This window comes from Momordica charantia (genome assembly GCF_013281855.1).
Source record: "Momordica charantia cultivar OHB3-1 chromosome 8 unlocalized genomic scaffold, Mcharantia_2.0 BLBB01000008.1, whole genome shotgun sequence".
Lineage (NCBI taxonomy): Eukaryota > Viridiplantae > Streptophyta > Magnoliopsida > Cucurbitales > Cucurbitaceae > Momordica > Momordica charantia.
The window spans coordinates 19,185,345-19,257,433 of record NW_028275166.1 but is presented as its reverse complement, the minus strand read 5'-3'; the positions used below and the strand labels follow the sequence as shown (position 1 = coordinate 19,257,433).

The 72,089-nt window shown below is 35.4% G+C and overlaps 3 protein-coding genes across 4 annotated transcripts; 2 read left to right on the top strand and 1 right to left on the bottom strand.

The window, feature by feature from the left end:
* The first annotated feature begins 15,865 nt into the window (after positions 1 to 15,865).
* On the top strand, positions 15,866 to 28,530 carry LOC111023230 (Haloacid dehalogenase-like hydrolase (HAD) superfamily protein). Of its 2 annotated transcripts, none has more exons than XM_088127592.1 (9): positions 15,866 to 17,513; positions 17,621 to 17,737; positions 23,892 to 23,974; positions 25,022 to 25,105; positions 27,014 to 27,089; positions 27,193 to 27,265; positions 27,525 to 27,598; positions 27,753 to 27,846; positions 28,222 to 28,530. In XM_088127592.1, the coding sequence occupies exons 1-9, from the start codon at positions 17,402 to 17,404 to the stop codon at positions 28,307 to 28,309; spliced, it is 801 nt and encodes a 266-aa protein (XP_087983718.1). In that variant the 5' UTR covers positions 15,866 to 17,401; the 3' UTR covers positions 28,310 to 28,530. The 2 variants fall into 2 exon arrangements, with proteins under 2 accessions (XP_087983718.1, XP_087983719.1); XM_088127593.1 differs by having other exon boundaries at positions 15,873 to 17,513; positions 28,191 to 28,530.
* A 2,997-nt stretch (positions 28,531 to 31,527) lies between these two features.
* On the bottom strand, positions 31,528 to 60,495 carry LOC111023226 (transmembrane protein (DUF616)). Its single transcript, XM_088126964.1, is given in 10 exon segments — positions 31,528 to 32,027; positions 32,705 to 32,799; positions 41,550 to 41,633; positions 41,758 to 41,936; positions 42,034 to 42,310; positions 42,388 to 42,600; positions 49,276 to 49,631; positions 50,002 to 50,100; positions 59,585 to 59,838; positions 60,125 to 60,495. Coding segments are annotated over 8 exon segments (1,815 nt in total). The 3' UTR covers positions 31,528 to 32,027; positions 32,705 to 32,799; positions 41,550 to 41,567.
* LOC148209721 (uncharacterized) lies at positions 38,972 to 39,394 on the top strand. Its single transcript, XM_088126965.1, has one exon. It carries the CDS (start codon positions 38,972 to 38,974, stop codon positions 39,392 to 39,394), a length of 423 nt encoding a protein of 140 aa, XP_087983091.1.
* Positions 60,496 to 72,089: the final 11,594 nt, after the last annotated feature.

The following is a 72,089-nucleotide window of genomic DNA, read 5'->3' as shown; positions in this document are numbered from 1 at the left end:
ACATCGATCCAATTATGAAAATCTCTATTAGCCCGAAAATAAAGAATGACAGTTGGTTATGGCACTATGATAAGAGAGGTTATTATAGTGTCAAGAGTGGCTACAAGTTATTCATGAATATTCAAAGGCTCTAAGCATCTCCAATTCTCAGATGTGGAAATTTATGGAAGCTAAAAATCTCTAATAAAGTCAAGCATTTCATATGGGAATCGATTCATAATTGCATCCCTACCAGAAATAATCTTTGAAAGAAAGGAATATCTATTTTTTAGATGTGTCCTATATACAACAAAAAAGATGAGACAATAAGTCGTGCTTTAATTGATTGCAAGCATGCATAGAGATCTAGAAGAATTGCTTACCTAAGTTGCAAGTTGTGCCATCGAGATTCCGAAATTTTGTTTGGAGGCTATACGGCCGCTTTCTTCGAATTTTGAAATTTTGAGTGAATCGGTAGTGATAGTCGTGGATATTTTGGGGATGAAAGGCCATTTTCAAGAGATCTCCTTTCACCATGTTCGACAGGTTTCAATGCTCGAGCTGATAATATGACAAAAATTGCCATCAAATCTCAACATAATGTGCTTTGGAAATCTAATTTTCCTTTTTGTGTGTACTAAAAATTGTTGGGTTTTATGCCCTAAACTTGTGGTTTGTAAACATAAAACAAATATTCATTCAATAAAGTTTTATTGATAGAACTGCATTAACCCAAAACTAACATTCTAGGTTGTATGATGTAACTGGAACAGTATATAACAGATATACAGTATATATTTCATATACAATGTATATATTTGATATATAGTGTATATATATACAGTATATATTCGATATACAAGTGGATAATGTTCCAGTAGTAACCTAAAGGGTCTATAGTATATGAATAAGGTTTGGTACCTTATTCTGGTAACACTATGGATACGGTCCACTTTGTAATAGTTACAAATGACTTGATTCAGGTCGTTCGTGTGGAGACATGCGAGTGGGGGTATCCTATACAATGAGTTTGTATAAGACTGGACCACGAAATAATTACTCTTTAGCTATAACACTATTAGCTAATAGATTAACATTTCAATAGGATGACCAGGTAACTCGATCTCAATCTTGAGTGAGTTATGGACTCCTGCCTGTTATGGCTCGTACTTTGATTTGTATGAGTGAGAGTGGCTTGAGTCGCTGACTCAATATGCCTACCATTTTGGGGATGAGACCGAGTGGGGAGCTGGGAACATAACTACACAAGATGGAATTCACTTCTTCCCGACTTCAGGGTAAGTAGATGAGTGTTCTCTTGAGTGCTGACTCCGAGACTTGAATAAGGGGCCCCACCCTCTCACTGGCCCAAGAGGGACTTCCGGTTATTGGTTGGACCATAACCGGGTTGTTCATTAGAGGATCAACGATACTTAAGGTACAAGATGTAACACAGGGGTAAAACAGCAATTTTACCCAACTGTAGTTACGAACACTCGTGAAGGATTAACTTACCGTCAATGGTCAAAATCCATGGACGCAAAATATTCTATAGTGAGAAGAGAGCAACGGTGGGTCTTTAATGGAGTGACCGACAGTTAATGAATATTGATTAATATGGTTAATGAGTTTAATCAATTAATCTCGTATCGTTGGAGCTTCCGATCTGTAGGTCCATTAGGTCCCCTTGCTAGCTCGTAAATGATAGTTAAGAATAGTTAATCTTGAAAATAATTTGAATTGTTCAAATTAGTTAAAGGGAATTAAGGTTAATTGTATGAGATACAATTAATATAATGTATGTTGATATATTATAATATAAAGTTAATTTTAAATTGGATTCAAAATTATGAGAGAGATGGATATTAGAATTTGATTCTAAAATAGTTGATTAACTTAAGTTTAATTTAATTGAATATGATTTAATTAAATTAATGTGATATATTAATTTAGTTAAATTAAATTAGATTTAATTAAATATTATTTTAATTAAAATAAAAGAAAAAAAAAAGAAAATGAGATGTAACCTGGTGGAAAGTGGGGAGGTCTTCTAATGGTGGGAAGTGGGGAAGTGAGTGGGGAAGTGGTGACTTCCCCCTCACTCTTCCTTCCCTATAAAAGGGTGGCTTTCCCAATTCCTTTTAACGCTTCCCCGAACGTCGGTTGATAGAGTTTCCGAAACTCTAACGAGAAAATCTCTCTCTCGATTTCTCTATTTCCCTTTCAATTATAAGACAGTTCCCACAAACCGAGTTCTTAACATCTAGAGGATAGCGAGGAAGACTTTGTAGTGTCGTTGGTGTCTACATTGAAGAGGTATGTATCACTAACTTCCCTTTATTCATGCTTATTTGTCTTTTCTTTGTTGTAATTCAAAGACAAGATCGAAGCACACGCGTTCGCGTGCTTCGTTGCGGAATCCGATCCGTTGAAAAATGTTGTCCCACGGTCATCTTGTTTGGCTCAATTGGCTTATTTATCTTAATTAAAGTACAACTTTATTTTTTTAACAAAAGTTTCATAACCCAATATATATAATCAAATGCATAATATGAAATGCAACACAATACATACAATATAATTTACCTTGTAAAAGTATATATATATATATTACAAAATTGATTTCATAACAATTTTTACAGTAGTTTGATTCCTCTATGATAAGTTCAGAAGCAATTGAACAACAGTTTGGCATCAAATTAAATATTAAAGTTAAAGTTGAAATATGCTAAATTCGATTTGAATCAAATTTTATTGAACAGTAAGATAAATTTTCATGATTGAAGATTAAAATAGCCTAATTTGAAATAAATTTCAACATAATTCTTAAGAAGTAACAATGAGAGGGTTCTGATACCACTTGTTTGGAAAAATTAATACTCAAAATTTAGAGCGATCGATATCTCATGTCGAATCAAAAGAATTAAATCCAAAGAAGCGGAAACATACTTAGATTCATAATTGAAAGTCGATTGATGGGTTTAATCTTCCAAGTTTAGATAAATCACGAGTTGGTCTTCAATTCCTTAAACTTTCTTCTATGTTGTAATTAAGAAGAAGAATGTTTTCTATTTTATCTCTTTAAAGGGATGAGAAGAAAAAACCATGAAGGGATGAGAAGAAAAAACCATGAAGTAGTTATCTGACATTGGGGACCATCATAACCTCTTTGTAACTGTCCAGAAAATAATTGGTCAATTACAAGGTTTGAATATTTCTAATTTGACCTCTCATGAATCTGGAAACTATTTGATGATATCTATACATTTTACTCGTGATCAATCGTTACTCTCCTTAAACCAAACTTATAGATAATTAGATCACTTCTCTTAGTTTAATTAAATAGCAAAAGCACATTAAATAATTACGGTGTGTGACCCCATATATTGAAAATTCCAACAATTACCCCATAAAATTACTTATGCATGACGACCTGGACAGTGATTTGTCTTTGTTGTTCGAGATATGTCGCTTGGAGTTCTTGCACAACAGATAATAGAGTCGTGGTAGCCATGCTTTGAGTCTTTAAGCTAACTTCTAGAGGAGAGGATGTGTTGGATTGTACGAAGGTAAATGTTCGGATGCACCAAGTGGTGTAAGTAGGGAAGAAACTGTAATGCCTCATGATCACCATTAGATCCACTATGACACCTATGTTTAAGCATAGCGTGGTTAATATACTCGGAAAGGACAATTTACCTTTCTTTCTCGCTACAAACTCTAGGATCTAGTCTCTTATAATCTGCCCATAATTTATCTTGTATCCCTTCATCATATAATAGACTAGCATGACTCTATCCCACTTGATTGTAGAATCATGTGATGTTGGCATATACTTCTGTTTTGACTATGAAGAGTCGTACGGCTGCCTCCGCATTAATGTATGTAGGCACCATATAAATACGTATGTTAACCAAGTTATAAAAATTACAAAGTAGTAAAATACTTATTTGCCTCGTACGTCCCTATTCAATTTGAGATCTTAGTTTTTTCTCAATTGATTCGGTAAATTCAATAACTTGGGAAATCTACATGGTTCTTTCTTTCGTAGAACCACCTATGCAACACATCATCTTTAAAACTTCCAACATAAAAAATATAGGTAATTCTCTGGCATATCTAATGACAACATTTAAACTCTTTGATATATTTGTTGTCATGAAATTATACCTACTGCTATGAGGTGAATAAACACGTGACCATTTCGAAAATCCTACTAAATCCAATTCCTCGCATGTCTATTGCACTAAACTCTAATTGGTGCATATGAAATTTAAAATCCACAACATTATATGTTTTGGCACATAAGCCGTATATATTATCAATAAACTTGTCCTTGTATTTCAACTTCAAATTTTCAAAAGACCGTACATGCATATACAGTGAAAAGCTCAAGGATGCATCTTTATGATTGCTTTAGCTATAGTCTTACGTCAATTGAAAACAATGACAACGTCTTTACGATCATCTACACATTGTTTTGATTGTTCAAAAAACCACTCCCACAAAACATCGTTCTTTGAATCAACAACAAAAAAAATGCGAAAGGGAAGATTTGATCATTATCATCTAACGTAGTAGCAAACAATAGAGTGTTAGCATACTTATTCTTCACAAGAAGGCTCCATCGGCTTAAACAATAGATCAAAAATGTTTCTATCTAGCAATGAAAGATGATAGAGCCATGGAAAAGTATTGAAATCTTCCATCATTATCAACCGTAAAATTACTGATTGAACCTATAACAACATATATAAACGTAGGTTATATAATATACACAAGGTATGATATCACAATACATACAATAGATCAATATTTTGATACTTGGATTTTTTTTTCCTTTCAGAAATATGTGAAAAAAAAAAGAGATTAATGAATCTGAGCCTTCCGATGACCCTCTAATTTCATTTAGTGATGCTTCTCTTGCATACCAAACTTTTTGATAATTACTCTAATTTCATTTAGTGATGCTTCTCTTGCATACCAAGCTTTTTGATAATTAATGGTCCGAGTTTCAAACAAACATGGAATATAACATCTCCAGGAGTTATCAATTCAGTACCAATAATGCTAATCTTGCTCTTAAATGCATTCCTTAATAACCAAAAATATTTCTTGCTTGTGATCATTCAGTACTATGTCAAGTGAACATGTATGCTTATGGAGAAATGTATTTATAATCTAAATCTCCCTTTGTTCATCTTGAAACTGGAAAGCACGAAGGAACCATTGGTAGTTGTCAATGACATAGCGTATGATCAGTATTTGACAATTTGATTTAATGGTCTTGTATTGGAAATTATATCTTATTGCGATGGAATACAATGGATCCTATAAATTATTCTTGTCATGAAACTTGTCGTTCACATCAATGTGGAAATTAGAAGTACTTTTCCCAAAATCAATTCTACGATGAAATTGGCCTACTGATTCTAAATCATTATTCCTTAAATTTGAAGCAATATGAGGTACATGATCCAATATGTTAGAAAGACAATTCCTGCAATCTATAACCAGCGACAAAATTGAACAACATGATTAGCAATGATGTTGTATAACAAGATCACATTCTTGTCATCTATAATTTTCATGTCCTTCGTAATAAAATTTCTTATGCATGCGAACATACTAGGGGAATCAGAATTACCTATTGATCTCAACTGTTGCATTATCACTTCAATCAAATTGATGAACGATATTCCATTCAGAAACACTATTTCTAAAACTTGATAGTCAATGTAGTTATCTTTAGGGGTAAGCATCGATCGGTCAGGGTCAATTTTTGGCCAACCCCGACACCGAAAACTGATGGTTTCTCTAATCGTTTTTGCGCCGACTGAACCAGTTGGTCGATTTTGTTGGAGAAACGACATTAAAAAAAAAAAAGATTGACCAGAAGGGGGCAGACTCTGTGGGGCTGCAAAATGAAGAAGAAGATAGTAGTAAGGTTGGGATGTGAAAAGAAAGGGGAGGGGTCGTGGGCCGTGAAAACTGAAAAATGAGAAGACGAAGAAGATCTCTTCGTTTGGAGTGTATTGCGTCGCTGAGAAGCGGGAAAAATGAAAGAAAATAACGGAGGGAAGAAATGAGAAGAATTGGAGGAAAAACGAATGGAGGGAGATGAGAGAGAGAAAACGAGAGAATGGAGTTTAAGAAAGGTAAATAAAAGTAAAAAGTAAAGAAAAAAGGTAATTAAAAGTTTTTTTAAAAGTAACCATCAAAACTTGCAGCCATTTAATGGCCGCTGGTTTCCAATGCTGCTGCAGTAGCAGCAGCAAAGTAGGCTGCATTTAAATGCAATCTGCTTTTTTAGTTTTTTTTTTTAATTTTACTAAAAGTAAAGGTCGGTCGGAAATCATTTTTCCGACCAAACCGACAGACCATGACTTAGCTTTTTCTTTTGAAAAATCTACTCCGACTGCATCTTTTATCAAACCGACCGACTGATATCGATTTTGTCAGTTTTAGTCGATCGGATTGGTTTTTCGATCTTCTATACTCACCCTTAGTTATCTTTGTCGTTTTCAATGTCCACTATCTAGCATGCGTATAGGAATTGAAGTAATACTTATGTGACATTTATAACAAAAGATTTTTAGATATGTATTTGAACAAAGTAAAGTATACCAAATGTATATAGATAATCATTCAATATAAATTATATATGATTAGATTAAATGATCAATAAATAAAAAGTATACCTGGTATATATTCGAGTCGTCTAATTACACTATACTTGCTATATATTATACAACCTATTAGTTACAATATATAGAAATATAAGATATATATTCTATGATATAGGACGAGTATATGTTTATCCTACTGTATTTTACAAGAAATTTCTCTAACATGTATATTAAATATATAAAGCTATGAGTATAATACATTATTTTTTTAAGCTATCAGTATAATACATTATCTTTCAAAAAAAAAAACAAAAAGAGTACAATACATTAATCAAATAGTTCTAAATAATTCAATAATTTTTTAGGAAATCCGATCATTTAGGCAGCCATGATCGATTAGTTAGGAACAATTTTATAGAAAATTACTAGGTATATAAGCATAAAAAAATTACATAGATTAATAATATAAAATGATAAGAATAAGAAAACATACCCATGATGCGTCAGGAAATCTAGAGAATTAAGAAGCAATTAATCAAGCAAGAACACCAAATAGAGCTTCAAATGGAGTCATGCAAATAGTAGTTTGGAAACAATTGTTATTTGCAAACTCCACTAGAGGTAGATGTGTATCCCACTTGAAATCACAACCCAACCTGAACCGAGACTTTATCTAACTCAACCCAACCCTTACGGTTTGGGTTGGGTTCTTCGGGTTCTTCAGGTTGTTGGGTTTTCTCAACGCCCCTAATAGCAAGCTCGATGAAGTAGACTATGTCAATCTTGACAATATCATTGTCATTGACGAAATTAATGTCCTTAAAAATTTTCTCCAACTGCGTACGCTTAACCTATACAATATCACTAAAATATTGTGCTTTTAAGTCTTCAGCTAAGAATATTATCATCTAACTTATTAATTTGATGTCTAAGCCAAGTAAGTAGGTCAAACTCCCTCTTGCTAAAGGACATCATATTCCCTAACAATTAAAGGCAAATGACATTCCTAAACCTCTTTCAGTAGTAGGTTATGGATCAATATAATAAACTATTAAATAAAATGTTCATATCTAAGAAAGATCCAAAATATGTATGTTTAAACATGTGTAATTGGGTTGGGTTAACTGGGCGTTAATGATGGGTACTATTTTGTCTTTCATCCTGGTCATGTATCATCTTGGTCCCGATCCTAACCAAGATCAGGACCAAGATCAAAGGCATAATAGTAGGTCTAGGATCATCTCGATTCAATTGATCCCATGCATCTACAAAAGCATCTTGATTTATCTCTACCTTCAATCTTAGAATTGGGAATGAACCCTAAATTTCAAAACCATATTTTTGGCCATTCAAACTCATAACCAATGTAACAAAAAACAATACAAACACATGGCTGCTTTAGATAACGCCGATAATTCAAAACCTAATAAACAAATTAAAAATTCAAGAGATTTGGAGTTCACACCATGACATGATTTTTCTTTTATGAGGTTGAAGGTGAAGAACTATGTGAGATTGACACAGTCTGAGATCAGGACCTTCGACAGAAAGAGATTGATGACTCTAAGACTAAAGGGGTAGGGGAAAGTTCGAGAACTGGTAGACCAGGTTGGTGAGTCGATGAGTCTGAGATAGAGTCAAAGATAGGGGAAGGGAGGGGAACCATCTGAAATTGAATAAAATTTTGTAGTTTAAAAAACGGGGGTGATATGTTAATTTTACATTTGCAAAAAGTCGAAATGGATAAAAAATAAGGTAGGCAGAGGTCATGAATGGGGAAATTGGGATTTTTGTCCTTTTTCTTATTTCAATTTGGACTTTTGACCACATTTCTAAAATTTCTTATTTATGACCTCTCTCTTGGGAAATTAAGATTTTTTGCCCCTCCTATAATTCAATTAGAATTTTTTACTCCATTCACAAAAACTCTTATGTGTGATCCCTCCCATTGAAATTTTGACCCATTTCAACTTCTTGGTGAATGTGTGTTTACGAAAATACCCTTTGGTTTGACTCACAATCTTCTCTCATATTGAATTAAAGAATAAGTCAAAGAAAATCTCTCTTTATAAATTTGAAGAATCTAAACTAATTTTCTTTTTTTCAATAGGAAGAATCTAAACTAAATGAATGGGTCAAAAAATCTAATTCGGGAAATTGTTTAATGTGAAAATCGAATTTTTTTAACTTTAAAAAATTAATGTGAAAAATCGAAATTAGTTAATTGAGTTGGTTAAAAAATCATTCAATATGGAAATTTGCATAATCCCGTCCCAAGATTTCATAAATACCCAAAGATTTCATAAATACCCAAATTTAATTTAAAAGGAAAGTCAAAATTTCATGAATCTAGGCCAAGATTGCATAGATTTAATTTTAAAAGAGGATCAAAATTACGTTATTAAGGAAAAAACGATTTCATAAATTGTTTAAGAAAAAAAAAAGATTTCATAAATACCCATATTTAATTTAAAACGAAAGTCAAAATTTTATAAATATAGGTCAAGATTGCATATATTTAATTTAAAAAGAGGATCAAAATTACGTAATTAAGGAAAAAACGGAATTGCACGAATCTCGGACCGAGATAGCACAATCCCAGTCCGAGATTATGCTATCCAAGTCTGAGATTGCACAATCCGAGACCAAGATTGCATTTTTATTCTATCTCGATCCCGGATTGCACAATCTCGGTGCTATCCAGTTCCGGGATTACACAATTCGGGACCGAGATTGCATTTTTACGCTATCTTGGTCCGGTATTGTGCCTGTTTCATAGAGAAATTAAGATCATTTCTTCTTCTCCTTCCTTCGATCGTCCCAAAACTACGCAATTGGCCGCAGAAGGTTATAACCTGTGGGTGCAGCCGGCGGTATACTGCCAAAAGGTAACATCAGCGAAAACACCTCTACCGCTTAAGATGTAGACTCTACAGCAGCAACGGTGGGCAAAGGCGAAGGTAGATTTGGCAATGCGCATATGCAACACTATTTTTTACTATTTCTTCCTCGTAGTAGTGGCATGACTAGGGTTATTAGATGATCCAATTTGATGTTCCTCCTCTGTTTTGAATGATAGAAAGAAGGAGAAAAAAAATTTGCAAAGGGGAGGGCAAATGTGGATTGTGAGTAAAATCAATTTGATTTTTAAAGGTATTTTCGTAATTACATATTCACCAAAAAAAATTAAGAGGGTCAAATTTTGAGTGCGAGAGATCACAAATTAGAGTTTTTTGAAATGGAGTGAAAAATCCAAATTGAATTAAAGGATGTGTCAAAAATCCCAATTTCCCCTCTCTTCTAATTTTCGACCTTTTTTCATTTTTCATCTTGTAAAATTACCAAAATCCTCATTATTCAACAAAAGCAAATTTCTTCACAATCTTTATTCCATCCACAAACCTCTTCATAAATTTCTTCAATTTGAATGTAATATGAAAAATCTCAACTTTTTAATTTGAATAATCAATTACATATTGGATCGGTATGACAACCCTAAAAGGGAGGTGAATAGGGTTTAATTAACAAAATGTAGACTTTTTAACAAATTTTCCCAATTTAAACAAAAATAATACATTTTTTGACATATGCAATTTTGACAATGTAAGGTAAAATATAGGGCAAAATATATTTTTGGTCCTTGAGGTTTGAGGTAGATGTTTACTTGGTCCCTGAAGTTTTAAAATGAAAACTTATGGTCCCCGAGGTTTGAGGTAGTTGTCTAATCGGTCTCTCTGAAGTTTCAAAATGAACATTTTTTGTCCTTGAGGTTTAAAGTAGGTGTCAATTTGGTCCCTTAAGTTTTAGAATGAATACTTTTGGTTTCGAAGTTTGAGAAATATTTCTAAATGGTCCCTGATATATATATATTTTTTACTGTTAATTTACTAATATTAAAATGACATGGAAAATTGTAATTAAATTGTTTATTGCAGTTGCTGATGTGGTAAATTATATCAATTAAATGATATATGTACGATATGAATGGCGGATGACGGGGGCAAAGACGTGGTGATCGTCGGAAAATGGTAGGAGAAAGAGAGAGGAAGAGATGAGGAGATAGAAAATACTATCACATATACATATATTATTTAATTAATATAAATTATCACATCACCAACTACAATAAACAATTTAATTGCAATTTGCCATATCATTTTAATATTAGTTAATTAACAGTAAAAAAAACCAGGGACCATTTAGAACTATTTCTCAAATTTCAGGGACCAAAAGTGTTCATTTTAAAACTATAGGGACCAAGTTGACACCTAGTTTAAAACTCAAGGACCAAACATGTGCATTTTGAAAATTTAGGAACCAAGTTGACACCTACCTCAAATATCAGGGACAAAAAATATATTTTGCCCTAAAATAAATTCTAAGGCAAATAAGAGAAATTTAAAGCAAACAATGGAATTCTAAAATTAATTACAAAAATAAATAAGAGAGAGGATTAGAGAAATTTGACACCGAGAATTTTTATAGTGGTTTGGCACAATCGTCTTACTCTACTTCCCAAGCACCTCTTGGGTTGTAAATTGAAATTCTGACTCTTTCTACGGTAGGAATCAAATCAGTACACTATGCTTCTCAAGAGCAAAGACGATCCTTCGATGAGGATTACACCGTTACAATGAATAGGAAATTTTGAAACACACACTTACAAATTCTCAAATAAAGTGAATAATTTGAGCTCACAAACAATTCAATCCTCGCAACGATGAATTTCTGTCACAAATAAGATAAAAAGAAAAATTGAGAACTTGAGATAATACAATTATAAATTTTGAGGTTATGAAGGATTGAAAATAAGAGAATTGTATAATTTTGGAGAAGAAGATTGAGTTTAAATAGATGAGAGAAAATGATAAAAAAAATCAAGTTTAATTTTGAACCATTAAATCTTAATTATTGAAAATGAAGGGTTGATATAATTTTGAAAAAATAAATTAAGAATTATATATATATAATAATAATAATAAAAATATATATATACGATTACATTGAATTTTTTTTTAATTTTCATTTTTTTTACCAGTCATGTCGATGCGACATGGTGTAATAATTTTTTTTTACTTTTAAAAAATTAACTTGATTTATTTTTAATTCGTTTTGTTTATGTTTTTGTTTTTGTTTTTTTAATAAACAATAAGCTTGCCGAAGCCCTCCTGTCAGAAAAAAAGCCCAAGGCCCGCGACCCGTCAACAAAGAGTCAACCACCGGCGCCCGACTGCGTCTGGACCCCTCAGTTGACATGACTCCGTATCGACGCCTTTCCCTCTACTGAAAAGGGGGTCGGGCGTAGCAAGTTCTTTTTTCGGCACTTATTAGCTTACGAATCGTCCACGTCATCTTTTCAAGTATGTTTCCTTCCGATTTGTTCCGATCGGAACTCCTCCGCTTGAGCTCCGATTTGGATGATCCAATAGTCATTGGAATTATTGTAACTAGCTCTATGCTGTGGACACTTTAGTACTAAAAATATCAATAAATAAAATTAGGTTTCTTATCATCAAAACATTAATTAATTAATTTGAGATTAAGGGCAAAAAAGCTAACATTACAAACCTAAAAAATCTAACTTTAAAACATGAAAAATCAATTATAAATCTAATATGGAAGAAGCCTATTAAAAAAAAAAGTTAAAATCACACGATGGAATATTAAATAGTTAATAGTTTAACATGGAAAATCTAAATATTTCATAAATCTGGGGTCAATATTGCATTAAATGCCTAAGATCTAATTGATAAGAATGACCAACAATAAATACAAAAAAAAAAAAAAACTGAAATGGGGTGGATCCCGGCCCGGGATAGAACAGTCACAGATTGAGATTGCATAATCCCGAATTAAAACACTATCCCGATCTGGATTATGCAATCCCGATCTGGGATTGTTCTATCCCAGTCCAGGATACTGTTATCCCGGGTCGAGATACTGTAGTTCCAAAGCATTTACTCTTGGATCATTTTGTAGATTTTGTTTCCACCAGAATTACTATATTAAAAAGGTAGGATGTAGAAAAAAACATTTTTAGACACTTTTGCCCTTTACTAAATTTACAAATTTACAAATTATGCCATTAATATATTATTACAAATATTAAATTAATTATTAATTATTAATTACCAATACTATAAATGCATGGAATATAAAAGGTTAGAATGCAAAAAGTTTTCCAACAACATAAAATTAATTTTTTCTTTAATTAAAATTCATACTAGAATTTCAAGAGTTTTAGAATTTGAAAAGCTTTTGTAACGTTTTATCCTCTACTACTATAAAAATAGGTTTTCTTCTACATGTTTTTCACAAGTTTCAATACTTTTTTATTCTTAGTTCTTTGAAACATCTCTCAAAGATGATTCAATCTTGAAAACATCTTGAGATATTTGTGACATATTCATCAAGTTGCAAGAGAGGCATATGTTGAATCTACATATCTCGAATACTAAGTTTGTAACATTACCATTCCACAATTTTACAAAGTTGAATAATAGTATCTGTCAAGCAATCTTCAAGAATGAGCATATTTACTCTAAAAGATGAGTGTATAGTAAGTACTTGGATTTTTTTTGTTACTATTGTTATTTTTCTAATTAGTGTGTTTTTATTTGGAATGTTTCTTTTTTTAGCAATTTTTATTTAGTTAGGATTTGGACTTTTTTTTGTTACTAATGTTTTTTATTGTTTAGTGTATTTTTTTTATTTGGAATGTTTTTTTTGCAATTTTATTTAGAATATTTGTTTAAAATATAGATAATTACAAGCTCATGTTCTTATTGTTGAAAAAAAAAACAATCATAGAAGCCAGTATATAAAAAAATGTTTAATTAATAAATTAATTATAAACAATAATTTGTATAGAATCGTAAAAGGTGGAATATAAAATTTTTGTCATTTATTTTCTAATATTATAATTTGAAGAATTTTTCTTAATAATTTTAATTATAATATAAATTAAATCAATAAAATAATTTAGTTTTAGTTACAAAATTCAACATATACAACAAAATGTCAGCCCTAAACAAATATTTAATAAACAACAAAATATTAAAAAAATAAAATAAAGGACCCATATTAGGTTGAAATAATTTTAAAAATAAAATATTAAAATACCTATTTACTTTTTTATTATATATAATTTTTTTTCCTTTACTTTAATTTATTTATTTACAAAATATATCATTAACATTAACTATAAATAATATATTTTAAAAATAATTATAAATAGTATATTTTATTATTAGTAATTAGCTGTCAATAATAATAAATATATATAAAAATTAATCTTAATTATTTTTTAAAATAATTATACTTAAAATATTTTACGTAAAATTATATAAAATTTAAGTTACCTTATAATTAAAAAAAATTTATACGTGCATTGCACGTGGTAATACACTAGTTAAATTAAAATTAAAACAAATTTGTGAGGTTTAACGTCGGAGATTGTGGAGGGAATAAAAATGTTGGATAATTTTTCTTAAAGAAAAAAAGGATATTTTGGTAATTTAATAAAGAAAAAAAAGTGGAAAATGGTCCCAAATTATAATGGAAGAAGTCATGAATTAGTTTTTTTAGAAAATGGGTCAAAAATCAAAATAGATTATAAAATGAGGTTAGAAATCCCAATTTCCCTCCGTGAATACAACTGGTTTTTAATGAAGGATCAAGAATCCAAATTGAACTCTTTTTGCGTCACAATACCACAAATCCAAATTGAACCTTTCTTTTCTTTTCTTTTTTTTTTTCTTCCTTGGAAAATTAGGATTCTTGACCCTTCTTTAATATAATTTGTGATCCCTCCCCTTGAAAATTTGACCATTCTCAATTTTTTTTTTGAAAAATGTGTGATTACAGAAAAACACTTAGAAGTTTAAATTGATGTTACTCGCGGCCGTGATTGAATTAAAGAATGGGTAAAAAAAAATCAATATTTTTAAATCTGAAAAATTTAAATTAATTGAATGAGGAAAAAAAATCTAATTTGGAAAATCATAAGAAAAATCGAATTTTTTAACTTTAAAAAATTTACGTGGAACGAAATTAGCTAATTGAATGGGTCAAAATATCTTTCAATATTTGAAAATCGAATTCACATAATCTTGGTCCAATATTTCATAAATACCCAAATTTAATTTGAAAGGAAAGTCAAAATTTCATGAATATCGGATCAAGATTTCATAGATTTAATTTAAAAAGATGATCAAAATTACGTAAATGCCGAGATAATTAAGAAAAAAAATCCAAAATTACATGAAGCCCGACCCAAGATAGCAAAATGTCGGACTGGGAAAGCACAATCTCGGACCGGTATAGCACAATCTCGAACCGAGATTGTATTTTTTTGCTATCTCGGTCGGGGAAAATTGGACTGAATAGCCTTTTTCAAAGCCAACTATGAAATCTGTATCACAACCTCCAAATTTTATGTTTTTTTAACAATTTGCTTACATCACTTTTGCGTGAAATTACAAGTTATCCCTTGTCTCATTTTCTCTACTTTTCCTCTTCCTCTCAACTCTCTCTTTCTCTCTGTTATTCATTCTTCCATACATCTCTTTCTTCCATTTTTTTCTACACCACATCCCATTCGATTTTTTGTTTTCCTTTGATTTTGGATTTTTTTGTTTTGATTTTGAAGGCATGCACTTTTCTCTCTCCTCTCTCTTCCTTATTTTTCATTCATCTCCTCTCAATCTTGCTTGACTCCATGATTGGAGCTTAAAATTCAAAAAACAAAATAACAAATACACAGCACACAAAAGAACGAGTCACACCTAAAAGAGAGGTAAAAACTCAACAAAACACAAAGAGTTCACACAAACCCCCACATAAAAAAAAACAGAACACACAAAAAAAGGCTATCGCTCCTCTCACTTCTAAATCGTAAATGGAGCTTGTTGCTTGTTTTTTTAGAGAAGGTAAAGAAAAGAGTGGGAATGGGAAGAAGCGGCCCAGAGTGATAAAGGAGGAAGATAACAATAAATATTTAGGGTTTTTTTGATGGTGGGTAAATAAGAAAGAGAAAATTGGCTGAATTTTTTAAGAAAGAGAATTTGCAACGACACGAGAGAGGAAAGAGGAGAGAGAAAGAGAGGAGAAAGTAGTAAGTCGGAGAAAAAAGGAAGAGAGTAAATAAAAATTAATGCCGACAAAGGTTTACAAAAACATAAAATGAGTAGATGGACACATTTTATAATGGACGTCTGAAAAAGGCTATTTAAGCCGATTGTCCAAGATTGTGCTATCTCGGTTTGAGATTGCCCCGTTTAGAAATTGAGATTGTTTCTTCTTCTCCTTCCTTTGGTCATCCCAAAATTACGCAATTGGTGACGGAAGGTTATATAACCCGCCGAATGCAGCTGGCGGCATGCTGTCAGAGGGTGACATCAGCGACGGCGCCTCTACCACTAAGGATAGAGACTCTGCGGCGAGAGTGGTGGGCGAAGGTGGAGATGGAGTGGCGATGTTCCTCCTCTTGCTGTTGCGTAATTTTAGGCTCTCTCGATTGATTTTGTGTATTTTGGAAGTTGCGATTTTTCCCAGACTTTTATCGATAAAACGAAGACCCGTTTCTCCAATCTTTTATGACAACCTTTCACCCATTCTTTCTCAGATGGCTTAAGACCCACCTTGAAATTGAAAATGAATACCCATTTCTCTCTATTTCTCTAATTGCTTAATACCCACCTTGAGAAAATGAAACCAATTTATTCCTTTACCAGATCTATAATTTCCACACCCGTTCCTCAGATTTTGATCTTCTGCCTTACGACAAGACTCTGACAAGATCAAAATGCACCAGCGAAAACCATTGATCTCATCGTTCCCAAAATCCCAATTCGATAGCCACCAAAAATTTGGGTATCCTCAATTGCAGTCACTACGCAGAGCTTAATGATGAAGATGAAATTCCATTAAAAAAAAAAGATTGCAACAAATTGCAATACTTGCAAAGAAATAATAAAACAAAATCTTGTGTTTGAATACTGAAATCATGAATTTTTGGGTGACAGGAAAAGGTAGAGAAATAAATAAACTGTGAAATTAAAAAAAAAATCAGAAAAAAAAACCAGGTTTTTAGAGAGAGAGGAAAGAGACGGTGACCTGGGTGTTTGTTTTTAGAGAGAGAGGGTGGTGGATGTCTCTGTTACTATTTATGATTTTTTTTTCTCTTTCTTTCGCCTGTACTGATTTCGATTAGTAGAAAATAATTTTTTTTCTTGGAGTAAATTTATGAGAAATTTTTTATATGTTTCTTTGTAAATGAATCATTCCTGCTATGTGTACAAAGAAAATGGTTAGTTTTCAAATGAATGATTCGGGGATCCCCAATTTTCTCCTACAGAAGAAAAAGTCGTAATTTTCTCCCACAATCGAGTCTCTCTTAAAAAAAATGAAAAACAAAGTTCATTGTATGAAGAACCTTCCCTTAAGATGAGAAGAGAGATAAAGAATGATATCAGAGAGCGTAAATGTCTTTTTTAAGTGAAAGGGAAGGGAGATAAAGAAGAAATAGAAACTAATGAAAAAGGCAGGGACAAATATATAATTTCATACAAAAGCGAGACAGCACAAGATTAAAAAACATGGATTTTAAAAACGTTCATTAAAAAATAATTCAACTCAAAAACTTAACTTAAATTTTTGCAGACAGATATCACATGTTAGAGTTTTTTTTAGATGAGATTAAAAATTCAAATTGAATTAAAGCATTTCGGAGGAGGGAGTACGGCAGAGGAAAGTACTCGGGCGAGTGGCGCGACCAGGAATCGGTTGGGGCGATGGAATCGTACATTGTTAGATGCTCCCATGGCAGGAGTCTCCTTAGGGCCTTCAAACCCGTCCCCGTTTCTCTCAAAACGCGCCTCTGTTCTAACACGCCCATCCGAAACGGTTAGATTCCTTGAAGAAGCTTGGGGCGCCGTGAATTTGTGGGTACTCCTACTCTGTATCTGTATTCCCACTCAATTTTCATCTTCTTGTGTTTATCTGGAAAGTAGTCGGTGGAGGGTCACTTAATAGAGCTTATGACGCATTGCTGTTGGACGCCGGAGGAACGCTATTGCAGTTGGCAAAGCCAGTTGAAGAGACTTACGCAGCCATTGGCTCCAAATATGGTGAATTCTTCTTCTTCTTCCTTTTTTTTTTTTTTTTTTTTCTTTTTAGCAGTTGTAGCTTTTAGCCGGTGAATTACTCCTACTTGTTATTATTCTTTTGCTCCTATTTGTCATCATTTCTTAATCGTAATTGTAGCACATTAAAAATAAAAAAAATTTATGTTTCATGTTTCAGTCGGATGAGATTGCAGAAATGAGAAGTAGTGGTTTACTTTGAATATATTTTGATTTATCTATCAAAGTCTTTCGGTGCTCTCTTTAAAGTTACATACCTAGCCATTTTTTGTCAAAATTTGATCATAGGGCAATAGAAGGCATTTTCTTGGTCTATGCATTAAGTCAAAAAAGACACAAGCGTTTTAATCCTCAAAAGATCTGAGTATGGATGTGTTGTTTTTGGAAAACAATCCTATTTTGCTCAAAATCAAGAGATAGAATCCAAATTTGAAAGAGAATTTTTGGATATATTTATTCCGCTTTGCAAAGAGCAGGAGGCAATACTAGAAGAGCACTATAGAAAGTGTTGGCGATTTAAGATGACCGGGAAGGAGAAATAGCTGAAATTTGAGCCAAATTTTCTCAAGATCCCAATGTCCTTTTTTCAGAAGTCAAGGACGACGATGAAGTTGCTAGCAAGCCCGAAGTTAAAGATTCTTAAAGTTCTCTTATTGTGTCTTTGCATCTCAAGATCGTTTTGCTGTGGGAGAACTGACTTCTCATCTTCTTGTGGCTCCTTAAATAAAATTTGAAAATCTTCCTCAAAGGAATGCCTAGAAAAATCCTCAATAAGGATGTCTGACTTTCGAGAAGAGTCCAAACTACTAATACTGATTGCGCCATCGTCATCTTCTAAATCATTATCCGAGAATTCTAAGGAGGATGATTGGTGTAAACCAAATGAGAGAAATTTTATTAATTGAAAAAACTATTCAACAAATGAAGACAGCAGACCCTTTTATAGAAGAGGGCTACTGAACATTTAACAAGAACTAACTAATAACAGCCAACTAACTAATAACAGCTAACCAACTAACTTCAACCTTTAACTAATAAGTAATAACTAATAAAACTAATGGGCTCGTAATTGCATCAATTTCCTTCCCTCTTGAAAGAAAACTCGTCCAAGTTTAAATGCAGTAGGGTTAGAAGGCTACAAACAATCTTTAAAATGGAAATTTGTTTTTTCTTGTGGTTCAAAAATACTCCAACCAAAAATGCCCTTTTTAACTTATCCAAACAAAAATACTCCTCATATCTACATTCTTGGAGTCTGTTGGGAAGGAAAGACTTTCTGGTATGTTCTTGCTTCAAGCTTCTTTCATCCCCTTCAATCTCTGCACTCCTATGAGAATCTTCTCCAGTATCATCAAAATAATCTACAAACCCACAGAAAAACTCTTCTTCTTTGCTGGAAAATTCAGAATCTTGAACCAAGAACCCTTCGTTTTTGCTTTCTTGAGGTCTATCATGGTGGAAAAAATTTGTAGTTTGTTCCTCATCTTTCCCCTTAAGTAGAGAAGGTCGAACTTCTCCAGTGGAGAGAAAAAGGTCATCTCCAGTGCAGGAGCCCCCATTGCAATTAATTCTTTCACTTGTCCCAGGGCTTGGAGATTTTAAAAGATTTTCACCATCCACTTGGACAGGCAAGATAAACTGTGGTATTGCAAATTCATATATCCTTTGTCTGCTTGAATTTCCACAATCATCAATGGTTGAATCTGGAACAAAACCACTCTTGACAAGATTAGTGAGACGAGGACTAAGCTGCGTCTTGATTTTGCTGCATTCATCAGCTAGTGGGAATTGTGGCTCAATTTATAAAACAATGGGCATTTTACTGGCACTGTCTCCTTTATTAATAAAGTTCTGTTCGAGATAGCAGTTTGATGAATTTTCTCAATCTGATTCATTGCTTTGTCTTCCAAGACATTCACACCATCTGTTTCAGGGCTTGACAGAATCTGAGAAGTTGTTGGTTCATTGACAACTTTAGTTGGCACGATCAAGTCCCGAGCGGTTCTTACGCTGCAAGAACCTAGCTCAGAATTCAACAATATTTTATTGCTTGCAGCAACAGAGTTGTAATGCAAGATTTTTTTTGTAGAGAACATAGGGGAACGAGACGTTTAGTTCTTTCCCATGGCATCAACAGATACAAAATCAGAACCAAAGTGGTATGTTTGTAAAATGCTTCGAAAAACAGTAATCAGAAAAAGCAGAGAATCTTGAAGTAATAGATAAATCTTGGGGTTCTTTAAAGAATCTTGGGACGGTCAAAGGATCTTGGATAAATCTTGGAGCTTGAAGTAATTGATATTGACTCATCTTAACCCTTTGTTCCCTCTACTGAAAATCTTGATTTGTTCTTTCTTGGTTTCCTTGTAGATTTATGTTATCCAGACATGCCATGACATCTTGTAGGAGTTGACGGATCTCCACCACATTCCTTTGGACATTGTCCGCTGCTTCTTCAACCGACAACAAGCATCGGGTTGTGGTTCGTGGTGAGAGGTCAATGATATGCTCGGCCTCTTTTTGGATGAGGGAAGAATCTCCAACATTGGGATTTTTCTTAGCCGCCATTTCGAGACCAAAGATATTGGTGCTCTGATACCAATTTGGTGTAAACCAAATGTGTTGAGATACTCATAAATGAATTAAATTTACCTAATCCATCAGCTTAAGCTTTTGGGTTGAGTGGTGGTTTATTCATCTTTAACATGGTATTAGAGCCCAAAAGCTCAAACGAGCATCCGGTCCAAAAATGGGATCCGGCTAAGATCGATGAGCCAAAAGAGCCACGATCTTGAAGAGACAAATTAAGGATCCCACATTGATAAAATAAAGGATCTAACAATGATTTATAATATAAGTGGGCTACCAATTAGTTTTGAGAAGGAACCCCATGAATATTAATATGGTATCAGAGCGTGAGGTCCCGTGTTCGAACTCCTATAATGTTAGTTCCTCTCCATTTATATTGATTTCCACTTGTTGGGCCTTGTCAATTATCCGAGCCCAGAAGTTGGGGGGGGGGGGGGGATGTTGAGATATGTATCCAACCCATCAGCTTAAGTTTTTTGGACGAGTGATGGTTTATTCATCTTAACAAAATGAGAGAAATTTTATTGATTGAAAAAACTACTCAACAAATGAAGACAGTAGCCCCTTTGATAGAAGAGGGCTACTGACATTTAACAAGAACTAACTAATAATAGCCAATCAACTAACTAAAAACAGCTAACCAACTAACTTCAGCCTTTAACTAATAACTAATAAAACTAATGGACTGGTAATTACATCAATGATCTATGAGACAAACCCTTGTTAGTGGAGTGAATAGAGCCAATTGACAGAACATTTTCCTTGTCCGTACTAACTTTACTTACTACGAGCCTTATTCAAGTTGACTTGAATCCCTTTAGCTAATAAAGGCTTTGTGAGCTCTTTTCCAAAAATAGTGTTAGACTTTCTACGAGAGTAGTAAAGAGGAAGGGGTTGTATTAATCTTTCAGTATTCTTCATACCAGGTGGAAAATGGTTGCCCTTTGACTTTTGGTTCAAAATAGCTTATGCATTTAATTCTTGGAAAACAGTAGGGCCAATATTGTCCATTTCCTTATCAATGCGCACGACTTTTCTGACCAGATGGGTTCTCAACTGACCCGTCACATTTTCTGGGCCAACTGGAGCGTTTTGAGTAGATAAGGGGTCAATTGCAAGCTACTTTTCCAACCTAACCTTATTACGAAACTCTTTGCCAAAACGAAACTCTTGATCTGCCAAGACTTCTTGGAATCTCTGGATATCCAACGGATTTGAAGAATTTGCAATCGACAAAGTCCTTGAAAGCTGAACGGAGGAAGATGACGGCTTGGTAGCGTCATTTATGGCAGCCACTTTTACCACAAACACTCCACATTTCGTAGTTATCTCATTAGAAGTCGGAATAAAGCCGCAATCATTCTTCTATATTTGAATGGAATAGCAGATTTAGTGTTGCTGAAGAGATTTTTTTCAAACCTCCAAGATGGGTTCCAATGGCCTTGAAGCAATTTGTGTTCCAAAGCTCTAAAAGTAAGTCGCAAATTTTCACCCAGCCACCAAAACAAACCGTCATTTCATTCCTGCCATTTTTCAAGATCCCACTTCTCCATCTTCACGTGATATCCATCTAACATGCGCCATTTACTATTGAGCCAATTAGAGTTCAAGGGCCTTCCAATTTCGAATCTAAATAAAGCCTTATCTGCGAAAAAAGGTTGACGTGACAATTTCTGAGAAGATACTTTTGAGGGAGACAACAATTGCTTTCCAACTATCCTGAGCATAAAACCTTGAAATAACCATGGTGTTATCCCAATCTGTTTCCACAACTTCGAATTCCTTCTGAACCCAATAAGACTTGCTCCCTTTTCTTCTCTGAAAAACCTCATCCTCTACGGTAGGGGATGCCATCATGCTATCTCTATATATGAAAAGTTGGAGGCCCCCTTCAAAAGCTTTCCATCAGAGTTCACCAAGGAGTCTTTTAGCATGTCCCAGAAGGTTACCCAGGCGTTATTTCTAAACCTTGCAAGTACCGTTATGAATTTTCTTCCACCCGATGTGGGTCAAACAATGCATTTCAAAAACCAGCTGTGCAAGAATCTCTTTTTATGGAGTCGACAAGTTCCGTTCCCGTTCCTAACTTGCATGAGAAATCTCGAATGCAATGGAAAATGTAGTAGTTCCACCAAAGTCTTTTCTAACCACTGAAGTTGGGAATTTGAAGAGAAATCTGAACATTCCTCCTAGAGTCTTTTATGAAAAAACGATCACTATCACATTGAATCCAATAATAATTGTTTTCAATGCTGCAACTTCTCAAATCCATAATATGGTGTTTGTAGACGTCGATATATCGAAAAGCTACCTAAAAATTCAGAGACGTCGGAAAACGTGCTGGGGTATCGGAAGACTGCATCAGAGGAAGACCTAGAGCAGGGGGACTGCGTTGGAGGAGTGCGAACGGAGGAAGATTGGAGGAAAAAGAGGAGAAAACGGCCACAAAAAGAAACCCTAGCGGCGTAGGCGTGGCGACGGTGTCGATAAGGACAACGGTGGCGAAGGTGGTGGCAGGCAGCAGTGATGCAGACGACAAAGGAGAGAGCGGCTGCTAGGGTTAGGGTTAGAGGGGCGGCAGCGTCTGGAAAAAGGGTTAGGTCGGCGACTAGGGTTAGGTTTGGCGAGCAGTTGCGATGGCGGACGGCGAAGCAGTGTCTGGAAGAAAGGCTATGGTGGCAGCTAGGGTGGGGAGGGAGGGAGAAACTTTTTTATTTACTGCAGAAATGAATATTGGTTCTTGCAGCCATTTTGATTAATTGCAGAAATGAATAATTTCAGAAATGAATTTTGGTTCTTATCTTTTTTGACATTGTGAAATCTGTAAGGCCCATTAAGTCCATGAGGGAGAGTGGGGAGCTCTCAAAATCTCCCTTGTTTGATGCTTTGTTTTGATAAATAATATTGAGCCTTATTAGGTTTCCTTACAGGTTGTTCTTACAAAGACTCAAACCAAGCGAGAAGTTTGAGCACCAAGCCAGAATCATGAAGGAGATTTGCTTGATGAGAACTTTGACCCATTTTAGTGGGGTGGTTTATCATAGGCTTCAAAACCTTGGCGAGGATTTGATGTGGTGCCTTGAGTGTGTTGTAGAGAAATTATAAAGGTTTAGAGGTAAGATTTTGCCCAAGTGAGTGAGTACTTTAGGTATTGTGGCTCACATCTCCTTATCCTTGTGACTCTGAGTTCTTGCATTGAGAAAAGGAAGGTTGACTAGCATAACCTCTCAGTATTGCACAAGAGTGGAAAAATTTAGATTAAAGAATTGATAAAATTACACAATAAACAGTAATAATATTACCTTTTATATGTTTACCTTTTTGGCCAAAATGGGTCAGTTGATCCAAAATCTTGACTATGGTTTAGGTTTTTGGACTATTAATGTTATCATGCCTTTTATCAGTTGCTATTTAATTAGTTGTATGTCTCAATTTCCCTTGGATTTTAAAGTTTGCCGTTTTACAATAAACGATTCAGTCACCTGCTTATGTCGTTCATCAATTATCAGTTCATTTGTCCTTCTCGTCATCATTATTACAATGAATTTAGGTCTAACTAGCAGTACTGCTGAGATAAAGCAAGGATTTAGGCGAGCATTTTCTGCTCCATGGCCTCAAAAGCTTCGTTACCAGGTTCATAATCTCTTTCTTGTTAGTTGATCAAGTTGCATACCGAGTCAAATCAAGTGAGACTAGAATAGACTAGATTCTGAGGTTCTATCTCTCTCTCTCTATAAGCTACGTATCTGCTGACTTTTGCCTGTAGAGAGTGGTGCTTATATGTTTGATTTTTTGACACAGAAGCATTGGCTTATTCAGTGAGTTGTTAGTTAAGCGAGATGGTTAGTCAGTTTGTTGCTTAATTATTGTTTTGGTTTCTCATGTTTGTTTCATCATGCTTGTTTTCGAAAGAAAATTATGCTTGCATTAATAGCAGCTGATCAGGGTTCGTATTCATTGGTTTAAATATAAAAATTGTTCATTTTTCCCTGAGTCCTCCTCTCTGCTTTATTTGTCATAACTCTACTCGTCTTGCTTTGACCTTTCGGGAGGTTTCTCAATGCTCCACACTTGGATTGGTCTTGCTGCAAATTTTGCTCAGTGTTTGGAATATCAGAATGAATTAATGATTTGGTGTTGGGTGTTTGGGAAGGATAAAATAAAGTCTTGGAACATTGTGACTAGAAGAATATTTGCAATTTTGCTATCAGTAGTGACGAAGCAGGGTAAATTCATGGATTAAGATTTATCAAACTGTTTGATATTGTCTTGGTTTACTTTCATTAAGGAAACAGTTTCATTGATGAAATGAAAATTACTAGTAACTTACATCCTCAAAAACCAGGAAAACCAACTAAAGACTTACGGACAGCAGCGCAACCTAAATGATTTCCTTTTTTTGTTTCGCCCCTATGTATTCTTTTGGTTCTTCTCGATGAAAGTTGGTTTTCTCATGAAAGAGGAAAAAAAAAAATCAAACTGTTTCATGTTTCCCTCTCCATTCTCCATTCTCTGTAACCTTTATGAATCGTAGCATTCTACTACTATATTTATCGTCCCTATTTTTCAGAATAAATATTATAACAGTGTTATTTTTTTCTTCCATAGTAATTTCCTAAAGCTATTTTAGATGTTTTATTGTGGAAAAGCTACTCCATTATTTTTTTACTATATTGATAGGGAGATGGAAGGCCATTTTGGAAACTTGTCGTTTCAGAAGCCACTGGTTGTGCCGATGATAGTTACTTTGAAGAAGTCTATCAGGTGATGTATTTTAAACAAGTTTTTTTAGTATTATTTCTATGGCCAACTTTTATCTCATAGATGACGATTCTGCATGTTTCATGATAGCTACAGTTATTGGAACATAAAGTTACTGATCAAACTTTATTTCTATCTAATGGTCTACCTCTATCTATCTACATACCCATTGAGATGAAGAATACATTGGCATTTAGTATGCAGGCATGGTTTACAGGATCGGGTTTCCTGATTCCAATCCCATCCAATTTAAACAGAGACATCTCATTTCAGCATTCGTAGCCAAGATTCTGGAGAAAAAAACAAGACTTTTTGTCTGGTTGACGAGCAATGTAAATGGGTGCCCCTTGGTTAGTCAAAGTAGAATTTCTCTTCCTATGAATAGAAGCCAGCAAAACATTTTGAACTTTTTGGGATATTTGGTTTCTAAATCGACTTGGTCAAAGGTTTATAGCCAGCACCACCTCCGTAGATGTGTGATTAGATAAGAGGATGTGATATAATTGTCACATAGCTGTTGTGATTGTACATAGTCATGTTGCAAGTTTAAGCGACAATTCTACGGGTATTTCATCACGACACCAGTGTTGTTGAGGCGCACCCGGGCGCTCGCCTCAGACGAGAGGTGAGGCAATTTCGCCCAGGTGCGCCTTGCAAGGTGCCCAGGCGAGCGCCTTCAATCGGGCGCTCGCCTCGGTGCGCCTCTCGCCTGAGGCCAGGTGATCGCCTCGTTCGCTTCTGCTTTATTTATTTTAATTTTTAATGTGTTTTTTTTTAAAGAACATTTCTCCCTCGCGAAATACCTTAGTCCACAAACCCTAACCATTCTCTCTGCCTCTCGACATTCACCTTCACCACCCTCAATCTCCGGCCATCGCCTGCTCCTGTCTCCGACCATCACCGTCGCCGCTCCCGTCTCTGACTAAACTTCTTGTTGACATTTACTATGACACTATTTTGGTATTTATTTTTTAAACTATGTTTACTATATAAATATATGCACTATATATATAATTTTTATTTATTTATTAAGGTGCGCCTCGCTTCACTCAGGCGTCGCCTTTGTATCGCCTCTTGCCTCAAGGCGATCAAAGGGTTTGTCGCCTTGAGGTGCACTTTGCGCCTCGAAAACACTGCACGACACCAACCATTACTCTAGCTTTGCATCAATCAGATGCAACCTAAGTTGAACATTTCAACTCAAAAAATCCATTTTCCAGCAATTGGTTTATCCAATTTCTCTTGGAGTTGGCCAGGTAGACAAGCTAGGAAGGTGGTTTTGATAGGTTGGTTCTGGGCCAAATGGTCTTCTCGCAAGTCAATGTCCTTACTCCTTACCATTTCCTACTCTGTTCATCTGTTTTTCCATTGCTCCTATGCATTGAAGTGTTGGTTTTCACTGTTCAAAGAGTTCAATTTATCTTGGGCTTTCAATGGTGTAGCTGTGGACAATGTCTTCAATTGCTTCTTAGGTTGAATTTGCCTCCACAAGGTCACCTACTCTTTGAGGGACAGCGTAAATCTTCAATCGATCGGTTTAGCATAGCTAAATTTAAAATCTATCAATGGTGTTCTTTGTCAACTACTTTTGAGAATTATTCTTCTTTCTCTTATTTGTTCTAATTGAGGTGCTTTTTGTTGCCGTGTTTAGTTTTGGTTTATTTCATTGTTTTCTTTCACTCTTTCGAGAGTTTGTACGTTGAACATTTATGTTCCTTTTTATTATTTCAATGAGAAGTTCATTTCTTGTTAAAAATTGAAAAAAAACAAAATAAGAACTCATTCGTCAAGCTTTTCCATTTAAATATAAATTTATATGGCCTTCCAAAAGTAATATTATCCATAAATCACTCTCCTTAGCTGAAGCCATTATTCATCATTAATAATTTTCCTTTGTTTGCATCTGTTCAGTACTATGCAAATGGTGATGCATGGCATCTTCCACATGGGGCTTATGAAACTCTGATCATTTTGAAAGACGCTGGAGGTAAAAATTTCATAGGTTTTTCTTCATATCCATTAATAATATTGAGATGGATGAAAAATTTTTGTCCATACTTCTTTTTAATGCGATGGGATTTTTTGTGCAGTTAAGGTGGCTGTTGTGTCCAACTTTGACACTCGCTTAAGGAAGCTGTTGAAGGATCTAAATGTTTTGGATATGTGAGAACGTTCCTCTTTACTTCTTTATGAATAAGTGATGACTTCATTATTTTATACCTACAATATTCGTCATATGTGTAACTTCCAATGACACCACAAGTTTCTTCCCTTGTGGAGTGAAATAAAGAGATGTTTCCTTGCTATGAGAAAAATAAAAGTAAAATAAATATAGCTATGAGTTCTATGTAGGAAACAAGATGAGCGGCTTGATTCATGTTGCAAAATTATCTATGTGGAGGTAAGAAATTTTATTTTTCAGGTTTGACGCTGTTATAATATCGTCAGAAGTTGGATATGAAAAACCTGATGGAAAAATATTTGAGACTGCATTAGGTACAACATTAGTCTTACAAATTTTTTTCTCGTGGACCAGATATAGTTACTAAACCTTTAAATAAAACGTGTACCCTCACATTATTTTTTAGCTCAGTTTCAGTTAGGTATGGTTTCTTTTCAAGAAAAAATAACCTCGAAATGTTTGTTCTAGATCAAATTGACGTCACATCAGACAAAGCAGTACATGTTGGAGATGATCTGAAGGCAGATAAGGAAGGAGCAAATGCTGTTGGAATAGCTTGCTGGTAAGAGCTCTTACAGGAACCATTGATTATGACACCTTTTGCAACTGCCATGACATTTTGATTATGATTGATTTTACTAGAATTCTGGGGAGATATTTCTTCTGTATATTGAAAAACCATCTACAAATAAAGAAAAAAATACTACAAACATAAATGGTAAATATTGATATGAATGCTAAACATAAATATATACCACTAATATTACAAAATATAAAGGAAATCCAACCGTTTTCACTGATAAGAAATAGTGCAAAACTGAACAATAAAGTTGAAGAAACAAGTACAATTATTCTTGTTATTCCTTTTTCCCCTCATGGTAATGTGCATCTATTTGTATAAAGCAGTCTATGGGGAAGTGATGTTATGACCTTCCAGGACATTCAAAATCGGGTTCTTGTCCGAGATTCAAGCTTTTAAGCAGTCGACGTCAACGGGATATAGATTCGGCTGGGTTCTCTTCTGAACTGTCCTTTTTATTTGGGTCTTTGATAGGCAAAAGTACGGTTTTTGCCTCCATAATTTTGTGTTTGTTGTTGGAGTGACATTGAATGTTAGGAGCATAATTTGTGTGATGGATGGATAGAATTGGTATTAGTTGAAGTTGTAATAAAATCTACCAATTATAGTGACAGAATGAATTTGAAGGCTCAAAACAACAAATTTAAACCTTGCAACTTATCATTAGTAACTGTGTTCTGATATCAAACTAGTCAGAATCTCAAAATCTTTCCATGAAATGACTTTTGTCAATAATGTTATGAGGTGAACTAATTTTCTTATAAAAACTGTGAAACAATTACTAATTAAGTGTTTGCAAGAGTTTTTAGAATTTCCAAAATTATTTTTAACTTTATCAGCAAAGCTTATTAAGAATGTTTTTTTTTTCTTTTGACATGGTTAAAGCACTTTTTTCATAGTTAGAAAAAAGCAGAGGGTCAAATGTCAAGTTAGATATCGAAATGGATATTGGAAGATCAAACATTTTATAAAAGAAAAAAACTTGACTCCTTAAAGTTAAGGATGAACTTTCTCCTTAATACCACTAAGTATTTGACAATTCATTGTTTTTTTTTTATTTTTACAGTTCTTTTTTAGTTGTCAAATATTTAATGGTCTTAAAGAGGAAGTTCCTCCTTAACTTGAAGGAGTCAAGTTTTTTTCTTTTATATAAAAAGAAATTTGGTTAGGGACATGTTGTGAAAGTACGGTGGATGTCGAAATTATTTTAGCAATTTGCAGGTCTTTTATGCCACCTGACATCCTTCTTAACTAATCTTATCGACCTCTCAAACCTCGTGGCTCCCAAGTCTCACAACCCATAAATTATTTTCCTTTTACATTTCCCTTCACTCACACAATAAATAAATTTACCTTTTTTTAATACAACAAATTTTATTAATGTCATATAATTTAGCATTTTTCATTCAGTTTTTTTTTTTTTTGGAAATTTTTTAAATTTTATGTTCATTTCAAACCAATATTTTTTCTTTATATATCTATACTATATTAAAAAAGGTAGGATGTAGGAAAAACATTTTTGGAGAGTTTGAAGAGTTTTAGAATTTGAAAAGCTTTTGTAACGTTTTATCCACTACTATTGTAAAAATAGGCTTTCTTCTACTTGTTTTTCACAAGTTTCAATACTTTTTTATTTTTAGTTCCTTCAAACATCTCTCAAAGATGATTCAATCATGAAAACATCTCGAGATATTTGTGACATATTCATCAAGTTGCAAGGGAGACATATGTTGAATCTACATATCTCGAATACTAGGTTTGTGACATTACCATTCCACAATTTTACAAAGTTGAATAATAGTATATGTCAAGCAATCTTCAAGAATGAGCATATTTACTCTAAAAGATGAGTGTATAGTAGGAATTTGGATTTTTTTTTTGTTACTATTGTTATTTTTCTAATTAGTGTGTTTTTTATTTGGAATGTTTCTTTTTTTTTTTTTAGCAATATTATTTAGTTTAGGATTTGGATTTTTCTTTTTGTTACTAATGTTTTTTTTATTGTTTAAGTGTACTTTTTTTATTTGGAATGTTTCTTTTTTGAGCAATTTTATTTAGAATATTTGTTTAAAATATAGATAATTACAAGCTCATGTTCTTATTGTTGAAAAAAAAAACAATCATAGAAGTCAATACTTAAAAAAAATGTTTAATTAATAAATTAATTATAAACAATAATTTGTATAGAATCTTAAAAGGTGGAATATAAAACTTTTAGTCATTTTATTTTCTAATAATATAATTTGAAGAATTTTTCTTTAATAATTTTAATTATAATATAAAATTAAATCAATAAAATAATTTATATTTAGTTAAAAAATTCAACATATATAACAAAATGTCAGCTCTAAACAAATATTTAATAAACAAACAAAATATTAAAAAAATAAAATAAAGGACCCATATTAGGTTGAAATAATTTAAAAATAAAAATATTAAAATACCTATTTACTTTTTTATTAATATATAATTTTTCCTTTACTTTTAATTTATTTATTTACAAAATATATCATTAACAATTAATTATAAATAGTACATTTTATAATTAGTAATTAGCCGTCAATAATAATAAATATATATAATAATTAATCTTAATTATTTTTAAAAATAATTATACTTAAAATATTTTAGGTGAAATTATATAAAATTTAAGTTACCTTATAATTAAAAAAAAAATTACGTGCATTGCACGTGGTAATACACTAGTTTTAATTAAATTATTAATTTTTTGAAAAATTCTCCCTTCCTATCTCTCCCCCTTCATTAATCTCTTTATTTATCCCTTCTTTCGACATAAAATTTTTTTAATTATTAAATATTTTTGAAGTTTACTGAAATATAATAAAGTTGGGTATGCTTTAACAAAAATTTGCACGGTGTAATATTTATCTATTTATAAAAATTTTAATATATTTAATAATTAAAAATTTTATAATAATTTGTTATATATCAAGATTTGATATCTCTATTAATTATGTAACCATACAAATATTATTTAAGTTAATGAGTATGATTATTAAAAAATGATTAATTATATAATAATTAAGATATAATTAAAATCTCATTTATTAATTCAAACAAATTTCATATTTTTTTTATTATTTTTTCCAAAATTTCTATTCCCATCAACATTTTATATTAATATTATTCGTATTTTTAGGTATGATGATTAAAAGTAGCCAATTATAACATAACTAAGACATAGTAAAAGCATAATTTACTTGTTTAAATAATTTCCACGATTTACAAATTTTTTTTTCACGTTGCTGGGATAGTGAGATCTATGTTTTTTCTTCTAAACATTAGATAGACCCTCGAAGGTACACTTTCTTGTATCATTCACATAAGACATGACAAAGTTTTAAAGATCTATGTTTTCCACTCGCAAAAATAGTTAAAATTATCTTCTTTTGACTCTATAGAAATGATTTTTTCAAATAATACCCATGTCCATAAAATTTTATAGGAAATGTTGTGTTATACTTGACATATAATTGATAAGTACCATAATAGTTTTCAAATCTGGGCATAATTTAATTGCTCAAGACATTATAAACTTGTCCTAAACATCAAGTGTTGAACTAAAAAAAAATACCATAATATATATAAAAACTATAAAGAAAACTATTAATGGCAATCTCACAAGGATGCATCATAACAACGTGGATGAGAAGAATATGGACTATTAAACGATTTACAACAAATACAACATAAATAAATTCTATAATCATTCTGAGCCCATTCTATACTAATCTTAAGAAGGAGAATTTTCCCCATCCCACTTGAAATATTCCTAAAGGGCGTGGGCAAATCCATCTGCAATTGGGCAAATTGCCACATGATAATTTCCCAACTCTCAGCTAATCACAACACATTGTAACTTGTTCAAATAATGTAAGCACTTGGAAATCACAAACCTTCCCTTGCGAATCTTCACTCCATCTATATTTTCCCCCACATAGAGCAACTATACAATTACTGCCCAAAAAAATGAAGCCTCTTAACAATTGATTAGCATTTGTTAGAAGGATTTCTATTAAATCTTTCCAACGAATAGTAGTTGAATGTGGGTCGACCATCGACCGGGATCTAGAGAGTTTTGCCAGTTCGAGGAAGATAAGTCATGTCCATACTTATAGGTGAAATTAGTATTGGACGGTCTCCTGCATTGATAGGATATAAAATTTAGGAAAAATAATTTCAATAAATCAACTTTGACCTCATACTTTCAGTTTCTATCAAAATTTATGATGACTAACCAACAAAACACTCAAAATGAAATCACAATGGTACTGATACCCAATTAAACACATCCAACATGACTTAAAAGAACTAGTATCCACAAAAATAATACCATAGAGCCACGTAAAAGGCTCATAGGCTACAAATTGTAAAAATAAATGAACACTTACCTAATTGAGGGTATTGATTGTACCACTTATTCAAGTTCAGGATTCAATGGATGAAATTAAAAAACTAAGATCAAAATTGACTTCAAACTAAAATTCGGTTTCGTATTATACCCTAAAATTTAATTCACAAGTCTAAAATGGGTTGTACATTTATCAAACAAGCATGACTGATGGCACTTTCCATGGTAATGCATTCCTTAACACATTAATCATGTTGTCTCAATTCGTTAATTTCAGCAAGTCCTTTACCCTCTTATTTTTCACATATCCTCAAAAGAATGTGATATCTCACACCGAGTAAATCCTTAACCCTTCCCCTACTTTCATTTTTAGCCCATAACCTCAAGCTAGGAACTCCAATCTCCAAACTTTAGACATAACCAAGAAATTGCAAATGAAATCAGAGCATTAGAGTCCATAAGACATACTGGCTACTTTCGTTTCCTTCTTAATTTCTGAGCAGAAAGGTCAAAGTCATAGCTGAAAGGCTGATAAAAAAGAAGCCAATATATCAAAGTGGGACCTGCAATTAGAAGGCGTCATAAAATTACTCAGACAAAAATGGCAGAAACAATGAGAGATCCGAATTCATATATTTACAATGCAGTAGAGAGCAATTTTCAATCAACTGGTGGTACAAAAGTCAGAACTATGTTTGAATGTAGTGTTCCAGAACAAGATAGTGAGATCCAAAAGTTCAAAACAGCATTGAGTCGCTACCTAGTAGCTAGAAATTATTTAAACATACTTAAAGAATCTAGAGACTAAATTGTTAAATTGACAAGAGAAAATAATTCTTTTTTACTTAAACATTAAAAAGTTGATACATGGATATAAACAGCAGCTACGAAACCCTTGCCTATTAGGATAAGTAAACAATTACTTATTAGAACAAGGAAACCCTAGCACCTAAATACAATAGGAAATTAAAAGATAATAAATATAATTTAATATAAATAAACACAATACTTTAGTTGGTGTCTTGGTGATTACCTATCAGACGAAGGAATTGTCTATCTCAGCTCTTATGTCACACTATACAAGAGAACGGTGTAGCTGAGTGCAAGAATTGTCATCTCCTTGGAGTCACTCAATGTTTAATGTTTTATCCTAATGTTCCCAATTCACTTGATAAATTATATGCCCTCTCGTGTTCTTAGCTTACTCCACTCCTCGTAAGGTCTTTCTTCAAACATTTACTCATCTCCAAGTTCAATCTCTAGTTTGGTCCCAAAGGTCTTCAGCACTCCCTTTGTTCATATCTATCCCCAACATGATAGCAAATTGGACTCCAAACATATAAATGCATATTCTTGGGATACTCACCCAATAAATGGGGTTACAAATGTTACTATCCTACCCGATAATTGATCGTCAAGGGGGAGAAAGTAATTGATGATCAGCTTTGGTCCTCCTCACTTGAAACTGAGTCTGAGTCCTTTATCTCACTTCCTGGAATACTCACCCAATCAACGGGGCTACAAATGTTACTCTCCACCTCGTATACCCGCTTCTCCAGTCAACATATCCGTGTTTGAGGAGAAATTTCTTCTTAGTCTTATCACCAATACAAGGAGAAACAAAAAAGTTGAGAATGTAAGTCCTAGAACTGAACAACTTTTCCAAAGAGTACAAACTATCTTCAACCAACACATTATTACTATTATGCTGCTCTGTTACCAAAACTTCTTCATTAATGTTGACGTCCTCCTCACTGTTTTGTTACGGCCCCAATAGTGAAGACCTACTCTAGAAGGGGTAGGAAAGGAATTGTGTTGGGGGTAAGTGAGTAATTATGTATGGAGGGAAAGAATAACGGTTTAGGAGTGGGGACCATGGATAGGAGAGTGACGAGTAGAAAAGGAGGATCGGGAATAGGAGATAATCATCTTGGTTGTTAGTGCCTAAAGGTACCCTCTCGAATTGGTGGGGTGACTTGTACAGCCTACGGGCTTACTTGTTTCTGAATATCAATACTAAAGTGAAGAGATACCTCACAAATTGGTATAAGAGCAGTTCGATGCTACGAAGATTGCTGGAAGATGATGGTGAAGGAGCTGGAATCAAGATGTGATGCAACGGAGAAGGAGATTGTCGATCTTAAGGGGGCAATTGCAACCTTGTGTGGGAAGGTTGATGAGCAACAGAAGATGAGTGCTAGAATCCAGATGATGCTGGAGAGCTTTATGGCAGATGTCACCGGCGGAACTACTTCGTCGATTTCGCAATTGGGCGAATCTTCATTGCTGAAAAACAAGCAAACGTATGATCTGACGCAGATCATCCAGATTCACGAACCCGGGTATGATCGCAACAAGTTCAAGAAGGTGGAGATGCCTATTTTCACAGGAACGGACCCCGATTCTTGGCTGTTTCGTGCTGAACGTAATTTTGAAATTCATAAGCTAACCGATGAAGAAAAGCATATTGTATCTGTAATAAGTTTCGATGGCGTCGCTTTGGCTTGGTATCGTTATCATGAGAAGCGGAACCGATTTACCAGTTGGGATAATTCAGGACCCGATTACTGGAGCGATTTCGGAAGGCGAAAGAGGGACGACGGTGCGCGCGGGTGTTAGTGATTAAGCAGGAGGCAAGCGTTGCCGAGTATATCGAGACATTCGAAACTCTGTCGACGCCGCTTCCACACCTTTCTGATGAGGTTTTGGAGTGTGCATTCCTAAATGGGCTTGACCTAGTGGTGCGTGTGGAGGTGTTAGCTACGGAGCCCACAGGCCTGGAGCAAATGAAGCGAGCCCAATTAATTGAGGACATAACAATTGCAGTCTAAGAGGTAGGGGAGAGTGCTTTGGATCGGAAAACGAAGATGACGGCTGTGGGGGGCAAAAGCAGCGATCAAAACAGGTGAGTCAACTCCTACCGGAACGGTTACCCTAGCCAGCAAAACCAATGCCGCCGCATCGAACGTGCCGGTACCGATGGCCAAGAAAGAGGCCACCTACAAACGTCTAATGGAGGAGGAATATAGGAAGAGGGAATGTGGTCTCTGCTTCAAATGTGAGGAAAGGTACACCGTTGGACACCGTAGCAAGAATCACAGTTGCGAGTAATAGTGGTGCACAATGATGAAAAGTTGGATCGGAAGAGGAAGAATAGGGGATCGAAATTGATGACTGCTCTGACGAGAAGGGTAAAGCCGTGATGTGCTGCTTGAATATGATCGTGAGTTTAACGACCCTAGGCATGATCAAAATTCAAAGGACCTTGCAGGGATGAGAGGTTGTGGTCCTATTAGATTGCGGCGCCACGCATAACTTCCTTTCACAGAAGTTGGTCAACGAATTGAGGATTCCACAATCGGATACGTCCAATTATGGGATCATCACTGGTACATGAACGGTTGTCAAGGGCCAGTGAATCTGCAATGGAGTAGTGTTAGAACTCCCAGAGATTATGATGGTGGAGGATTTCTTACCGATCAAACTGAATGATTTGGATGTCATCCTAGGAATGAAATGGCTGCAGTCAATGGGCAAGATGGAAACTGATTGGCCATCCCTATCAATGTCTTTTGTTCAAGGAAACAAGAAGATTACTCTAAAAGGGGATCCGACTCTGGCTTGTTTGGAGGTCTCTCGTAAGAGGCTAGCTCGATCATGGCAGAATATTGACGAGGGCTATGTGGTGGAACTTAGGGCCATGACAGCCCAAGGACCAGAGCGAATTGAGGGATTGGGTATCCGAAGTAGGGAATTGTCATCTACAGTCCAGCGGCTTCTGGGAGAATATCAGGATGTCTTTCATCCTATTGATCTACTACCACCACAGCGTGAGATTGATCACCGAATTCCGATCAAGGATGGGGAACCCCCGGTGAACGTTTGTCCTTACCGTTATGCTCACGCACAGAAGACGGAGATTGAAAAAATGATTGGAGATATGATCCAAAATGGGCTTACTCAACCGAGTGTGAGTCCCTATTCTAGCCCGGTGATATTAATCAAGAAAAAGGATGGTAGTTGGCAGTTCTACGTGGATTATAGAGCCTTCAACAACGTGACCGTCCCGGACAAATTTCCTATTCCTGTGATTGATGAGCTGCTTGATGAATTACATGGGTCTTGTATCTATTCCAAGATAGATCTCAAATCTGGGTATCACCAAATTAGAATGGCGCCAGAAGATGTGCAAAAGACCGCCTTTAGAACCCACGAGAGCCACTATGAATTCTTAGTAATGTCGTTTGGGCTAACCAACGCCCCTGCAACATTCCAGTCGTTGATGAATAAGATCTTTCGGCCATTTTTGCGTAAGTTTGTATTTGTCTTTTTCGATGATATTCTCATTTACAGTCAAGACTTGCATTTGCATATTATTCATTTGACTGTTGTGTTCAATCTGTTGCGAGACTACTCCCTGTATGCGAATTTCAAGAAATGTAGCTTTGTACAGGACAAAGTCATATCTCGGGCATTGGGTGTCTGCCGAAGGTGTTGAGGCCAATCCAGAAAAAATTCAAGCGATGTTGCAATGGCCTATCCCAACTAATATATAGGAACTCTGGGGATTTCTTGGATTGACGGGATAGTACAGGAAGTTTGTATTGAACTATGGAACATTGGCAGCCCCTCTCACCCAACTACTCAAAAAAGATGCTTTTGAATGGACCAAGCAAGCTACCGATGCCTTTGAGAAACTTAAGACAACGATGGTGATCATGCCGGTATTGGCCTTGCCAGACTTCAACCTGCCCTTTGTGATCGAAACAGACGCATCCGACACAGGATTGGGAGCGGTTCTTACTCAAGTGCAACGACCCATTGCTTATTTCAGCCATACCTTATCCCATCAAGGACAGGCAAAGTCGGTCATAAGCATGAATTGATGGCAGTGAAATTAGCCATTCAAAAGTGGAGGCCCTATTTGCCCAGCCATGAATTTATTGTGCGCACGAATCAAAAAGCACTGAAATACCTCTTGGAGCAGAGGATCGTTCAACCGGAGTATCAGAAATGGGTCTCAAAGCTCCTTGGTTATGATTTTGAAATCCAATACAAGCCGGGCCTTGAGACCAAAGCGGCGGATGCTTTGTCGAGGATGCCCCCCGGATCTCAACTCACTATTATGGCTGTCCCAACCTTGTTGGTGTGGAGTTGCTCAAAGCAGAGGTCCTATCGAAGATTATGGCAGAGTTGGTAACTGATCAGGATAGCTATCCTAAGTATAGCTTGCAAGAAGGGGTTCTTTGTTGCAAGGACCGAATGGTGAACTCAAGTACTTTTGCCTTGAGACCAACAATTCTGATCTATACCACAACTCTATCATGGGGGGCATTCGGGATTTTTAAGTACATGTAAGAGGATTACCAGTGAACTCTTTTGGCAGGGCATGAAAGCCGACGTGAAGAAGTTCGTTGAGCATGCTATATTTGTCAATGCAACAAGGCCTCCATGGTGTCACCTACCGGCCTGCTTCAACCCTTGGCTGTGCCCGACCATGTTTGGGAGGATATTACAATGGATTTTGTTGAAGCGTAGCATCGCCTATCATATGTAGACCGATGGTCAAACGGAGATTGTTAACAAGTGCCTTGAAACTTACCTCCGTTGTTTTTGCAAAGAGACACCACGGACACGAGGACAATGGCTACCGTCAAGGAAGCATGAACATGTTATTTTTTACAAAGTGTCTGTGTCTGACACGTGTCGGACACGGATACGTCCGAACACATGTTCGACACGCGAAATAGTGTGTCCATTTTATTATTATTATTTTTTTATTTCGGACACGTGATGGACACGCCATAGACACGCTTTGGACACACTGAGTATATGGTGGTTGCCATAGCTAGTGGTTGTTCTGTGTCAGCCTTCGTACAAAGGGTTGTCTAAAGATGAAGAAGAAAAAGAAAAAGAGATTGTGACAGAAGAGAAGAAAAAAATTACAGCACAAAAGAAGTGGGAGAAGAAAGAGAGAGAGAAGCAGAAACTTCTGGCGAAAGAGAAGTTGAAGAAGAAGGAAAAAAAAGAAGTAGAAGTGAAAAAATTCGAAGAAGATGAAGAAAAACAAGTGTTGGGCTGCTGCATGCAGCATTCCTTCTCCATGTTTGAAGGATGGCAATATTTCCTTTCTAATAAATCAAAGGCTGACAGTATTTTCCATGACTAACAGATGGCGGAAAGTAGTATTAACAGCAGAAAGTTTATTTAAAGCCATAACACTGCCTTTATTTTTTACCATTTTTTTAACAATAACCTATCGAGATCTTTTTTTTTTTCCTGAATATCTCCATTTTTTTCCTACTTATTTATGTTAACATTTATTTAATTTAAACATTAAATAATTTTGTTAATATTTCTATTTCTTAAACTTTGAGTATTTGTTTTTTTTTCATATATTATTTAAAAAAAATAAAATAAATAACGTGTCCCCAACGTGTCCGTGTCCTACATTTTTAGAAATTGGCGTGTCGCCATGTCTGTGTCGTGTCGTATCCGTGTCCGTGCTTCTTAGGCTACCATGGGCAGAGTATTGGTATAACACCACTTTCCATAACGCCCTGGAGCCACCCCTTTTCAGTCCATCTATGGCCCCACCCCCCCCCCCCCCCCCACTCCTATTAAGGCAGTTAGAAGACATCCAATGCTGCCCTTGATTAATAGTTGGCGGATAGGGACTCTGCTCTTGCTGTCCTCAAGGAAAATTTACACTGTGCTCAAAACAGAATGAAAAAAATGGCTGATCGCCACTACATGAAGAGGGACTTTCAAGTGGGTGATGAAGTGTTCCACAAAATCCGTCCTTACAGGCAGTGGTCACTGGCCAAGCGTCACAATGAGAAGCTGTCTGCCAAGTATTTCAGGCCTTATCGCATCCTACAGAAGATTGGCCCAGTGGCTTATAAGCTGGACCTCCCAGCCAGCACTAGCATCCATCCCACCTTCCATGTTTCACAACTGAAGAGGGCAGTAGGCACTGATTTGCCTGTGCAGCCTATTCCACGCTTGCTCACTGAGGAGTTTGAATGGATAGCTGAACTCGAGGAGATCTTTGCCACGGGTATCAATGAGGCCATTGGTGCACAGGAGGCTTTGGTTCGTTGGAAAGGCTTGCCGGAAGAGGAGGCCACTTGGGAGACATTCTCGGATCTACAATAGCAATTTCCTGATTTCCCCCTTGAGGACAAGGAGGTTCTGACGAAGGGGGAAGTTGTTAGGGCCCCAATAGTGAAGACCTATTCCAGAAGGGGAAAGGAATTGTGTTGGGGGTAAGTGAGTAATTATGTATGAAGGGAAAGAATAACGGTTTAGGAGTGGGGGCCATGGATAAGAGAGTGACGAGTAGAAAAGGAGGATTGGGAATAGGAGAGGATCATCTTGGTTGTTAGTGCCTAAAGGTAGCTAGGGAGAGATTACCCACCCTCTTGAATTGGTGGGGTGACTTGTACAGCTTACGGGCTTGTTTCTAAATATCAATACTAAGGTGAGGAGATACCTCACATATTTTAACTAGAGTAAAAAGAAAGACTGTTTTCATCTCCCAGAACTTGCTTGGATTTGTTGAATATCAATCTTATAATGAAGAAGACTTGAATCCAAATTCAAATGATCCATTTTAAACGATTGATGGTTGAAACTTGAAAGCTTGCAACAATCGGAAACTTGGTATGAAAAAGGAATCAAGTTTGGGATCTTGAATTTCAACGTAAGGAGGTAGGAGATCATATAAATCTGGTTAACTTGAATACAAACCTCAGAGAAATCGAGCAGATTTAAAGTATTGGAAGAACAGTTCACTAGTTCCCCAAAATGACTTCCCAAAGCTTCAAGACACTGCCGATTCAAATACCTAAGAGGTAAATCACAAATACGAAGCCATCCTCCATAGCCTTCCACTACTACTTTTTTGCTGTGTTTAGAAAAATTCCACCCCTCAATTTTCAAATGGAAATTTCCATTTTTTCTCCATTTTCCATTTTTTCCTAGATTATTCAAAGATATTCCATCTCATTAATGCTTTATTGGCCATGAAAGGGCTGATATTGCAATGTTGGGGAATTTTCTCTGAGGACAAAGGAAATAGTGTAACCATCATGGTTTGGCCTAGTTGTCAACAAGGGCCAATGTAAGTAGTAAAGGGCTTAGAGGGAATGGGTTCAAACCATGGTGGCCACCTGCCTAGGATTTAATATCCTATGAGTTACCTTGAAAACCAAATGAAGTAGGGTCGGACAGTTGTCCCGTGAGATTAGTCAAAGTGAGGGCAAGCGAGCCCAAACATTAACGGATAAAAAAAAGGAAAAAGGAAATATTGTTTCAATCATCATGAACATACAATCTTGTGATAACCATAATATTTTACCAATCTATCTCAAGCACTTCCTTTTCTTGCTTAACCCAGACTTCCTGTTTCTTATCTTCATTGAAGGGTCTAACTCTGTCAACCTTAATCATATTCCCATCATTATTCAACAAAGCATCTCTAATCATTTCCTAAAATACAAGCCAACCTCTTTTGTTAACACTAGCAGGAATCACTATACTTCTTCCACACCCTTTAGAGAAAGTTGCACGTTCAAAGCTCCAACAAAATTGATTTAAAATTTTCTTTATACTGCGAGTGCCTTCATCTCCCCAAGATTGTTTGAAGAAATGAACCCTTAAAGGGTATTGAATTAAATCCACAATAACCTCTTCAAACCACGACAACTGATTCCAGGAAAGAAAAATATCAAAGCTTCCATTCTTTCTCTTTTCCTCCAACATAAATCTGCCATTTGACCGTCTAATGAAAAAAGTACTTTTCCACAAAGCACTGCTTGAAACCATGATCGATGACAATTGAAACACTCTAATAAACTGAAAGAAACAAATTAGGAAACGACAGTTGAACTTGAACTTGGCTAGGAACCAAACGATGGAAGGCCTAAAGAGAGAGCGGGCAGATCAAAGTTATGGCATTCTTGTAAATAACTTATTAGGAAAATTAGATTTATTATATCTTACATTCTTTGATCCTCAAAGTTTAGAGGATAATTAGATTAGTTTAATTTCTTAACCTTTTCTTATTGTTTTTTAGAAAGGTGTTAATTCTAGTGGTAAAAATAACGTGAAAAAAATATTTTCTCCCAAAAACTACACTTTCTTTTGTGTGAAAAAGAAATAAAAAAAATTCAAACAAAAGGTCAACATTGAAATCATTGTAAAAGTTTGAAACATGATTTAGGAAATTGAAAGTCTAAACTCTGTATAGATAATGATACAAGGAAGATGAAGAAAGAATAAAATTGAAGTTACAACTCAAACCTCGAACCTTTAAGAAATTCATCAATCAAGTATTTGGAGGTGGCCATGATCTATGACGAAAAAGCTTGGCTAGTGATCGTCGTTCACAGTCCTTGATAATGTTTAACAAAAAAGAATATAGGTTAGCGTATAGCTTCAGTGGACACAACAGCAAATTTGTCTGATTTTTTAAAAATGCTTACAGATGACAAATATTTATTAGAAAGGTGAATTACCTTAAACATGTTTAAGTTGAATGGTATGTCTTGGTTTATTCTCCTGAATTTCAAGTAAGTATATGCAAAGCTCAATTGATCACGTGAGGTAAACCGGTCAACTTCATTGAACCAAAGACATGAAAATAAATTTGACATTGGCGTATGTGCCCGGACAATGAAGGAACCTTCAGGAACATCTGCAGATAAATACAAAACAAATGCAGAAACTATAAACATAAATTACAAGACAGCACCAAACAAAGAACTCCACAGTAAACAGCATATACCACTTACAACTCGGAAGCGGAGTCCTGACATCAAAAGGGTCGAATTTAACGAGGCCATCAGACTGATAAAAAGCAAACTGTTCATCAATGGCAGTGTGATTGTACTTGTTCAGACGTTTGTTTTGGAGAACTTCCTCCCAGACACAGTGGCGATCATAGTGGTTTGAAATAGCATACTCTGACTTCTTTTGCCACAGAAAATGTTCAATAATTAGCATTGGATCTACCTGCAGACGCATTTTGCTGTCGAGCCATATTGAATACCTATGGAACAGGATTCAAGACTAAAGATAAATAAAAATGTTCACGTAGGTGACCATTATGCCCTACATCATATAACCAGAGAAGATGTGAGGATTACCTTGAAGAGGGGGAAGAGCCGATGTGACAAAAATTTAGGAACTTTTCCAGTTCTGCGCATATCTTCATATGGTAAATTCCTCACAACAACTATTTTCCACAGTCCAATGTATCCCTTGTCATCAGGAATACTTCCCTCAGCTGATAGTTTTGATAGTGTTTGCTCATCCACAAACATGACAAAACAAACATTCTTCTTGGAATATTCACTGATCTGTGGCAAGGAAAAACGCAATCCCCGTTATAATGCCTGCTAACAGATCACTAAGAAGTTGGAAAAATGAAAAAATTGGGCTGCCATCCTGTTTATACTTCAAATAAAATGATACACCATCATGTCGAGAGAAAGGCAAGCAACCTGACATGAGAGAAAATAATGTATTTTCACAGGAAGAGAAAAATACTAGTCTAACAGAACTCCAAAGAAGCACGGACACAGACACGACAGCCATTGTTTTTATTTTTATTTTTTGGATAATATATGACAAAAAACAAATACTCAAATTTTAAGAAATAGAAAATATTATCAAAACTATTTAATATTTAAATTAAATTAAAGTTGACTTAAAGAATTGGGAAAAAATAGAGATATTCAGGGGGGAAAAAAAGATCCATATAGGTTTTTGTCAAAAAGAAAAGGTCAAAAAAGGCAGTGTCATCAGTTATGGCTTTAAATAAACTTCCTGCTGTTAATACAACTTTCTGCCATCTGTTAGTCATGGAAAATACTATAGGACTTTGATTTATTATAAAGGAAATATTGCCATCTGTCAAACATGGAGAAGGAATGCTGCATGCAGCAGCCAGCTCATTTTTTCTTCTTCCTCTTCGAATTTTGTCGCTTCTACTTTTATTTATTATTTTTTTTTCCCTTTCTTCTTCAACGTCTCTACCGCTGGAAATTTCTTCTCTTCTGCTTCTTTCTCTCTTTCTTCTCCAACTTCTTTTGTGCCGTAATTTTCTTCTTCTCTTCTGTCACTCCTCAATCTCTTTTTCTTTTTCTTCTTCATCTTTCGACTCTTCCTTCTATTCCTCTGCCTTAACCTTTTTTTTAATAAGGCTGACAGAGAACAACCATTAGCGATGGCGACGCCAGCGTGTCTATGACGTGTCCACCACATACCCAAAATAAAAAAAAAAAAACTAATAAAAAAATATACACGCTATTTTGTGAAAAAATACTAATAAAAAAATATATACACGCTATTTTACGTGTCCGAACGTATCCGTGTCCAAATGCTATTTTACGTGTCCTAATGTATCCGCGTCCAACACGTCTGACACAGACACTCTGCTTCCTTGCAGAACTCTATTCCTCTCGATCTTATATGTAGTTAGGAAGGGAAAAGGGTCTAAATCAATAGACATTAATAAACCGCCATTGATGGATGTTGCACATGACAGGCGATCAATTCGACTCGAGATTTAAAGCTATTGGAGATCATAAGCAGTCTATAGGAATTATCCAATTACAATTCCTCTATGTTTCCAAAACCCTTGAGAAGTTGATGCGGGACTTACTTTAGGAAATGGGAAGGGATTGGTGAAGGGAAGGGGTCACCTTGTCAAATGGGCTAAGTGGAGTATCCGTATCGGACACCGATACGTCCGAACACGCTTCGCACATGTGTCCGACACGCCACGTGGCATGTCTAATTTTTTTTCTTTTTAATTACGGACACGCCTCGGACACGTGGGGATACGTCTGGACACGCGGGACAGGAAATGGGACACGGCCCAACGTGCCTGGGGCCCAAAAAGAAAAGAAAACTTAAAAAAAAAAAAACAAAATCCTAAATCGTTCTCTTCTTCGTTTTGTTTACTTTCCTTCTGCCTTCCACACAAAGTCAACAAAACCCTACCATCCTCTCGTAGTGGACGTAGTGGTGATAACATGAAGACATTGTGGAAGTTTGAGATGAGATGATGAAAGTTTTAGTTTTTTCTTGTATGAAAGATCGATTTTACTTCTTTTTAAATTTGAAGTGTAATGTAGGTTGGATAATGAATTTTGTAATGTTAAGTACATTTTTATTTGTTTTGTTCAATTTGTGTGGTTAATTTATGCAAAAGTATTACTATAATCAATTCATATGCATATATTATCTAAAAATAAAAAAAATAAAAAATAATGTGTCCCCAACGTGTCTGTGTCCTAAGTTTTTAGAAATTGGCGTATCGCCGTGTCTGTGTCAGTGTCGTGTCCGTGTCTGGTGTCCGTGTCCGTGCTTCTTAGCAAATGGGAGCGGGTGTTTAAGCCTTTGGATTTTGGGGGTTTAGATATGGGAAACTTGAGGCTGCACAACGAAGCCATGGTCATGGCATTTTCTGCAAGAGTCGAGTTCCTTGTGGCATAGGATTATAATGAGCAAATATGGTCCTCATGCCTTTGATAGGGTGTCTGGTGAGGGTTTTGAAGGCACTTTTGTTTTTCTTTGCTTTTCTCAGTTCATGCATGTCGGGTTGGAGACGGGAATGATACTTTTTTCTAGGAAGACAGGTGGCTAAGGGACCATCCTTTCTGTTCTTTGTTCCCTCTCTTGTACCATCTTCCATCCATGAGTGGTCGGTCGATGGCTTCAGTTTTGCCTTCATTGGACTTCTCTTCTTCTTTGGTTATCGGTTTCTGTCGTCCTTGTCCAACAGGGAGGCAACAAATCTTGTGGCCTTGTTGTCCTTGAGAGATTTTGTTGTTATTCTAGGGAGGAGGGGTTCTTGTGGGTCCCCTAATCATTTAGAAGGATTCTCTTTCAAATCTTTCTTATCGTGTTGGAGTACCCTCTCACTTCTTCGTTTTTTCTTCGGGTGTTTTTTCTTTGCTTTGGAAGGTTTAGATTCCAAAAGATGTTAGATTTTTTGTCTGGCAGGTCTTACATGGCTAGGTTAATACTTTGGACCATATTATGAGGCACACCTCTTTTCAAGGAAGCAGTTGAGGATCTTGATCACCTCCTTTGGACTTGCCAGTTTGCTACGTCGGTGTGGAATTTGCATATTTCAAACTTTTGGGTTCATCTTGCTTGGGTTAGAGAGTGTCGATGTTGGAGGAAGCTATTCATTACCCTCTGTTCAGGGATAAGGGTTGGTTCTTGAAACAAGCGAGTTTCTTTACTGTACTCTCAGATTTGTGGTTTGAAAGGAACAACATGATTTTTAGAGGGATAGAGAGATTGAGGGAGGAGGCGTGGGACCTTGTCTGGTTCCATGTCTCCCTTTGGACTGCGGTGTCCATAGTTCTTTTTGTAATTACTCGCTTATTGAAGTTCCATAGTTCTTTTGGTAATTACTTGCTTGATTGAAGCTCGTTCTCTTAATTTGGCTCCTTTTGCTCCTTTCGTTGGGCTGGTTTTTTGCATGGCCCTTTGTATTCTTTCATTTCTCATGAAATCTCAGTTTTTCATCAATTCAAAAAGAAATATATATATATACACACACACATATATATCCATGAAACTGGGATAAATAATTCAAAGAAAATGGAAAGAAAGGCATTTGGAAGACTAGGTGTCCTGAAAAGGTTAGTTTTTTCACTTTGATTCTTCTATATGGGAAGGTAAACACAGTTCAAGTTCTCCAAAGGAAGTTGCCTGGATTTAATCTTATGCCTTCCTTCTGTCCTCTATGTCATTCTAACGGGGAAAGCTTGATTCATATCTTTTTCCATTGTCCTTTTGCACGGCATTGTTGGGAATTAATCTTTGAGGAATTTAATCTGTCTTAGGTAATAGGAAATATAACAGCCGATAACGTCCTTCAGCTTCTCCTCGGGCGTCCCTTGAATTCTAAAGCCAACCTTCTTTGGCTTAATGCTTTTAAGATGGTGGATTGGGGCTAGGCAGTCTATTAAAGATGAACAGCACCTTATTAGCCAAGTGGAGATGGCGTTTTGGCTGTGAAATTAATGCTATATGGCGTCAGATTTGTGGCAAGTTTATATGGGGCAATCGATCTCGGATGGTCCTTAGGGGGAAGGACCAACAGCTGTCTCAGAAGCCCATGGATCAATATTTATTGGCATTGGAAACAATTCAATTAGTTTGCAGTTTTCAAATTGGGCTCAAATTCTCGGATTCAGTTCTGGAATCATATTTCGGTAGAGGATAGGCCTTTATTGGTCAGATATCCGAAAATTTTTTGCCGATCGGTGCTGCCTTCTGGTTCAGTAGCGGATTTTTGGGATACTCAGTCTCTTTCTTGGAGAATTCTTTCTCGCAAAGCTTTAAACAATGATGAGGTCGAGGAATATGTTTCACTTCTGTCCCTTCTAAATTCTTATTCTCCCGTTAATGACCCTGACAGCAGAGTTTGGTCTTTGGCGCCCGCAGGTTGTTTTACCATGGCTTCTATTCGCAAGTCCCCTTCAGACGTATCTATGCCACCGGATTTATTTAAAGCCATTTGGAAGACTAGGTGTCCTGAAAAGGTTAGTTTTTTCACTTGGATTCTTCTATATGGGAAGGTAAACACAGTTGAAGTTCTCCAAAGGAAGTTGCCTGGATTTAATCTTATGCCTTCCTTCTGTCCTCGATGTCATTCTAATGGGGAAAGCTTGATTCATATCTTTTTCCATTGTCCTTTTGCACGGCATTGTTGGAAATTAATCTTTGAGGAATTTAATCTGTCTTAGGTAAAATGAGGCATTTGGTTAATTGGAAGATCACATCACTACCATTGGAGGATGGGGGGTTAGGAGTTGGTGGACTTTTAAAGAAAAATAAAGCTCTTTTGGCAAAATGGGGCTGGCGGTTTGGAAATGAATCTTCCTCTTTATGGAGACAAGTGGTGGAAAGTTTGTATGGTTACGAGCCATTAAATTGGTTTACTACCATCAACTCGAATATTTGCCGCCGCTGTCCTTGGAGTGGTATTTCTAGACATTGGAATTCAGTCAATTCTTTGGGACATTTTAAAGTAGACAATGTTCGAATTGTATCGAACTGTATCATTCTGGCATTCTACCTGGGTTGGTAAAGAGCCTTTGAAGTCTGCATTTCCCAGAATTTTTAAACTTTCTATCAATCCTAATGGTGTGGTATCAAGCTTTTGGGATTCAAATACTAGTTCATGGAATTTAGTGTTGCGAAGAGCTTTGAAAGAGGAAGAAGTGGAGGAATTTTCTACATTATTATCGGCTCTAAATCTGCTGTCCATTTCAGATACAATTGATATTAGATTTTGGAGTCTTGAACCATCTGGTTTGTTTACAGTTGCTTCACTAAGAAGATTTGGTTCAAATGCATCGATGCCCAAGGAATTCTTTGCTGCTTTATGGAAAACCAAGAGCCCAAGAAGGGTTAATGTGTTTTGCTGGATTCTCTCTCAAGGAAAGTTGAATACGGCTGATATTATTCAGAAGAAATCTCCTTCTGCTGCCCTACTTCCCTCTTTTTGTTGCCTCTGTACAAAGAGTGGGAGGATCAGGACCATCTACTTTTTCATTGCTACTATGCCTCTAAGTGTTGGAATCTGTTATTCCATCAATTCAATGTGGATTGGTGTTTTGATCTCAAGGCCGGGGACAATGTTTATCAGCTTTTACATGGGCCTCCTCATCTTTCCTCTTCAGTTTGGTTTTTATAATTAAATGTTGTCAAAGCCTTATTATCGGAATTGTGGTTCGAGAGGAATTCAAGATTATTTGAAGAAAAACGAAGACTTTTCGACGAAAGTTTCTATTCAGCTAAGTTTAAAGCTTCACTTTGGTGTTCTCTTGTCGACTCTTTTTTGCATCATTCTCCTTCTATGATTTATGCTAATTGGGGAGCTTTTATTAATTCTGTGTAATTATGTTATTTACATTTTTTACTTTTATTTTTTCACTCTTTCGGGAGTTTGTATCCTTGAACACTTGTATTATCTTTTCATTATTTCAATGAGAAGTTGTATCTTTGTTCTAAAAAAAATCTGTCTTAGGTATTCGGCAATATAACAGCCGATAACGTCCTTCAGCTTCTCCTCGGGCGTCCCTTGAATTCTAAAGCCAACCTTCTTTAGCTTAATGCTTTTAAGATTGTGCTTTACGAGATAGGTTTGAGAAGAACAAAAGAGTGTTTGAAGAAACGAGACAAGCATCAACAGTGCACTTCAATATAGCTAAGTTCAAGGCTTCTCAATGGTGCTACTTATCGAAATTATTCAGGAATTATTCCCCCAGCATGATTTGATCTAATTGGAGTGCTTTTATTGTATATTGTTAAGTTTTGTTATTTTGTTAAGTTTTATTTTCTTACTTCTTCTTTTTCACTCTTTTGAGAGTTTGTATCCTTGGATATTATTGTTCCATTTCATTATCCATTTCATTATTTCAATGAGAAGTTCGTATCTAGTTCAAAACAAAAAAAAATAAATAAATAAATAACTCCCAAGTCCACTGAACTCCATTATTGCTTTCACATCTTGCTAGTCTTCAATCAACGAAGCAACCGTATTTATTTTTAAAGACTTTCAGCCTGAGAATCAATTGTTTATAATAACAAGGGGATCTTATATATAATTTCTACCATATATGTCTTAGGAAGACAACATGACAAGGGGATCTTATGTAAGAATTCATACCGTATATTTTTTAGGAGGATTCTATGGCATGCATTTGGCAATCTGTTAGAGTGGAAAAGCATGCCGTAAAGACTATAACGAAACCATTTTTACGACACAAAATTATAATTTAGAAAAAGTGAAAAAGAACATACATCAAATCAAATTCCATGCAATTCAGTACAAAGTGATATTTGCATGTCATCCCAAAAAACCACGCAGATTAAATGGAAAAGCCGTTAGAAGTACATTGTCCAATGAGCATATAATATTAATATTTTTTTTTAAGAAAGAAAGGTCATCAAGTCTTACAAACATCTCAGGATAGGGATTTTATAAAGGACAATGAAATTACCTGTTTGCTAGTAGGCCTCCTCAGAAAATCAGAGCTCCCAAAAATGCACGATGATACCGCAACCTTGCACATTTTCATGTACGCATTGTCCTTTTCATCTAAATCAAATCCAGTACTTGGGGATTCTGGTGGTCCTTTAATGAAACCACAATGAAGTTTTTGATTTGTTGCATAGAAGGATCTCTCCCTTTCCTTAAGGGTTTGGTGTCCTCCAAATCTGGGCTTATATAAATCAGTTTCAGAAGGTTTTTCCTCACGCTCTATGTACTCTAAAGAGAATTGAGTAACGTTCATGAAGTCCTCAGGTTCCAAAAGATAATCAACTGACTCCGTAAACACGACTTCACAAGGAAAATCTGGAAGATAATTTTTGTTATGAATAACCTAGATAGGTATTAAGGATCTAATAAGACAAAGGGGATACTAAACTTGTATGAGAACACTGTCATAAAGAGATGTTATGATTTAGCAATCAATTGCTTTATCGTATCAATTTTCATTAATATTTGTTATCTATATGAAAAATGGACATATTTTTTTTCCAATATTTCCACTTGCGCTAAATTTTTCTAGTTTTTTGAAACTGCCTCTTTCTTCTAGTCTTTCCCTACTGGACAACTCGATGTAGCCTCTCTTAGCTATAAGTTAAGGAGGACATTCAGTTCTACTTTACCTTCAATAAGGATGCACACATGCAAATGCAAGACACAAGCCAAGTACACTTACGTTGCTTACGACGATGCTTGCTAGTTGATGGTTTCTGGTCCCTCGATACCAAAGTTTCTCCTTGTACTTCTGACACCGAAATGCTACCTCCAATTTTATCTATAAAAAGTGATTATATTCAATTCCAAAATAAACCAAAAGAAGAGGAAGAATACATACCATAGTTAAAAAAATTTATTCAACACCTAATGACAATTATAGTCTGAGCACCTAAACCCTAAACCTAATGACAACCAAAGGAAGCCCTAAATACAGGATAGGCCGATTTTCAATCTTACAATTCCATTTATTAGCAAACATTGCAACTTTTTTGGAGTCAATATTAATACCACATAAAGAAGATTTGTCTTTTTTTGAACAAGAAACGAACTTTTCATTGATTAATGAAAAAGAACATAAAATGTTCAACGATACAAACTCCCGAAGGAGTGAAAAAAGATAACAAAAAATTAAAAAGTACAACCCATGAAATCAGGAAAATAAGATCTAGTCAACATCCTTTACAAAACTATATAGGAAAGATGAAAGCCCCCCAATTAGTATAAATCATATTAGGAGAATAGAGAGCAAAAAGCTTTGATAGAGCACACCATTGAGAAGCTTTAAACTTAGCCAGACTGAAGTACTCCACCGAAGGTCTTCTTTTTTCCTCAAAAATCCTTTGGTTCCTTTACAGAAGATTTGTTTTAATTCACCTTTAATCCAAACAACCATTCAAAATCCTACGGTGTCAAAGAGGATCTCCAACATACCATCATCATCTTTACAAAACAGCAAAGTGTCATCAGCAACTTGTAGATGAGAAACATGAACTGAATTTCTGCCCAAAATACACCCTTTAAAAAATACCCTTTTCATATAAGTTATCCAACAAACTACTTAGAACATCACTGATAAGAGAAAGAGGGTCCCCTTGCCTTAAAACCTCTAGAAGCTTTTATTCTTCCTCTCGGTCTACACCATTGATGAAGAGAAAAACTTCGTTCCTCTGAAGCAGCCATTAATCCATCTAATCTACTTCCTTCCAAACCCTTTCTTGCGAAGAATAGCAACAAGAAAGTCTGAATCCACTCTATCAAAGGCTTTTTCCAAGTCATGCTTTAACAGCCACCCACTTTTCTTTTTAACTTTGTAAAAACTCCCCATGAAGAATGGCTTGGTCTGATGGCAGAAATAATCCAGTGGCTACTCGTATTGACAGATTCCTTCTTTCTAAGGAGTGGGTGGATGATGTTAAGGACTTCCTCATACTACCTCGGACCATTTCCCTCTCATATTGCGATTAGGAAATCAGAAATGGGGTCCCTCCCCTACCCGCTTTGAAAATATGTGGTTGGATCATCCTTCTTTCAAGGATAACATCGAGTCTTGGTGGAAATCTCTCCCCAATTTCGGGAGGCCTGGCTATGTTTATATGAATAAGTTGAAAGAAATCAAGATCCAGCTGAGAAAGTGGAATAAAAGACTTTTGGGGTTGTTGAAATGACCTTAGAGACTGCGAACAAAGAATAGATGGGCTTGACAAACTTGAAGAAGTCGGACTTCTCTATGAGACAGAGAAGGTTGAAAGAGAGGAGCACAGAAAAAATTTCTTTAATTTGTCCATCAGAGAGCAGAGGAAATGGGCCCAAAAATGTAAGCTAAATTGGCTTAAGGAGGGGGACGAAAATTCTAATTTTTTTCATAGATGGTCTTCGGCTAGAAAATCTAAAACCATCATTTCCATGTTAGAAAAAGACAATGGAGAGTTACTTTCTTCAGAAAACGAGATTGTTCAGGAAATTGTTGGGTTCTACAAGCGCTTATATGGGGATACCTTGGGACCTCGTTTTCTGATTGAAGACGTCCAATGGGAAGGCCTTGAGGATCGATGGACAACTTGGCTAGAGAGACCCTTTGATATAGAGGAAATTCAACATGCTGTTTTTAGCCTCGGAAATTTGAAGTCCCCGGGGCTGGATGGTTTCTCAAATGAATTCTTTAAAAAGTCCTGGAACACTATGAAGCAAGATTTATTGGGGGTGTTCCAAGATTTTTACAGAAATGGGGTTTATCAACAGGTGCACAAATGAGACTTATATTTGTTTGATCCAAAGAAGAAGAAGGCTATGAAGGTTGGCGAGTACAGACCGATTAGTTTGGTAACATCTTTGTACAAGATCATCTCAAAAGTGCTTGCGGAAAGACTTAAGAAAGTTTTGCCAATGATAATTCACGATGCACAGTCAGCTTTCATCGAAGGTCGTCAAATAATTGATGCTATCCTTATTGCTTCAGAGCAGTGTTGTTGAGGCGCACCCGGGCGCTCGCCTCAGGCGAGAGCGAGGCAATTTCGCCAGCTGCGCCTTGCAAGGTGCCCAGGCGAGCGCCTTCAATCGGGCGCTCGCCTCGGTGCGCCTCTCGCCTGAGGCCAGGTGATCGCCTCGTTGAAGCGAGGCGATCTGCTTTATTTATTTTAATTTTTAATGTGTTTTTTTTTAAAGAACATTTCTCCCTCGTGAAATACCTTAGTCCACAAACCCTAACCATTCTCTCTGCCTCTCGACATTCACCTTCACCACCCTCAATCTCCGGCCATCGCCTGCTCCTGTCTCCGACCATCACCGTCGCCGCTCCCGTCTCTGACTAAACTTCTTGTTGACATTTACTATGACACTATTTTGGTATTTATTTTTTAAACTATGTTTACTATATAAATATATGCACTATATATATAATTTTTATTTATTTATTAAGGTGCGCCTCGCTTCACTCAGGCGTCGCCTTTGTATCGCCTCTTGCCTCAAGGCGATCAAAGGGTTTGTCGCCTTGAGGTGCACCTTGCGCCTCGAAAACACTGCTTCAGAGGCAGTTGGGGATTGGGAGGTGAGAAACAGGTCAGGCTTCGTTCTAAAGCTAGATTATGAGAAGGCTTATGATAAGGTAGATTGGCTTTATTTGGAAGCAGTCATGGAATAGAAGGGTTTTGGGTCTAGATGGAGAAGATGGATTATGGGTTGTTTAACTTCCACTAATTTTTCTATTCTTATTAACGGTCGGTCCCGTGGAAAAATTCTTGCCAAAAGAGGGTTGAGGCAAGGGGATCCACTCTCCCCCTTCCTTTTCACCATAGTTGGTGATTCTTTCAGTAGAATGGTCCATTTTTGTAGTCAAAGAAGGCTGATCAAAGGCTTTGGCATTGGTAGGGGGGAGGTGGAAGTCTCTCACTTGCAATATGCCGATGATACAATGATATTCTGTCCAAATGAGATAGGCATGTTGGAAAAATGGTGGATGATCTTAGACATTTTCCTACCGGCTTCGGGGCTGTCTTTGAACCTTTCGAAAACTACTATTATAGGAATTCATGTAGAAGGAAATTTTCTTCAAGACAAAGCTAAAATGTTTGGCTGTAGAGTGGAAAGGCTTCCTTTTTCCTATCTGGAAATTCCTTTGGGTGGCAATTATAAGAAAAAAGCTTTTTGGGATCCTCTTATTGATAAAGTAAGGCAAAAGATAGACAAATGGAAGAACTTCTTCATTTCAAAAGGCAGTAGACTCACTCTTGCACAATCGGTGATCACAAGTCTTCCCCTATACTTCTTCTCGGTTTTAAAGGCTCCAACGAAGGTTATAAATGAAATTGAGAAGCTGTCTCGGGATTTCTTCTGGAAAGGGAATGGCAATAATGGCTCTATTATTCACCTAGTGAATTGGGGAAAGACCGCTCTTCCGTTGCAATATGGAGGTCTTGGTATAGGGACTTTACAACAAAAGAACAACAGTTTACTCCTTAAATGGCTTTGGAGATTCACCCAAGAAGACAATGCACTTTGGAGGAAGGTGATAGTTAGCATTTACGGTGAAGATCCTCACGGGTGGAATACCCTTCCTCCTAAAGGATGTGCCAGGGGAAGACCGTGGTTCGATATTTTCAAGAACAGCTCGTTTTTTTCCAAGTTCCTTGAGTTCAAGATGAGGAAAGGGAATCGCATTAAATTCTGGTCGGATAGTTGGATTGGGAATGACTCTCTCCAGAAGATGTTCCCTGACATGTTCAATCTCTCTACAAAAAAGGAAGCTACAGTTATGGAGTGTTGGAATGCTAATGAGAACGATTGGGATCTAGGTCTGCGCAGAGGTCTTTTTGATTGGGAGCTTGAAAACTGGATAAGTCTCATCCAAGTTATCGATGTGGTGAGATTGGGGGGAGGGAGAGGATCGGGTTTTGTGGTCTCTTGGAAAAAATGGTAAGTTCTCTATTCGCTCGGCCTATTTGAAGCTGATGGATTGAAGCCCTTCTTTGAGATCACCCCTCATCTCGGCAATATGGAACTTTAAGGTCAAAAAAGATCATAGTCTTTCTTTGGTCTCTTGCTCATAGAAGCCTTAATACTCATGAGAATTTACAGAAAAAGTGCAAGAATTGGGTGTTATCCCCTTCGGTCTGCTCCTTTTGCTTGAATCACAGTGAGAATATAGATCACATATTTCTGCATTGTTCTTTTGCGGAAAAGAACTGGTGTCTCCTCTTAAATACCTTTGAAATTTCTATTTGCTTCCCAAAAATGATAGATGATTGGATGGTTAAAGTGCTACACAGGTGGACTCTTCCTAAGAAGACTGAGTTTATTTGGAAATGTGCTTCGAGGGCTCTCCTCTGGAATCTATGGCTGGAAAGGAATTCTCGCATGTTTGAAGATAAGTCAATTACTTTTGTTTTTTTTCTGTCGGAATGTACAGCACACGACCTCTCGGTGGTGTATCAATTATAGCAAATTCTTTTGTAATTACAACCTTTCCATGTTTATGCACAATTGGAAAGCGGCTGTTTAGCTTGTTGGTGGGATTTCCTCTACCCCAGCCTCTAGTTTGTTCTTTCTTTTTTGATCAATACAGAGATGTTTCTTATCTAAAAAAATAAATAAATAAAAATAAAAATAAAAACTTTGTTAAAACTCACAAGCTCGTTTGCAATTAACACCGGATCGAGAATATGTCTTCCCTCTATAGAAGCACTTTGGTTCAGGGAAATAGTGCTGGGAATCACCTTTTTAAGCCGCTCACTCAAAACTTCAGCAACGATCTCGCAAGTGGAGGTGGAAAGACTTATGAGTCTAAAGTCCTTTACCTTTTCCACAACATCCTTCTTAGGATCTAAGCAAATGAAGTTCTCCTTCGTGCAAGCATCCACATGGCCATTTCTAAAGAATTCTGCAAAAAATCTCAATAAATCTACCTTCCAATGTTGCCAAAATTTGATGAAAAACTCAATAGTAAACCCATCTGACCTTGGCGCCTTATTCTTCACGAGGTTTTTTAGAGCAAACCAATCTCAGATTCTTCAAATTTCCTTTCCAATCAGCCACTATCTTAATGATAAATAGGTCTCCAAGAGATGTCCTTTGGAGTGAACGGCTGAATCCCCTCACTGCAGTACAAAGCATCAAAGAAGCTGATGATTTCCTTTTCTATGTCTGTTTGATTTACAAGAGGTATATCATTACCATCCTTAAGCTAAGATATCTAATCTTTCCCTTTTCGAGCGGCCAAGAACTTATGAAAAAATTTTCTATTTTCACCCCCTACTTTTAGACTGTGAATCTTGCATTTTTTAGTCAAGTTTTACTCCTCCCTTACATATAAAGCAAGTAAATCTTGCTTCAGAGAACCTCTCTTCATAACTTCATCCGAGTATAGGCCAGAATCTTCATCCTTATGTCCAACAAGGATATTTCAAAAACCATCTTTCTTCTGCTTCTTTTTGCTGCTTTTCACTCTGAGCACATATCTTGAGGGAGGATTTTAGATTTCGAAGCTTAAAAGATATCACGAACCCTGCCTAGTCATATGATATATCTTCTGAGATTTTTGACTCAATTAGTCGAATACAATCCTTATCCTCTAGCCAAGAACTAAAGAATCTCAAAGGAGTAGATCCCCATATGAAATCCCCTACATCAACGTAGAATTGCCAAAGAGATTGTTCCATTCCTGCGAGATGAAAAATCTGTCCAGAAGAGAATGAGTGCTATCGTTGCCCATCTTTGACCATGTAAATTTGCCATTGGATATTGGAATTTTCAGAAGTTCTAATTCTTCAATTATACTATTAAATCTTCTCATTCCTTTCATTGTTTTGCCATCTGAAGATCTGTCCAAGGTCCATCTAGACACTAATAATTATCTCAAAAACCTCAGATATTCCGTAATTTTGTCCATAGATGCTTCCTAATTTTGTAATCTTTTGGAATAAGAAAATGGCAGAGGAGAGATAAACTTTTTTCACGGCAAAACATCCGGTTTATATTTTGGGCTAAGACCGTCCGAAGAGTCATCATCTGCAGGTATATCCAAAGGACATTTCAAGTTCTCATCCGATGGATGTTCTTCTTTTTTCGGCTTCCCACTTTCTACCCACTTTTTCCATAAATATAGACAATTTGCCCAACAAAGACTCTCCATCTGCCACAACCTGCTAAAGACTTTGGATGTCCAACAAGTTTAAGAACTTGCGATCAACTTCCTCTTGGAATCCAAACTTGGTTTGTTCACAAAATCCTCTATAGCAACCATGCGAACCACAAAACTCCCTAACTTTGTGTTTATTTCAATTGATGCAGGAAAGAAACCACATACATTATCCTCCACCTAAATCAAAGCTTCTGAACAATCAAGGAGATTTAGGGTTTTTGATAAATATTATTTAAGCCGCCAAGATAACTCCAATTGCATTAAAACACTGCTAATTTCAAAATTTGGAAGGTAAGCCACAAATTCTAACTCGTCCTGCATAACCTACCACCACTTCATTCGTACTATGCTTTTCAAAACTCCATTTCGCAGTTTTCACATGTATATTACGTATCTTTCGCCACTTACCATTAACCCACTCTAATCTCAAAACTCTACCATCCCCAAACCTCAATAAGGCCTTATCTACCATAAAAGGACTAACTTGACAATCTTGCAAATTTTTTCCTTCTAGACCATCGGATATTTCCTTCCAATCGTCATGGGCACAAAATTTCATAATGGCCATGACCTTATCCCAATCCAACTCCTAGGCTTCAAATTCCTTTCTAACCTGAAATTGCTTTAAAAGCCCCTTGGGGAAGTTAGGGACTCTATGCCTTCTCAGAAACCCATTGATATTTGAATCCTACATGATGTCTTTTCCTTTGACATGTCAATGAGAAGGCCCTTTAAAGGCCATTCTCCTTTTACCTTCTGAAACCTCAGCATATGATAACTGATCTTTTGATCTTTCATTCAACCTAGAGAGGCAAACCTTCAACATGTCTCAAAAAGCTAACCAACCACTTTTCCCTAGGCCAGCAACGATCACTAATCTTCTTTGAAAATGGCTCCTAGTTATTCAGGTACATGTTCGATAGCTTTTTCAGGTACAACTGATCAACCTTAACTCTCTATGTGAATTATTGATTATAGTGCAACTGGACGTTTGACAAATAGTAGCCATCATTTTATCTTTTATAATCCTTGTCCAAACAATAAGAAAATATCTACAGCAAATGGTACTTTAGTACCAGTGGATGGTCGAGGAGATATCAAAATAAATTCAAACACTACTTTAAAAAAAGTGCTCCATTTATCATGCTGAATTGTTGACTTGATCTCAGTAAAGAATTTGATCAAAGATTTGAGGTGCAGATTCTTTTTGTATTTTTCAGGACCGGCAATGAAAGACAATTGGACTTGATAAAAAAAAATGGACTTTATTACCTTGATGAACCTTCTTATCATTGTAGTGTTGGAGAAGATGCTCAAATCTCCTTCACCTCACAAACTCATTCTTCTTCAAATAAGTTCTGGCTGTACCATTATAGACTAGGGTATCTCTCATTTAAATCTCTTAAAATTTTGTTTTATGATTTGCTCCAAAACTTTAATTTTGAGTCAATTCAGTGTGATTTTTGTGAATTTGTTAAGCACATACGAGTACTCTTTCCTGGTAATAATAAAAGTGTATTTCCTTTCTTTGTTATTCATAGTGATGTTTGGGTCCTCCAATTTGCCAAATGTTTCCAAATTTCACTGGTTTATTGTGTTCGTTGATGAATGTACTCGAGTTTTGTGGGTTTATCTTTTGAGACAAAAATCTGATGTTGATTCTAACATTCAAACCTTCTTTCACATGATAAGAAATAAATCTAACCCAAACAGTTCTGTCCTAACAATGTACGAGATTACATCAATCAAACCTTAACTTCCTTCTTTCAAAAATATGGAGAGTCATCCATGAGTTGTCTTGTGTGGAAACTCAACAAAATGGAGTGGTGGAAAGAAAGATTGGTTGCATTCTTTCCATGACCCGTAACCCTTCTTTTTCAAAGAAATGTTCCTAAATCTTTTCGGGGAAAATTGTACTAACAACAACTTATTCAATCGTTACCCTATGGTACTCTAGATCAGAAAAATCCTATGAATATCCTATCAAATTTCTGTACTGACTTCCGTACATCAAATAACTTGATTCCTCGATGTTCGATTGTATAGCCTTTATTCATGTTCATAGTAACCAACAAGGAAAACTTGATCCACGAGCACTCAAATATATTTCTCTTGGATACTTATACACTCAAAAAGGGTAAAAACCCTATCACCCTCCTTATAAAAAGTATCTCATCTCGTCAATGTTACTTTTTATAAAAGGTACCAACTTCTTTACCTCAACTTATCTTCAAGGGGAGGAAATACTGTTGAAATATAAGGATTTACTCATTCCCAACATCACATTTCCTTCATCTCCTTTACCGAACCCTATTGAAATTGACTCTAACCGATCCTCGCCTTTACCACTAGTAGACACCTCATCAGAGTCATCTAACCCTCCTACTACTATAATTGCACCATTGCAGATTTATTCAATAAGGAAAAATGATAAAACTAAGCAAGTTCAAGAGTCCGAACATACTTCTAGAACTAAAATTAACAAGAAAGGAGTCAGTGATGAGTCATATATTATATCATCTGTAATTGATGAGTCATATATGTCTTTGCCTATTGCTTTGAGGAAGGGAAGATGAACTTATACTCAATATTTGTTGTCTCACATTGTATCCTAAGACAAACTCTCAAGTAAAGAAGCTTTGTAGTTAACCTTCATTATGTAAATATTCATGGTTGACCTTACTCATGTAAATATTCCAAAGACATATGCAGAAGCGGTACAACATGAATAATGGAAACAAGCAATGAATCTTGAAATGCAAAGTTTAGAAAAAAAATAAAACATGGGAGCTAGTTACTATGCCTAAAGATAAGAAATTCATATCATCAATGAAATGTTTCTATAAAAAAAACTGTTACCAAACATAGAAATTAAACACCATAATTCAAACTAACGATATGAAATTTGACAAACGTATGAAACTATAAGGGTCCACCCAACTGTTATCAAAAAGGCAAATGCAATTACTTAGTGAAACGTGATAATTATTTGCAAGGAAACTAAGGGTAGTCCTATATAATTGGTGAGTGTAATCCAAGAGAGAGAGGATTATTTCCAATTTCACTCTAGAACTGTATAATCATACTTATACCATGACATAGAAACAGAGAGAAGGGAATGAAACTTTACCATGCAAGTTCACTTTTAAGCCGAAGACTGCCAAATACAACAAGAAGGAAGTTGTAAGCGTTAAGAACAAACAAGAGAATCTTTTTCTTGTAGTTCGACCAAGCCTTCTTCCACGACGAACGGCCCTACTTCCATGCTCCGTTTTGCCAAGGAATTTAAAAAATCCAGGAACAGTACCTCTTCTTTCTGGTAACTGTTCATTATTGTGCCCAAACAGACCCATCATGACATTGCCTCCAGATCTCGGTTCACATCTGGTTTCGAGGAGGGTGGGAGGACGAACATCACGATGTAGAACTTCCAGAACAAGTTAATTATTAAACAATGTATATCGATGGAACAATAATCGATATTTGTATCTAACACTCAGTCATTGGAAAAAAAGTTTTCTAGTAACACCCTTTTCAGTTTCTGATAAAATACAATTCCTGCATAGCGTAAAATTTAGCAAAATGAGGAAGGAGAAAAGGAGCAGTACCTGGAAAGCAAAATTCAGGGGGCGGAAGAACAAATGCAGAGAACTAGAATGGAGCATGTTACCTGTGATTGAAAGCATTACTGTATAGATAGATCTCCCACCAAAGTCCGTGAAACCAAATGAAAAATACGATCCGGAGAATTAGATGGTTGGAGATCTGGCGGGCAAAAAATGATGAGAGTAATGTGAAGAAATGCAAAAGAATAGAAACAAACCCCTGATTACTCCATAGATGAGCATCTATGTTGGATCGATCTTCTTGTCGATAAATTATGGCCGGTGGAGTGAGTTGGGGGAGCGAAGTGTGAGAGGGGAAATGCAGTTGGCATTTTGCAGGAAATGGCGCGAGACGCAGCCGCCCCTTCACAACCGGTTCCGTAACATTGATTTTGTTCCCTCGGTTTTTCCTGAACCGGGACCCGAACCGAACCATGGCTGATTCGTCACGGGAGTGGCTGAGGCTCGACGATCTGGAAAAAAAAATGTGAGATTCTTTTAGGGACGGGTGCAAATACATCAAAACATGTAGTTACCACGTTTAGTTTTTTCAAATATAACACTTTAAAAAAAATGGAGGTCTAATTTTAAAATGATAACTGTCTAAATGATATACATCTGTAATATATCTGACTACTGATGTATGTATGTGATATATAATTGATATACTACTAATATGAGTGTGTGATATACTTGTAACATGTATGTTGATAAATTTTGTTGAGGGGGGCTTTATACTAATTTGCAAATAAGTCATTCGTAAATATGTTATACAAACTTGGTATTGAATATTACAATTGTAACCAGCAATTCTAGTTTTTAGACTAGATTTTGCAGATAATTTTTCTAAATTTACTTAGGTAATTTTTTCAAGACGATGAGTTTATCGATATTTTTTTCTTCACTATTTAGATTTCAAATTTAATCTACAAGAATATTAATAAAAATAAAATAAAAAGTTAAACATATAAAATATGAATGATAATAATTCAATTGTATACACGACAATTTTATATTATAGTCTAAATTTTTAAAAGTAGTTAAAACATGACAATTTTATATTTTAGTTCAAACTTTTACTAACTATTACATTTAAAATAACGTCAAATAGTAAAATTCATAATATATAATTTTACATCTTAGATTTTAACTTTAATTTTAAGATGTAAAGTTAATAAAAATTTACTATCGACAATGAATCTCCAAATTTTGACTTCATTAGATTATGAAAAATTGAAATTATAAACTAAACAAAATAAGAACAATTGAATATGAAAATTATGATTTTAAAGAAGAAAAAAAATCAATACAATAATTTAATTTTAAAAAATACCTAACGATAATGTATAAATTGAAAATAAAAATGAGTCTTACCAACCTATATATTATCTTCTTTTGCAATTTTTTAAAAAATCTACATAATTGATTCTAAAATTAAAAAAAATGGATATATTTGTATAAAAAATTTACAATTTTTTTTTTAAAATTGACTTAATCTATAATCTATTTTTCTTTTTAAAAGTAAAATTGACAAAAAAGAATTTCCTTTTGTAAAACTTACCAGAAAAAATTGAATTGAAAAGAAGGGAAAAATCATGAATTACGAAAAAAGAAAAAAAAGACGAAATACATTTGCGAAAATCGTAAAAAAAAATAATGATAATAATAAAAAGTGCCAAATCAAACGCAGACACGAAATGAAGTGAGGGGGGCTAGTGCCTGTAATTGCCGCTGTGTCAAAGGTAGATATTGAAATTTAATTTGAATTTTTACATACATATTATTATTTTACAAAGTTCAAGAGGGCTCGAGCCCCCTGGACCCTACGTATATCCGCCCCAGGATATGAGTTCTGATATACTATTAATACAAGTATTTGATATACTAGTTTTATTAGTGAAAATTTTTGCTAGATTTGAAAATTTAAAAAACAAGTACCATATTTTTAAATACATAAAAAAAAATTTTGCTACCCATTATAATTTCCATTTTTTAATGCATTTAGTTCTATTTTATGTTTTTAACATATTGTAAAAGGAATAGTTAACAATTTAAATATAATTATTTCAAAACTATTTTTAAAAATATTGTAGTTTTATTCTCACACTACAATGAAAAGTTTACCTTAGGTTGAAAGTTGTCTCTTGCAACCTTTCTAAATGATTGAAATATCTTTGGATTTTTGGGTTATATAGCCCTTTTACCAAGGTAATATTGATTTTTGTCCACTTTTTTCAAAACTTATGTTTTCTAATTTTTACTGACATCACTTTGGATACCAATTTACTTTCATTACCCCTCCACTATTTTTTTTTTAGATTTCGCTCTCTTATTCCCTCCCTATTTTTCCAGAATTTTTTTCACTCTCTCTATTTCCCTCTCCTTCTTTATCCAAATTTTTTTTTCTCTCTCATTTTCCATTAAGTACTCATTCTTTCTCTTCCTTATTTTCTTCTCTTTTTCTCTTTTCTGCAACACTATGGGTATTTTTCTCTCATTCTTCCATTTTGTTTTGGGTTTCTCCCTTCCTTCTTCTCTCTCTCTCTTTTTTTTTGTGACTAGCAAGAGGGAATAGAAGAGGAAAGAGGGAAGGGGGGAGGGAGGAGAGAGATAGAGGAGAGAGAGCGAGAGGAAGAGAGGAGAGAGAGCGAGAGGAAGAGGAGGGGGAGCGAGAGGAAGAGGAGAGAGGAGAGATGAATTAATTTTTATTATTATTATTTTGTCTTTCCAACTTCCTTTCGATTTTTTCAACCATTAAAATTAATTTTCCTTTCTCTTCCTCACATCCTCTTTCTCTCTCTCTAAAAATAGGGTTTCCTCTCTCTTTCCCACACCCCTTCACTCCACGCCTATTTATCTCTCTTCCTCACACCCTCTCACTCCACACCTAATCTTGCTCTCTTTTCTTCACACCCTGTGCTATCTCTTCCTCACACCCCCTCTAAAAAATCTAGCGGCTGTTTCTCTTCCTCTTCCTCACACCTCTCTTTCTAAGCCTGTGATACATATATGGGAGGTCATAAGCGAGATCGTGACTAAGATCGAGAGCGAGAGCGAGATTTTGAGCAAGATCGAGAGTAGAGATTTTGAGCAAGATCGAGAGCAAGAGCGAGATTTTGAGCGAGAGGAAAATGGCGAAGCCGCCGACGGCCAATAAAAGGAAAACGAAGCTGCTTATAATCGAATCTCACTCTCGACGGCCGGATCTCGCTCTCAGACGGTCTTATTTTTAGAGAGAGAGAAAGTATGTCTATGAAATTAATTGGGTTTTTGTTCCATTCTAAATCTTATTTTTAGAGGGAGAAAGTGTGTCTATGAAATTAATTGGGTTTTTGTTCCATTCTAAATCATATTTTTAGAGAGAGAGAAAGTGTGTCTATGAAATTCATTGGGTTTTTGAGAAAAATTTGAACGAGAATGGGAGAGAAGAAAAGAAAAATGAGGAGAGAGGAATAACGATGACTTTTTTGAACATATGAAAAAAGAGAGAAGAGAGAACAAGAGAGAAATTTAAAAATGAGTGGGGGATAGTGAAAGTAATTTGGTATCAAAGATGATGTCAGCAAATATTAGAAAACATAGGTTTTGAAAAAAGTAGGTAAAAAACAATATTGTCTTGGTAAAATGGCTATTGAGCCCAAAAACCCTAAAAACCCAATATCTTCTCTTCAAGATACGACACGAGACAAGGTCGCCTCTTAATGTAAAAAGAGATGACCTTCTTTTTTATTATTATTTTTCTATTTTTTTTTTGTTTTGCAAATATATAATTTCATAAAGGCTATTTCGACCGTGGGTAAAATTAGGAACTTTAAAAAAATTAATTAATTATTTGAATCTAATTAGTTAGAAACTATTTTTAAAATACTGTAATATTTATTCAACAATAAATTGGAATTTATTTTTAAAAAGTAGGATTTATCTATTTTGAACAATAAATTATAATTAATTTTTAACTTGTCATAAATCACATTTTTTTAATTCATTTTGAGAGGTTTGTGTTTAATATTGTAAAAAACCTAATAAATTTGATCATGTTGAAAATAAATATTTAACATGTATATAGATAAAATAAAATTTATAGTCTTAATTATATAGAATTTATCTCATGTGTTCAACAAAACAATTACAAGGTGGTTGTCAACGACGAACTCTTAATGCCTCACTAAGGTGGAAGTATTTTTCATGTTCTCCACGACCACATCCATGAACATGCCTTAAATATATTATTGAGGGACTGACCTCATAATTATAACGTAATGGTTGAATTGAGGGTCAATATCATGTCCATCAGTGTGGAAGGACAGACATAATCCCACGTAAAATGGTACATATCTTTGACGTTATAATGGACCTCTTTATGTCCAAGAGTATTACGCTCGATTGGAATGTCCTACTCTAATTTAGGACGCCCTTCTACGACTGAAACCAGAAGAACGTGCAACGCGAATATTATACATTGATGAAGTATTTCTATATTTGTCTTACCAATGTTGCGTTTTGATGGAGTATTTCTATATTTGTCCTACCAGCATTGCGTAACGTATTGAAACACTCTAGCTTCACCCTTTTCTATCTCGAGTAAGGAGAGTACAATACTCGCTAGAATTCTCTCTATTTTCCAATTTCTCTTCAGCTACCTGAATTATAGTTATCCTATACCTTCACCCTGTGTTCTTTGAACTTGTGTATAAAGAGGAAGTAGCAGTTTTATCATTTGTTATGGGATTGAAAATTCTCTGCCACGTGTCACATACTTTAGATCTGACCTCCAGATAAATCCGAACACAATATCGAAACATGGTTACCTTGGGAGCACGAGTTCAAAGATATCCGCTAAATGGTATTCTAACCACCCACTCAGCACACTCTGCTTTATGCTGCCCGATTTCCAAAGAGGGTATCCTTGGCAGTTAGCAAATAGTAGTTGGTAGTCTATAAATACCCAAGGTCAATTGATTCATAGGTACGCTCGAATCTCGATTTGAATTTGAGAATAAATTAGTTTGAACCTCTACTAACTTGAGTGTAGGAATGTTCATACTTCTTTTGCAAGTTAATTCTAATTGGGATTAGTGAGACATTTGAGTGAAATTTTGTGCTCTGATGCTCTGATTTACGAGTAATTTCCTTCACTTAGCACTTTCTCAAACGTCAAAGTGCACTTGCGAGGAATTTCCTTCACTTTTCACCATAGCATCATTTCATCTTTACTAAAGTGTAATGTTAATATATCAATGTTCACAAGCTTTGATTTGCAAAGACCAAAGTGATAGTTAAAATTTACCTTCACTTTGCTCGACCGCTAAAAGGGCTAGCCTGCACCCCTCAAGTTCCATGAGGTTAGAAGTATATCACTAATTCATCTTTCCTTCCTATTGATACTTTTAGCGCCTTCGAGACGTAAGACTCCTCGTTGATCCGAGGGACAACAAAAGGTTGAACTGAACAAAACAAATTAATCAACAATTATACGATGAAGCGGTCGCCTAAAGAATTCTAATTGAAAGTTAACTTATACCCAATGTTTCAAAATCACTTTTTACCTCACAAATCTTTCCCCATTAGCGCTCAATAGTAATCACTCTCTAGAGACGAAAAACCATTTCCTCCTCCAATTATTTGTGGAAGTGGGGCCTTTTATGATGACATCGAAATCTTTTACCTTGTCTGATCCATTGATAAGAGGAACTAGTTCAAGTCGGTTGGACGGATGTAATGTCCTTCAACCTTAGCAACCTTAGATGACTTTTAACAGTACAGGTAGAAAGCATTTGTTCGATATTAAGTATGTCAAAACTCTTTGCCTCAATGTATAATAACTAATTTTAGTATTTATTAAAGCTCGTTGTTATCAGTCAAATTGCCTAGTCTTTAGAAGATTAGTTAAGGATTTTGTTAGTTGTGGAATCCTATTTTTATATTCTCTTATGTATTTGCATATATAAATAGGCTAAAGCTTTCTCAATCTAAGGCAGTGAAATCATTAATTTCCTTCCTCACATATTTATTATCCCTTATGTTTATTTCCTGTTAATAGTGGTATTAAAGACAAGTTTGGGAAGAGTGAGAAAATCTTGAAAGGGGAACACAAGGAAGTGAGAGCAATAGTGCAGTAACATTAAGTTTTATTTTGCTCATCTTATTTTTCTATTTTGTAGCATAAATGGCCTTGGAGAGCAACTCCATGCAAGCAGCGGTTCCACGTTTCGACGGTGACTACGATCACTGGAGCATGTTGATGGAGAATTTCTAATGGTCCAAAGAATACTGGCATGTTGTTGAAATGGGTGTTGCAACACCTGCAGCTGGAGGGATTCTCACAGACGCTCAATAGAAGGAGTTTGAGGGACTAAAGTTCAAAATTTTGAAGGCAAAAAATTATTTGTTTCAGGCCATTGATCATTCTATTCTGGAGAATATTCTTGGCAAAGAATCATCCAAGGATAGTTGGGAATCAATGAAGAAAAAGTATCAAGGCTCTTCCAGAAGAAAGCGTGCACAGTTTCAAGTCTATAGAAAGGAATTTGAGATGCTGCAAATAAAGGAACGTAAATATGTGACTAGTTATTCCACAAAGACAATGGTTGTGGCCAATAAAATGCGATTCCACAGTGAAAAGATGGAAGACGAGATGTTGTCATCGTTGAGAAGGTATTGCGATCTATGGCACCCAAGTTCAACTATGTCGTTTGTTCGATTGTAGAGTCAAAAGATGTAGATACGCTCTCCCTTGATGAACTCCCAAGTTCGTTGTTGGTTCATGAACAAAACATGAATCGAGATTCAACAACAGAGGAACAAGCGTTAAAGGCTTCTACCTAGGTTTCTTCCTCAAAATTTAGAGGACGAGGTCGAGATCGAAGTAGAGGTATAGGCTGAAGCACAGGTAAGGGAAGAAGAAATCAAAGCAACAACAATGGTGGTGCCGACCAATTGTAAGACAAAGGTAGATGGCGTGATCAAGATTTGACAAATTCAAGATTGTGTGCTTCGATGTCATAAACTTGGTCATGAACGATCTGAATGTTAAACCAAGCTATCTCATAATAGAGATAAGGAAGAGACTTCAAATTTTGTTGAAAAGAATGAGGTCGAAAATTGATGGCTGCCCAAGATAGCAAGGAACCGGAACCCGATATTTGGTACGTTGATATGGGTTGCAGCAACCACATGAGTGGGAGTAAGTCTTCTTTTTCCCATATAAATGAAGATTTTCATTCCACAGTTAGTTTCGGTGATTTATCTACTCTGAAAGTAATGGAAAAATGAGATATTAAGATAAAAACTAAAAATGGCTTTGTGGAAATGATCTCCAACGTCTTGTTTGTTCCTAGTTTAAAGAGTAATTTGTAGAGTGTTAGTCAATTATTAGAAAATGGTTATTGAAGGGATGTGAATCCCGGAGCGGAAGCAGTAGAACGCGTTCTTGAATTTCTTTTGAAAATTTAAGTCACAAAAAATATAAAACAGGGAAGAATTTTAGATTTTACCTTTAAAGGCTCTTCTTTGTGTAAACTCAATGAGACAACACCACTTGATCTTCCTCGCTAAGTCTCTCGGTCAAGAATCCAGATTGTGGGATCCAATTGCAAGGGATTGAGAGAGTAAGAGAGTTGAGAGATTTTTAGCATACTTTTAGGGTTCAGTTTACTGTTATATTTATAGAGGAAAAATCCTAAGACTATCAGGATATCTTATCATTTTGGATAAAGGATACCTCCTCCTGAATTTAGTGTTGGGTGTGTTGCCCTAAACTCGTAGTTTGTATTTATGTAAAAAACAAATATATATTCAATAAAGTTTTATTCAATAAATTTGTTGTTGAATTCATAGCATTGAATTGTCCAAAATCCAATAAACTAAACATCCAAGGTTATTTTAATGTAATCGGGACAGTATATATATTGGGTATATATTTGATATATTGGGTATATATTTGATATACCCCTGATATACGAGTGGATAATGTCCCGTGAATAATCTAAAGGGTCTATAGTATATGGATAAGGCTGAGTACCTTATCCTGGGAACACTATGGATACGACCCACTTTTTAAATGTTACAGACGATTCTATCCACGTCGTTCGTGTGGAGACATGCGAGTGGGGGTATCCTATACAATGAGTTCGTATAAGACTGGACTGCGAAATAGCCAATATTTAGGTATAACGCCGTTGACTAACAGATTGCTATTTCATAGGATGACCAAACAACTCATTCTCAATCCTGAGTTGAGTTATGGACTCCTGCTCGTGAGGGCTCGTCCTTTGATCTGTCTGGGTGAGAGTGGCCCGAGTTGTCGACTCAATATTCTTACCATTTTGGGGACGAGACCGACTGGGGAGCTGGAAACATAACTTCACAAGATGGAATTTACTCATCCCCGACTTTAGGAGAGTAGATGAGTGTTCTCTTAAATGCTGATTCTGGGACTTGAACAAGGGGCACCACTTTCTCATTGGCCCGAGAGGGACTACCGGTTATTGGTCAAACCATAACCGAGTTGTTCATTAGAGGAGTAGTGGTATTTAAGGAGTAAGATGTAACTCAGGGGTAAAACGGTAATTTGATCCAACTTGAGTTACGAGCACTCGTGAAGGATTGACTTGTCATTAGTGGTCGTATATCCATGGACACGAAAACATTCTGCAGTGAGAAGAGTGCAACTGCGGGTCTTTAGTGGAGTGATCCGTAGTTAACGAATGTTGATTAACTCGGTAAATGAGTTTGACCGATTAATCTCGTATCGTTGGAGCTTCTGATCTGTAGGTCCATTAAGTCCCCTTGCTAGCTCAAAACGGGTAAAACAAGGATCAAGTTTTTGAAGAATTTGAACTGTTCAAATTACTTAAGGGATTATATGTATATTGATACATTATAATATATAGTTAATTCTAAATTAAAACTACATATTATGAGAGAGATTATATGAATGAGATTCAAATAAAATTAATATGAATAAGATTCATATTAAAATTATAGGTTAAAAATAATGTGCATAAGATGTACATTAGAACTATAGGTTATACGAGAGAAATGCTATAGAATATGATTCTATTTATGTCATAAATAATTAAGTGTTAATTATTTGATATATATATGTTAATTAATTATTAATTAGATTAATATGATTAATTAATTATTTATATATATTTATATATTAATTATTATTATTATTATTATTATTATTATTATTATTATTATATATATAAATATTAAACTCCCCTGCAAAATTGCAGGGGAGTGGGAAGTTAATATGACATGGGGAGTTACCCAGATCCCGGTAAATCTCATGCTCTCTCTCAACTCCCTCTTTTTCCAAACAAATTGCTCCCACAAGCCCGATCCCGGTACCCAGAGGATAGCACGGAATACCGTTTAGTGTGTTTAGGAGATTGAATAATTGAAGAAGAGTTCTTCAAAGGTAAGGAAAAACTAGTTTTCCCTTGTATTTTCATTCATGAATGTTTTGATTTTGTTTCCAAAAAATCATGAACGATGGTCCGCTTCCGCTCCGGGATTCACATCCCTTCATTTAGGGGAAATCTCAAATTCAAAATGTTGAAAATAGGGATTTTTCTCATCCATAACATTAGTCCCTACTCTCAAAATACATGGTATTAATTTTGAATCTTTATCCAAAATTAACATATATTTATATAATGTATCATTATATACATTCCTTTATATAATTTGAACATTTAAAATTATTTCATAATTCTTAGTTTTCGTTTTACCCATTGTGAGCTAGCAAAGGGGATCTAATGGACCTATAGATCAGAACCTCTAACGATGCAAGGTTAATCAGTCAAACTCATTAACCGAGTTAATCAACATTCATTAACTGGGAGTTACTCCACTAAAGACCCGCAACTGCACTTTTCTCACTGCAAAATATTTTCATGTCCACGAATGTACGACTATTAACGGCAGGTTAATCCTTCACGAGTGCTCGTAACTCTAGCTAGGTCAAATTACTGTTTTACTCCTGAGTTACATCTTGCTCCTTAAATATTGTTGCTCCTTAATGAACAATCTGGTTATGGTCCAACTAATAATCAGAATTCCCTTTCGGGTCAGTGAGAGGGTGGGGCCCCTTGTTCAAGTCTTAGAGTCAGTATGTAAGAGAACATTCATCTACTCCCCAAAAATCGAGAATGAGTGAATTTCATCTTGCGTAGTTATGTTCCCAGCTCCTCACTCGGTCTCGTCCCAAAAATGGTAGGATTATTGAGTCGGCAACCTGGGCCACTCTCACCCATAAAAATCAAATGACGATCTCTTATAGACAAGAGTTCAGAACTCGCTCAGGATTAAGATCGAGTTACCGTCATCCTATGAGATAAGAATCTATTGACTAACAGTGTTAGTGCCAATGATTAATTATTTCGCGATTCGGTTTTATACAAACTCATTGTATAAGATACCCCCACTCGCATATCTCTACATGAACTACCTGGGTAAAGTCATTTGTAACTATTACTATTACAAAGCGGGCTATATCCATAGTGTTACCAAGATAAGGTACCCAATCTTATCTATGTACTGTAGACCATTTAGGTTATTACTAGAACATTATCCACTTGTATATCGAATATATACTGTATATATATGGTATATATTTAATATACTACACTTTATATTAAATATATATTGTATATCAAATATATACTATTCTAGACTTGTATATCGAATATATACTGTATATATATGGTATATATTTAATATACTACACTTTATATTAAATATATATTGTATATCAAATATATACAATTCCAAACTTGTATATCGAATATATACTGTATATATATGGTATATATTTAATATACTACACTTTATATTAAATATATATTGTATATCAAATATATACTATTCCAAACTTGTATATCGAATATATACTGTATATATATGGTATATCAATATAAACACTGTATATTAAATATATACTGCATGTCAAATTCATACACTGTATATTAAATATATATTGTATATCAAATATATAAACTGTATATTCAATATACATTGTATATCAAATATATACTATTTCAGTTACATTAAATAATATTGGATCTTAGTTTATTAGAATACAAGTAATGCAAAGAAATAATAAAATAACTTTTATTAATAATAAATATAATGTTTATAAATTACAAACTCACGAGCTCAGGGCACTAAACCCAACAGTTATGTTATTACTCTTAAAGATGGTTCTTGTAAAATTTATGATCCTGTTAGAGGGGCTATGTCCTTAAATAGATTATTTCCTTTGAAGATTGAAAGTACTCAACCTTGTTTGATGGCTGAAATTAAAGACCCTTCATGGTTGTGGCATTTTCGTTATAGTCAGTAAAGTTTCAGTGGTTTGATGACCCTGAAAAAGAAGAACATAGTCAGCAGTTTTCCTCAGAGTATTTCACCTATTTAAGTCTGTGAAGAATGTGTTGTTGGCAAACAAAATCGTTATAAATTTGAAAACAGGAAGTCTTGGAGAGCAAAACATGTTTTAGAGTTGGTGCATTCGGATATTTGTGGGCCAATATACCACAATCTCAAATGGAGGTGAGATACATTATTAACTTCACTGATAATTTTTCTAGAAAAACTTGGGTCTATTTTTTACAGGAAAAATCAGAAGCTTGTTGTTCTACATTTAAAAGCTTGAAAGCCCATGTTGAAAATCAAGCAAGCAGGACCATAAAGACTCTTCGTAGTGGATCGTGGTGGCGAATATTTCTCAGAAGGATTCAAAGATTTTTGTACAGAGCAAGACATTCAACGAGAGCTTACAGCACCCTACACACCACAACAAAATGGTGTGTCCGTGAGGAAAAATAGAACCATTATCAACATGGTTAGAAGCTTGTTGTCAAGAGGAGGAATCCCGAAGGCTTCTTGGCAAGAAGCGGTAAATTGGAGTGTTCATATTATTAACTGAAGTCCACCTTTTGCTGTTAAAAATATGACACCAGAAGAAGCTTGGAGTGAAAGAAGACCTACTGTGGATCATTTCAAAATCTTTGGGTGCAT

Excerpts from the sequence above, each read along its gene's own strand:
- LOC148209721 (XM_088126965.1), top strand. The coding sequence starts at position 38,972 with ATGGCTGATCGCCACTACATGAAGAGGGACTTTCAAGTGGGTGATGAA.
- LOC111023230 (XM_088127592.1), top strand. The coding sequence starts at position 17,402 with ATGGAATCGTACATTGTTAGATGCTCCCATGGCAGGAGTCTCCTTAGG. Across the intron at positions 25,106-27,013 it reads ACTTTGAAGAAGTCTATCAG|TACTATGCAAATGGTGATGC; the intron begins GTGATGTATTTT and ends GCATCTGTTCAG. Across the intron at positions 27,599-27,752 it reads AATATTTGAGACTGCATTAG|ATCAAATTGACGTCACATCA; the intron begins GTACAACATTAG and ends TGTTTGTTCTAG.